This window comes from Aethalodelphis obliquidens, unplaced genomic scaffold (genome assembly GCF_003676395.1).
Source record: "Aethalodelphis obliquidens isolate GAN/ISIS:26980383/991018 unplaced genomic scaffold, ASM367639v1 scaffold23, whole genome shotgun sequence".
Classification (NCBI taxonomy): Eukaryota; Metazoa; Chordata; class Mammalia; order Artiodactyla; family Delphinidae; genus Aethalodelphis; species Aethalodelphis obliquidens.
Window position 1 is genome coordinate 1,748,262 of NW_020837967.1, and position 60,948 is coordinate 1,809,209.

A 60,948-nucleotide genomic window follows, 5' to 3' on the forward strand; every position below is an offset into this window, starting at 1 on the left:
TGCACTGTGTTTTCTACTGCTTTGTTGAATAGGGAGGTATTAAAATGAGAGAGAGATTATGTCCAGTTATAAGCTAAGAAGACAGCTAAGGGGTAAGGGACCTTTATTTAACAGGATAGAGATTGCTACCTTGGGAAAGCTGCTTATCAGTGTATTCTGAGTACAAGAGATAATAATTAGTGTTTCCTCATGGGAACATTCCAGATGACAGTGCATTTATAGTCTAATTGAAAGCTGGTGTTTAAAATAAGTTATTCTTTGCTTTAAAGATTATCTTTTAATCTTACTAAAAATAATTTAAATTAACTGAGCACTTTTTCCTCTACTGCTGCATTTCTGAATTAAGTGATGCTATTTAGCAAACAGTCTGCATTTTCAAGTCTTTAAATTGCCAGTGATCTAGCCACTTTTCTTCCCAAAAGTCCATTAAAAAAAAAAAAGGCTGTGCAACTAAGGAAGTTTTGGAGTTCTCGTGTGTGTGTATTTAGATAAAACAAATTCCTATTTGGGGGGTATTTTAAGCCTATCTAAGAAGAGAGGGATTTGCTTGATCTCTACCCTATGAAGATTCAAAAGAACAGAGCAAACTGAAATTGATCTTTGTTCTGTTCTTCACATATGTAAATGCTTGAAAAAAAGATTTATTTGGCTCTTGATTTTTTTAATTATTTCTTTTGCTTTTATCATTTCAGATAATTGGGGGGAAAGCCGAACAAGAGTCATCAGATAAACTAGAGACCTCTAATCTGGTGCTTTCTAGCATTGGAAGCACCCAAACTAATGGATCTTCTATTCCTGCTGAAGATAAAACTTTTGAGCCACTTGATGGCACACAGGTGACTTCTTATAATGATACCGTCACACAGTCCACATTCGCCAGGACTTACGATGGGATCAGCAATCCGTCAATGATTTTTCAAAAGTCTGTGTACAGCACCCTTGAAAGCAAAGTTGATGTTTTTCATGCAAAAATGCAAACAAAAACAGGTGCTTTGCAGGGCCTTATCCAGCACAGCAGCTCTATAAACAAAGAATGTCAGTCATCGTTGGAAGGGGAGGATGATACGGAGTATGTAGTGATTAATCTGGAACCAGTTACATTCACTTTTGAAAAAAATGCCTATGCACCAATACAGACAGAAGTTGTAAACAGAGCTGATAAACCTACAACCTTTAATGTGGAGTTGATTAAACAAGTATCACCTGCTACAAGCCTTAGACATCCTGTGTCCGCATTTGAAAAGGCACAGACACAGGGTCTTAGGGACGTTCCCTCTCTGGCAGTGTCAGGACAACAAGGCGCTAAGTACCTTTGTGCCTCCTCAGTGAGTAGAGAGATACTTGCTAAAGAAATGTGTTCATTACAGAAAGGACAGGCTGTTGCAGGCTCACCATCGCCGTCTGATAATTCCCTTGTAACAGAGGCATTATCACTAGTTAAAAGTTCTAGTTATTTGTTACCCAGAGAAGAAATGAAGCTCTCTCAAGAATGTTTTCTGTCAGCTCAGAGTCTCTTTAGCATCTCTTCGGAAGAGACTGTAGAGTCGTCCCAGCTTGAAGAAGTAGTCTCATCGTCAGCCTCTGACCCCTTGGAAGAAAAGGATTCACTTGACTGCATCCCATCAATGAGGAATGCTTCGGATGGCTCTTCAGAACTAAAGAATGACAAGAGTGGTCTAAACAGTGAAAATATGAGTTTTGAAACATTTAATTCTGCATTTACCAAACAAACCAGCCTATCTGTGACTAGAGAGGAAGTCAGCCTCGAGTTATCAGAGGAGGATTCTGACCTTGACCTCACTCTCACCATATCACCGCCCACAAGTCCCTGGGAAGAAGCATCCGCTGGTGAAATGGAGCAGCAGCAGGAGGCCACGTTACCCTGCTTAGAGCTTCAGGAGACAGTGGAAGAAATAATTGAGCCTGAAGAGGTGCCTGATGTGAACTCTGCTGATCACACGTCAATGAAACCACGAGAAAGTGAGAGAAAAGGTGATAACTTACAGACAGTGGCTTTCATACTTTCGAAAGAAACCTGTGCCCTTGAGGTTGCAGAGGAAGTTCATGCTGGTTCAGACTTCTCCTTCAGTTCTTTAATTGAAGAAGTGTCACCAGCTTCTAGCCCTGACTGCCAGGTACCAGGTGAAGAAGCACAACCAGCTTGGGCTGTATCTCCAAGTAGTTTTAAACTCTGTGATGCACACTGTAAGAAAACTGACAGATCCTCCCAGGTTGAAACAGTAGATTTGGCCATAACAGAAAAAGAAAATTCTTTTGTTGGTCCCACCCATCCAGTGGGACAAGATAACTTAACTCAGATACAGCAAATGCAGCTTTCTGCTGAAATGCCTCTAATACTAAAAAATCACCCAGGAAGAAAAGATAGATTTTTAACCCTTCCTGGTGAAGTCACTGAGGAAATTGTCCCAAGTGAGTGTGGTGAGGGTTACTCTTTCTCAGAAAAGGTGCCACACCATGATGCAGAGTTAAACCAGCCTGCCTCAGCTGCCACGTGCAGAGATTCTCTAGAAAACCTGGTAACGTCAAGAAATCCACTGCAACCAATGAGTGTAGAGAACAGAAATCCCCACCTAAGTCATCTTGTGGATACCAGTGAGCCTCCGTTTAGCCCTCAGAAGATCCTTGAAAATAAGTCTTTTGCTGACACGTTTGTTTCTACAACCACACCAAGTGGTGTGAATGTGTCATTAAAACAGCAGACCAGCTCTAAGAGCCTTAAGGAAAATGACTCGAGCAGTGATGTGAAAACAAACGAACTCTGTTACATCCTGGTTAAGTCCTTGTGCCTTGACCCAGTTGCTGGAGCTGAGGCTGTGCAGGCCCGCGGGTACCTGGAGCTCCCCAAGCCCACCCTCTTCTCGGGAGGGGCCACCCTAACCCACAGGGCAGGACCCAGCGATGCAGAGATGGAGTTTGAAACACAGGAGATGATCGTCAGAATGGCCAGTCTGCTGAAGAATAATGAAACTGGAGCTGAGTTATGTGAAACAGCTATAGATCTAGGAGGTGTCGGCTCTCAGCTGCACACCACCTCTTCAGAAGACAGACACAAACCGGCCCACATGCTGCAAGATGAGTCACCGTGTGCAGCAAGAGCTCTGCTGAATGGTGGGCTTTTCCCTGTCTGTTTACATGCTGATTCTTACCAGAATACAGCAGCAACCGGTGAAACTATCGATACAGAGCCTTCTTCCTTTGTTCCCAAATCTTGTGCCCCTCTTGTTTGTGGGGTCTTTGAAGAGCAGGTGGAAGATAAGAGTGCTGATGAGGGGCTGAGGGCTGAGTGGGGCTCTGTGACCCGAGGTGGAGGCCTGGATGTCAGTGTGAACTCTGACATCCATTATGAACCACTTTCTGGAGACTCGGATCAAGACTCTTTTGGTGCGTGTGGAAACCCCAGATTAGATACGGAAGAGTCCTGTACTTCGCGATATAGTCACACCGAGAAAACACAACGTACTTCCAAAGATGGTTTTGACTCTTTCCTGAACCTAAACAACAGTGATAATGACGACTGGGGCTACTCGAGCCAGGTTCCAGGGCTGGAGACGGGCATTTCTCCCAGAAGCTGGCCCATGGGATTAAAGAAGGAAGATAAGTGTGTGCCCTCTTACGTCCAAATCCGAGATCTCCGTGGGATCCCCAGGACCTACGCTAACTTCACTGTCACTAAAGACCTGAGAGACACTACGAGAACCCTGCATAGCCTGTGCAGGCACCCCGGCATCACGGCCAAGGGCGGCTTGCTCAGCTCCTGGACAGACACTTGGCAGGTGGCAGACGACCTCACCCAGAACACTTTAGATTTGGAGTATCTGCGTTTTGCACATAAACTAAAACAAATTGTGAAGACGGGAGTTGCTCCATGTTCCGCCCCTTCCACCGCCGTCTTTCCTAAGGAGCCCCCTCTCCAGGGCGCCATGGGGGCTTTCCCTGCGACAAAAGTGCCCGAGGCCCCAGGGCTGCCTCCTTCCTCCCGTAGCAGGAGTCCCCTCATGGTGACAGTCGTGCACTCAGACCCCAGACACCAGGGTCAGCAGGCGAGAAGGCAGACACCCAGCTGTGTGGGCCGTTCCTCCTCCTCCTGGAAGGAGAGGTGTGGCCACGATAGAAATCATCTCCCAAACTCTGAACGAAATTCGACTGTTTCATACCACCTCAACAAACTGAAATATAACAGTACATTGAAAGAGTCCCGGAATGACATTTCCCTCATTCTCAACGAATACGCCGAATTCAACAAGGTGATGAACAGCCACCCGGTCATCTTCCAGGAGAAAGAGCCACATGCTGCTTCTGGAGAAGCCAAACCCCAAGAGCTGTGTCCCTCCATCCCTCGGTCAGCCTCCTACGATGACATGGTTGCAGACCTGTGCACCAGTCTGCACGTCAAACTGGAGAGGGTTGTGAAGGAGGCTTGTACCAGGACCTTCCTCTTCCACCTCGTGGAGACAGAGGACAAGTCATTCTTTGTAAGAACAAAGGTAAAGTGCCAGATTTTTCTTAACAGTTTATATTATTTTGATTGCTGTCTACGTTTTTTGTAAGTAATACAGGATTCTCAGCTTCAGAAAGAAGCCATTGATATGAAGTGGTGTTTCAGCTTCTCAGCTCAGTCTTTCCCTGCAGACTAAAGGTTTGGCCACAGGGATCTGCCGTTGTACTATATTTGAAGATTTGTATGATTACCCAGGATTAGTGCAGTGAGTTCTTTTCATAAAACAGTACCAGTGGAGGCATATTCAATTGTACACACACACACAGGCCAAAGGTAAGATTCAGCTTTAAAAAAAAACTTACCTGTGTACCTCCATTAGTGTGGAGAGTGAGGGGGATCCAGGGTCCTTCTCAGGTGTGCGTGTTGGAGCCCCGCGTGCGCAGGTGAGGGGAACGTTGCCTCTCCTGATCCTCACGGTCTAACGGGACGTGAGAAACATGGTAAAGATAACTGTGCAGCTGTGGCAGGTGTGGCGGGGCAGGTGCGAAGATGTCATTCTGAGGGTGGCAGACCTGGTCAGGGGCCCAGGGACGTTATCCTTCAGGAGAGGACGCCGGCCTCTCACCAAGTGTGGACGGGTAGACCAGTAAGAGTTCGGGTCCCGATGCCCGATGAGATTTGTTTCAGGTCCACGCGTGTCTGCCCTCGTGCTAAGTCTTGGGTTAAGTCGGGGTGGCTGCCCCGGGATGACGTGTCCCAGGAGACCCCTGCCAGCGCCAAGCTGCTGAGGAGCACAGAGTGCCTGCAGATGTTTGCAACGTCTGGGCTGAGTGACGAGCGTGACGGTCGCCATGACGGGTGCGCGGCGTGTAGATGCCAGGGCCGCTGCGGAGGAGCGAAAGGCCCCAGACCGCGCCTTGCGCCTCCTGGCAGGTCCTGCCCCGCATCGGTCAGTGTGGACGTCGCAGTCATCAGGCACCTGCGGGCCGAGGCTCAGCGCTGCCCCGGGGGGAAGCACGGGGCCTGAGGAGGCTTCCAGAAGGGTGGGGGGCGGTCGGGGGTACGGCGATCACCGTCAGGGGTAAAAGGGCCACGTGGACGTCACGCGGGGGCACTTGGGCTCTCCCGAGGTACCTGCAGGGCACCGAGAAATGTTTCTGAAAGATGAGGAGCAGCACGTTTGCACTTGACAGAGTGGTCCCTCCACCACAGCACGGAGAGTGGATTAGAAAAGCGAGGCAACCGGCCTCAACGCGAGGCTTCCCCGTGTCGCCCGAGTCAGCAGTACGTTCTCCTGTGAGGCGGCTGATGGCTCCTGTTTTGTATCATTTAATATGATTTTTAGTTTTTTCCAAATTTGTGGAATCAAGGATCCTTTTGTTGTCCAACATTCTTCACAAATGGCTGCCATATCTGGTCTGCCCTCCGCCCGCCCCCCTCCCCATTGTCTTTGTTGCAATTTCTGACAATTTTGGTAAGATTTTAGTTGAAAAAATAAAGCATTAAGTGGCCTTCAGTCTTTGGAAGGTGATTAGCCTCCAAAAGTAACCTGGAAATTATTTATTTATTTTAACCTTGAATTAAAGTTGATTTTCTCTGGCTGAGTAGATACACCACACCCTGACCTGCGCTGAAATAAGTCAGGGATCGACTGAGTTAGCACCATGGCCATGTCCTTGTTTTACCACATTGAGCAAAATACTTGATTTCTTTTTGCTTCCATCTCAAAAGCAACAATGCACTATCTTAGTTCTCATGTCTTTTACAGAGCACAGGTGACGCTGGTTTTCATACGGGAGCAGTCACAGTGATGTTTATCGAAGTAACACTTCTAGATAACACGCTTGTTTCGGTAGTGACTGTATCATTTCATGGTACTTCTAGATAACATGCTTGTTTCGGTAGTGACTGTATCATTTCATGTTACTTCTAGATAACATGCTTGTTTCGGTAGTGACTATCATTTCATGGTAATATTTTATCACGTGGCCACTATTTACAACAGAAAATAACAAATTGTTTGCACCTTTAAAACAACTTCTAGTGAGAAAGTGGACATAGTATAAAGTACATTTGAGAATAAAGTGTGATCAAGAGCAAAGTGTTTTTAAAAAGCTCAGAAAGCTATGGTGGAGAATCTGTCTGTCCTGGAGCATTCACCAGTGATGGGGTATCAGGTCCTGTTTACTCATAAGGTGATTCAGGGTGTGACAGGATGGCCCAGAATTCCACAGGAGCTGATGAAAATGTTGAACCTATCAGAAAATGTATTAATTCAAATCGTTCATTAGTAAAATAGGTGAGGATTTATAAGGATTTATATTTAGATATTTTAAGGAGCTCTTTGTTAAAAGATATCTTGTCTGTAGGAATGTCTTTGAAAATACATCACCATACTTTTCTCATTTTATTTTTAAATTTTTATTGGAGTATAGTTGATTCACTATGTTGTGTTAGCATTGCCATACATTTTGAGTGAAAACTTGAAGTCAAAATTTGAGTTGTCTTGAGATCTGGCGGGGAGACTGACCAAAGTAACACCTTATTTTAGAAAGGAAATAACAAGTGATGGTCCGTGTTTTTGGTAAACCTCCAGAATCCTTCAGACAGAAACAATGTCAAAATCACAAAGGACAATGTCAAAATCACAAAGTTAAGGAACTTCTTTAACTACACGAACTTATCCTCCCAATGAGGCTTATTGCAGAACTGCTCTGTGGAACACAGCCGTGCCCCATAACCAGGCACAGTGTAACACCCGGCTCCCGCCACTCTTCAAAGCCTGGGTCCAAGCCACTGCCAGCTTCCAGAATCCGTCCTTGTTATCGATACTCAAAGTAATGCATAGGCATCATAAGTATTGTCAAAAGTCGTAGAAACATTTTGACTGGAGATGGCATTTTTAAAGTAAATATCTGCCTTCCCAAGGTAACTCCTTTGAATAGGGTGAGGTTCATGTATGTATATTAGTCTGAGGTTTCAGAAGAATCCACTTTTGATACTTTATGAACATGAAAGATTCATTATAAAGTGCTTTGCCTTTGAAATAAACTTCTAAATCCAGTTGTCAGTGATACCCAGGAGTCATTTTATATGTGAAAGCTGACATCTAGTAATAAGATAAACTGCCATTTATGTTGCCTTATTAGAACGTAATTTAGTAAACAGGATGTGGTCTTTGATATTTTTAGTAAACTGTAAAAGTAGTTCTGTGCAAGTATCCTTTTTTAAATCATGTCTATTTGTAAATCTTTCAGCATATTCTAAGGAAAGGAGGCTACACAGAAATTGAACCTCAGCACTTCTGTCAAGCATTTTACAGGGAGAAGGATATGCTCATAGTCATCATCAGAAATGAAGACATATCATCACATTTGCATCAGGTAGGTTTGGAAGTAACTTTCTTATGGAGAAATGTATTCTGGGCATTTTATGTTATTCTATAATTATCAGGCTCATCACTGCCTTTTTATTTAGGGAAGAAGTTAAAGCACAATACCATTTGTACTACTGATACTAACGTTGTAATTTACCAAGGTATTTATAAGGCAAATTATGTCTCAGAGTTAAGAACATTTTCATAGTAACTAAGGGAGAACTTCGATGAAGAGAGACTGGTAAAATTTTCTCACCTGAAATATAAATCTACATTTGTTGATGTCTAACAGTAATAAATCTTGCTTTAAAAGGACTTTTGAAAATTTTCTTAACTCTTTGTTACCATATTTACCTATCAGTTAAATAAAAGTAATTGCTTGTCCCAAAAAGCTCTGACATCGAGGCTCAGCCTGGGCTTACGGTCCTGCGTCAGGAGGCAGGAACTGAACCCACAGCATGGACGCCACGTGAAGTGGGAGACTAGGGTGGTGGTGAGCTTGCCACCTGCCTGATTACAGGTCCCAAACCTCAGGTGTTCTCCCCTCATTCCGTCTTCCACCTTTGGAGTTGAGAGACCACTTTGTAACCAATCTTAATGAGTTTGCAGCATTGCTGATGGAGTTAAAATTCCTTATTAACTGACAGAATTACCAGTCAGTCATCAAGGTGAAAGATATTTCCAGCTGTTCCTGAGTTTGGACACCCTTGGATAGAAATGACAAAAGTGACCCAATGAACCTGTCTTCACCGGGGTACCTTTTTATGTTTCAGATTCCTTCTCTGCTGAAGCTGAAGCACCTTCCCAGTGTCATCTTTGCCGGAATCGACAGCCCTGAAGACGTCCTCAGTTACACCTACCAAGAGCTGTTCCAGACAGGAGGCTTTGTGGTGTCAGATGACAGAATACTAGAAACTTTAACATTAGGTTTGTCTCTCATTTTCCTTTCATATCTAGTCAAATCAATTTCTCCTTGCCCAGTGATTCAAATATTATTTCATCAAAAAGAAATCAGCATTAACTCAATATGTCACCGTCTGTTGAGGGCTTAATTTCTGTCATATGCTGTGCTAAATAAGCACTTTGCTCTTCACCTCTTTTGTATTAAAACCTCTCAGTAATGTGGCTAAACTACTCATACACATTTGAGAGTTTGTTATATTCAATTCTTCCCTTTGCCAAATCAAATCAGCTACATATTGGTTTAGAATCAGCCCTCTTTCCTCCATTTCTGTTGCCATCACCCCTACCGTTTTGTCGGTATCATGGAAATCTAAAAAAGGCTACTGGAAGTCTTCTCAGTCATCTCCTTAAACACTCATATATAAATAGTTTCTCTCGGGGCAATGAATTTGACGTCAAAGAATGTTAGAGCACAGGGCAGACACTTTATGTACAATCAAAACCTGCCCAGCTCTGATAGCACATTAGAAGTAAACATGGATACCACTTCTCCATTGAAGAGGAGGAGGACGTACCTTAACAAGCATGAATGTTCCATAGAAAGTGGAGTTGAAAATATTTGTAGATTCTGTATTTAGAAGCCTAGACCTATCTTATCTCTGTTGCAACAGGACCCCACTTTCGTTCCATCCATAGATTTATATACACTCAGAGCTTTTAACTGCTAATGACTGCAGTGCTCTTCTCTCCTGCTGGTGTGAGAAGGTGGGGCTGGGTTGAGGGACCACGGGTTAAAGTGTGGCACAGCATCCTTCCTGCCCAGCTACAGGAGTGGCAGTGATGGTCAACACTCAAACATGGGGCCTTATTCTCACAAATCATCATCCCTGGGCTTTGACTAGACAAGCCAAAAATCCTAAAATACATCTTGTCTTGTCAAACTTGTTCATTCTGTAGTACAACTGAAGGAAATTATCAGAATCCTGGAGAAACTAAATGAAAACGGAAGATGGAAGTGGTTGCTTCACTACAGGGAAACTAAAAAGCTAAAAGAAGATGTGAGGTGAGACCTTTATGGAATTTGAGGCCTGGGTGTGGGGGAGGGTGGAGACACCTGGGTTCACCCAGAAAGGCTCCCTGAGCTCTGGACCAGTGTCATCCACGTGTTGCCACAAGGTCACTTTGTAAGAACATAAATCGTCTATGTCACTGAAGGCAGTGTTTAGGTCTGTGGACTGTTTTTCGGGTTTTGTTTTTATAGCAAGGCTTTCAGTGCAGGAAGCTGTGTTGTGACCATAATCCAGGGTCTGAGTTGCCTTCTCCAGACCAACAGTGACCAAGTCAGACACACACAGGAATCCTAAAATGTAAAAAAAATAAATTCACCTATGGGTTTTTGTACATTTATTGATAAATTAGGTTGCTCCAGTTATAAGGACAGAAAAATTGAGACCAGCATGTAGCCTTAATTTAACTCTTAAATAATAGACTAGAAACAGGCAGACTCCCTTAAATGAAGAGACTTGGGGCCTGCGGGAGGCCCTTCCGTATCAAAGATGGGCCTGCAGGTTGTAATGAGAGGGGAAAAGGAGTGTGGGAATGCAGAGGTGGACTGGGGGAATCTATAGATGGGACAGGTCATCTGTCACAGGACTGTCATTAGGACAGTCCTGTGACAGATGACCTGTCCCATCTCTAAATAAGTTCACACATAGGAAGTAGACAGTACAAACCCACTTTAATGATGTGGAAGTTGAGGCACAGAGGATGCCAGACCTGACCCAGGCAGACAAGGAGGAAGTCAGGAAGCTGGGCTTTGACCCGGAATGTTCGTCTCCAACCTGACAGTTACCTTCTGTTTGACCGCACTGCTTTCTCCGGAGGAAGACAACTGAAATCGTGGATGTGCACGGGATCTCAAAAGATGGCCGAGAATAGCAGTTGGGGAAAGGCTTGCACTTAGGAGAGGAACTTGTACAGGAGGAAAAGAGGGAGCGGAACCGAGAGCTGAGACTGTCAGGGAGGAAGGGCTCCAAGGGGCCCTCACAGGGCTTAGTTAACACAGCACTTCAGAGGGAAGGTTCAACTTCAGGAGTAAGTACAGAAGCAGATGAAAGCTGAGGTGGCAGAGCACACCTGTTAAGATCGGTCAGTGTAAATTAATTCAGCATGCATAGGACTTTGCGTAAACAGAGACACTTATGTCACTGGAATCTCTTCACATCAGGCCAGTCTCGAATAGTGAGAACTTTTCAGAAAACTTATCATATCCTTTTGCCCTTGGAGGCGGGGAGAATTTGTCCAAAACTAAAACAAAACAGAACAAAAACCATGCGTGGTTATGAGTAGCTACAAAACCATCCTCTAATTCATCTCTAGGCAGATACAGGACTAAATAGATACATAATTTTTTAAATATGCAAAATAATGCCACACATAGCATAACATAGTAACTAGAAGCATATAAAAAAATTCTATTCACAGTGATAAACTATGTACAGTATGATGCCAGGCATATAAATTTACACACATGAAGGATAAAACCTGGAAGGAAATTCATCGTGATGCAGTTCATGGTGTGACTAGAGCTATGGGAATACGCAGGCTTTGGGTTTTCTCCAGCAAGCAGGAGCGAGGGTGTGAGTACTGGAGGGGCTGCAGGATGGAACACTTTCCTCTAAAAGGAAGAATAAAAGGTAGAAACAAGATTTAAAGTGAGGTGAGAAAATTCTAGCTGTTAGATGATCTTAATGAAGTTGGTGACTATCTAACCAAAAAGAAGTAGAGTGGTTTTGGAGAGCCAAAGCACGGGAAGCACTGCTGTATGAGTCAGGATGCAGGAAGGGGCCCGCTGGGAATGAGTGGGAGGCTTGCCAGCCACATGGCTGGAAGCAGTGTTCGATGGCCATGTGCTGTCCTTCCTGACGGGACGAGGAGTAAGTACACTCGGAATGTTTTGAGGGAATTCGACAGGACGGTGACGTCTGGGAAGCCAAGTGTGTCGTACAGAAGAACAAAGAAGGGAAAAGGAGTTTGACTAAGTATAGTGAAGGCCAGAAAAAGTCTAGGAATAAAGCAACTGAAAATTAAGATACAGAAAATCTTTCACAAACTTAGACTTATCTAAATTTAACATTTTTGTGTATTTTTCAGAGTGGATTCAATTGCATATAAAAAGAACTTAATATTGAAATCGTATCAGAGTGCAAATATCTTTGAGCTGCTTCATTATCACCAGTGTGACTCCCGATTATCAACAAAAGCTGAGCACCTGAAATGTCTGCTAAACCTGCAAATTCAGCGTGTCCACGCGAGGTTTGCCGTCTTCCTTACAGGTAAATTCATAGCCTTAAGTTCTAATTTTCATCAACCAGTTAACGCCCAGTAGGTCCACTCTTTAGAAACGTCCTTCCATCCAAGTGGAGTCACTGGCGGCCAGGAATAAATGCACACGAGGCTGAGGCAGCAGGTATTGTGGGTTTTGTCCTGTTAATAGAAAAAAAAAAAAAACCTGTACTAGATCTGTTAAGTGTAACCATCTAAGCTTTTAAAAAAGTGCCCATCAGTGGTTTCAGCTCCCTCCCTCCCACCACTGCCCATGGAGGCGACTGCTCCCAGAGCTCCAACCTCATTCCTCACTTGAAACAGGCTCGCTTTTTCCTTCACGTGTATGAGTCTTTTTTTTTCAATAAAAGGGATTTTGCTACTTTTAAAAAGTATTAATGAATTTTTTTCACCAAAAAAGGTTATTTTTCTTTTTACAGAAAAGCCTGTTGTCTCCAGAGATGTCTTTGAAAACAGTGGCATCCTTGTTACAGATGTAAATGACTTTATTGAAAATATACAGAAAGTAGCAGCTCCGTTCAGGAGTAGCTACTGGTAAGAACACTTGTGACTCTCTCCCACGTGAGCTGGAACTGACAGCAGATGCTGACATCTGTGTCTGCGGGAAACCAGTTGCTCAAAAACATTTGTACGTTATACGTCATGCTGTAAATTTAAAGTTTTGTTTATTTAGGGGTGCTGCTAGTTTGGCATAAATGGGACTTTCTCAAGTATCACTAATGAAATAACTAACCTCCATTCTATGAGTGTTTTCACCTGCAGTCCATCTGCTGCCAGGACGGAAGACAATGTAGCCTACATGCATAGACATTTTCCCCAGTAGGTAGCATCCTATTTATGGAATAGTTCTTGGTTATTTTAAAGACGGAATTATCAATTTTGTATTCAGGTGATTTAACTGCACCTTACCTAGACATCGGTGATGCCAACAACAAATGAGTATTTTCCCTTTTCTTTGAAAACCTTTGATTTATATGAGAAGACTGTTCTGTGTATCTCAGTGTTCTACAACTTGGGGGAACATTTTTCTTCATGTTTTACACATTGCCAGAATGTCTGACTTTGTTGTCTGGCTTTGTTCACAGCAGCACTGTAGTTTTCCATTAGTTTTGGGTTACAGTGTTCAATATTATTGTTTTAAATTATTCTCATTTTAAGCAGAATAGCTTCAAAGCTATTCATTGAAATTAATGATAAAAATAAGAATTTCACAAGTGTACTCAATTGTAGCAAAAATAAGTCTATTTTAACCAGTAGCTTTGTTTTTGCACGTTAAGGTCAGAAATGCACATGTAATGCATGTTGTAGTCTGTTTTAAAGGTTTTACCACCTGTGTAAAAACTAACATCTTCAATGGCTCTATCTGCTGTTATTCATGCTACACTACATAAACATTTTTTTCCTAAATGGTACAAATTTATAAACTGTCATTTTCACTTACTCAGTTTTTGTAAACAGCATACTATAAAAATCAATCCTCTGAGGAAGAAATAATCATTTATTTATATTAGAAATAATTTCTACAACAATCTTTAAAACTCAAAACCAAGCAAAAACATTGGTAAGATACATAGTATCTATTTGGAACAAAGGTTTTTGTACCTAATTTGTTTCATTTTAATAAAGACAACTAAAAATCATTCAACTGCTTCTGCAATGATTTTATAGCAAATATTAAATTTGTAAGAGAATGTTTTACAGCACTTTAAATTTTTTAGGCCATTTAGCAGAATAAGTAGCTTCCAAAAGAATCCTACCACTTACCTCACTTTGGCCGCCATCTGTCAAGCCTCATCCCCGCAGGCCTGCCCGGTGCTTTCCCCTCCCTCGTGCGGTGCCGAGCAGCAGGCTCCAGCAAGAGGACACTTCACACGCTCCAACTGGCCCTTCCAGGGGGTCATGTCAGCCTGCACAGGAACTTCCCTCAAAAGCCATTTATCTGCTTTTATACTCCCCCTACAGAACCCAAAGTGTTCCTTTCCCCTCGGTATGTTCTTAGGAGGAGGAAGAATGACTGAGTTTTAATTCTTACCCTAGCTCTTGCTTAGAGACCCACTCAGCTGATTTTTACCCCAGGGATAAGAATCTAATAGGACCATAACTGTATTTGGTACACTGAATTAATCTGAAATTACTACGGAAAAGGAAAGTAACATTTACAGCGCACCTGCCAGCCGTGCTCCTCCCCTGAAGAACCTTCCAGCACCCACGAGGCCGCCCGTTCTGTAACTGAAGGCTTAGCCAGGCCACAGAGGAGCAGGCGCCTCCAGACTGAGCTTCTGCAGAGACTCTGCCCTCATCACCTTTGTGCCCCGTTGGCCTGGCACAGAAATGTTAGTTGTTCCAATAAATATGCCGAGTGCAGAATACGAAGACATCCTGATGCTTCCTTCATACTACTAACCCAGCTTGTGCCTCCACCTGCGTTAATGGTTCACAATGTGAAATATTGCAGGAAAAGAGGGGAAAGGCCTGCTGGAATTTTAGATAATCTTATGAAAAGGAAGCAGTTGTTTTCAACCGGGGTTATCTGGGGTTGTCACGCCAGGGAGGTGCATACAATGTGCAGGACAGCCCACCTACAACAAAAAATTCTTCAGCCAAAAATGGATAGTATGAGATTGAGAAAGCTAAAGTAATCACTTGGATAATCGAAGTTATTATTACCCTAAATCCTTTAACAGATCGCCTACCTTAGTCTATGTCCTTCAGACTCAACTTTAAAAGAGAATACAGTTACAATGTCCTCATTCCTCCGACATAGATGACCAACTCAACTATAAAAGAGAATACAATGTCCTCGATATAAATGACAGCACATACAGTGAGGCTTGTAACAATCAAGGGGAAAGGAGGTACCACTAAAAACTGTCTACAATCTGAATTAAATGAAAATACTGGGACTTCCCTCGTGGCACAGTGGTTAAGAATCCACCTGCCAATGCAGGGGACACAGGTTCGATCCCTGGTCCGGGAAGATCCCACATGCCACAGAGCAACTAAGCCCGTGTGCCACAATTACTGAGCCCATGTGCCACAACTACTGAAGACCACGTGTCTAGAGTCCATGCTCCGCAACAAGAAGCCCAGACACCACAACGAAGAGTAGCCCCCACTCACCACAACTAGAGAAAGCCCGTGAACAGCAAGGAAGACCCAACACAGCCAAAAATAAAATTAATTAACTTATTAAATAAATACATTAACGCACCCATTCCACCGGATGTCACTTACTCTCTGATGGGAACGAATCCTTGTTCTACACCACTACTAAGGATATCTAAGAAGGTCTAATAATTATATTGTACCAAGAAGTAATTCGGGGTCTACTCACAGTGAAGCCAGATGGCAGCACTCCACCAACCACTAGGGTCTTCAGCACTCTTCCCCAGCATCCATTTTCAGCTCTAGTGAAGGAAATGAGCAGCTGTGTCAAGGCCAGTACAATACTTACTAGCTCTGAATTGTCAGGACACAAAAGACCAACAAGAGGGAGCTGGTTTCCAGAGTTTGGCTTTATTTTGCAGTACAGAAATCATTTGGAGCCATTGTGAGACAGACATCATTGAAGCAGAGGCTCTGTCAAATCAATACTGCATTGCAGCAGCTTGGTCCATTGAAGAAGCCACACCTGGGATACAAAAGAAGCTTCTACGTTTACCTGCTTTATGATAGTTTCTTTCCCCTCTGCTCTCATCAAATTTATTAGATTAAAACACCGCACACAGGCTTCCTCCAAAATGACTCTCAAAGTCTGGAGTTTGGTTAGAATTGGAGGCCCACATAAACCCAGCTTGTGGCTATGCTGCCTGGGCACTGTTCTAACACTTGATGTAAATGTAAAGGGGTGGGGAGGAGTGAGGGATACTGTCCCCAACGATGGAACATTCGATTCCGTATCTCCTTAATGTCAAGAGGACAGATGGCACGCAAACTGTACTGACACAGCTCTTGAGCAGCAGAAGCTCATAACTGCAAAGGCTACACTGATTAAAAGATACAAATACTGTATCAAGTTCTCTGTATCAGTATCACAATGTTTTAAAACTGATCCTTCACTAGAAAAAACAAGCCAGTATTGGTTAAATTGAACAGAATGTGGGAACCTGCCAATTCTGAAGAGCCACTCCATGAAAACAAGTTAATACATGATATTAGAAAGGGGAAGAATATTTACTGGTACAGTGCTCTGCAATCTCTCAGCTTTGATTACAAAAGCAGGCCTTACAATATTGATTTCATACAATATGCATCATTTGCCAAATTTTAAGTTTGTCCTAATTAGATGATAACATGTACTGCTGTTAGTCTTCCCCATAGATGTCATTTTTCTTGCGCTTCATTTCCTCAAAGTCAAACTCGGATCCCATCATCCTCTTATAGATGTCCTTAATGTCATCACAGGTTGTCTCAAAGTGAGTTGTCGCATCATATGTACGGGATATAAAGATCTGGAAATGAAAGTCACAAAGACCTAAGACTATTTAGTGATGTCTCCCAATAAAGCCTGGTAATTACCCTTTTCAGATTGCCACTCACCTGGCTTTCTGTTCCCAAATCTTTTGGTACAAGGAGGTCACTGATGCTTACGAATCTGGAGGGGAAAAAGAATTAAGTAAGCAGGGAAGTTGACACGCCCACTCACCGCTTTGCCTGAAATTCAAAACCCAGGCTGGTAAGAGATGATGGCTGCTCTCATTGTTCTCATGGGGTTCTGTTCACCATGGAGCCAAAGGCAATCCTGGGTTTGAGCTGCTAAAAATGAACGCATCACTTACTTCTGCTCAATTGGTTCCAAGAGTTCCAGAGCTGGTCTGATTTCTTTCTCGGGCTCCTTGGTCTCCACGGTTGTGCTGGCGATGGCAATGTACTTGCCCTGTGCGGCCACGTTGTGTGCGGAGGAGATCATGCAGACATAGATATCTGCAAGCAAGCAAAGCCACCTCACTGCCAGGGTCTTTAAACCTTGGGCCTGTGTGTGCACTCAGTTTCACCCATACTTCATTGAGGTGTGAGTTAAAATTACTTGGAACAGACTGGATATTCTAAGATTAAGTTTTATATGGAGACAAACAAGGTCATACATAAAATATACAAATATTCAGCAACTCTTAGCCTACTGGAGATGAAGGATTTATGTGGCAGTGAACGGTGGATGGGGAGATGACATTCTCTACCCAGATGTTACAGCTCACTGTGGAAACCTGTCTTCCTCTCTGAACCCTGCATTTAGAAAGGTTTTGAATAGCTAAGATAGGATTTATTTAACTACTGATTTCTCATTTTTTAAGCAATATAAAATTGCAAACACAATAAGCTATTCTTGAGTTGGCATAAGCTCATAATAATTCCATAGATTCTACTTGTCTGTATACTACTAGTTAACTACGTAATTTCCAATATAAGAGATAATTACTAATTACTGGGTTCCCTTTACTCTTTTTACACTCTCCCTGACCCTGAGATCTGCTTGGGAACCCTTGAAAGATTACTTTCATCTGTGTCTCTTAGTGCTCATAATAATCTTCTGTGATTTCGTCTCTTACATGGAAAAAAAAATTAAAAGCTTTAGGGCTTCTAACTGAAAGGGGGGAAAGCTAGTGGATGAAAGAAAACTGGTTAAAGCAAACAGATTAGGAATTACGATTTCAGAGCTAAGTCCTGATCTTTTTTTTTTTAATTTATTATTTATTTTTGTCTGCGTTGGGTCTTCATTGCTGCACGCGGGCTTTCTCCATTTCCGGCGAGTAGGGGCTACTCTTCGTTGCAGTTCACAGGCTTCTCGTTGTGGTGGCTTCTCTTGTTGCAGAGCACAGGCTCTAGGTGCGTGGGCTTCAGTAGTTGCGGAGCGTACGCTCAGCAGTTGTGGCTCACGGGCTCTAGAGTGCAGACTCAGTAATTGTGGCGCACGGGCTTAGTTGCTCCGTGGCATGTGGGGTCTTCCCAGACCAGGGATCAAACCCGTGTCCCCCGCATTGGCAGGCGGATTCTTAACCACTGCGCCACCAGGGAAGTCCTGCTAAGTCCTGATCTCAATCAGAGAAATCAAAGTTGTTTTCTAGCGCACTGCTAAAATCAAATACAAGTATTAAGTTGACAAATCATGACACAAAAGCAGCGCTGTCATCAGCTCAAAGTAACAGTGAAATCAGGTCAACTAATAAGCATAAACCTCCACAAGGCACACAATGTTCAAACCAGGCAAGACTGCCTGCTCATCCAGTCCAGCCTCTCAGTTCTACAGAAGAAGAAATGGAGGCCCAAAGAGTGGGGGGTTCAAGTCCAAGGCGGGGCTCCTAGGCAAACGTTTCCATTTCAAAGTGATGACTTAGGATCTCTATGAGCTAAAAGGGATACATCACATTTTATTTTCCATATGTAAACTAGAGTCTCTTCACTATAATAGAGCAGATAAAATTTGGAATTCCTACACACATCTGCTTATCTTCAAAACTGACCTGACTTCCGATTGACTTGGTTCTGTGGAATAATGATCTGGCAGGAGTTGGCATCATTGGTGTTCTTGATGGGATGGCTGAGGATACAGATGACTCTGATCACCTGGCCCACTTTTTCGACTCGATCTTTCACGTAGCTGGGATCACAGATGAGCTGCTTACAGCGAGCAATCTGTAATAAAACATTAAAGACTTTCTAATGGGTATAATGATGCCATCGTTCTTGAACATCACCTGTTATCTTCAAGTTAACTGTAGATAATTAGTGAATTATAGATAACTATTAAAACTAGCTTTGCCGACAATCCCTATAAATTCTCCTGGAGCAAATCTATAAATTCTAAATCTTATTGAAATATTAGGAAAAGTGTGTTGCATGGTTTTCAGACACATAAGTTTTAAAACTGGGCAGAAGAGGGTTAAAATCCTTGCTCTACCCAACCTCAAAGAGGTTGTTGTTAGGATTAAATGAAACAGTGTATTTAAGGAATGTCATTATATGTAAATGGACCCAGTGAAAAGTAAATGGTCTATAAATAGTTCTTTCTAATATTAGAAACAGACCATAATCTCTCCTTTTAAGACTATACTTACTAAGTAAAACTTAAGTTGCAAGATAAATTATGTATTATATTATAGTCTTCCTCTTTATATCAAAGCCCTGAAATGTCCTAAGAGGAAGCAGTTGCCTGAAGCAAAGAAAAATGGAATGAATAAAAAGAACTTTGAGATATCAGATTAAGACATTTATCCCTATTCCTAAACATCTACTATGTGTATGCTGGAAGCACAAGGTAGTTACAAAAGACCTACAACAATAAAGGGTCAGATGGCCAGCTAGTGAGTGTAGATTATATGGTCTGAACCCATAGAATACCATCAGGAATCCCCAAATATATATATATATATATATATATATTTTTTTTTTTTTTGCGGTACGCAGGGCAGAGCACAGGCTCCGGATGCTCAGGCCCAGCGGCCACAGCTCACGGGCCCAACCACTCCACGGCATGTGGGATCTGCCCAGACCGGGACACGAACCCGTGTCCCCTGCATTGGCAGGCGGACCCTCAACCACTACACCACCAGGGAAGCCCCCAAAATATTTTTTTACACATAGTTTTTCAGTTTCTTTTTTGAACGGTTCCATTTGTAAAAGTTAATGGTTCATGAAATATGGTCTGGCTTGCAGACCAACAGCACTGGCACCATCTGAGAGCTTGCAAGAAAATGCAGACCCACCACAGACCTACTGAATGAGAAACATGTACTCTGACAAAATTAACAATTTACATTCAATTCAAATTTGAGAAACACTGCTCAAAACTCCACCCGGCCAGTTCCTTGGCTAAACCCAAAATAAAATAATGTTAACAGTAATGATTAACATTACTAATATTTAATAATAATAAATTAAATAATAAAATAGTATTGGCCAAGCCCCAATTCAACCAATAAGTTATGTGGTACATATAAAGCTAAATTTAAATGAAAATTTGGGAGACAGACACCAACCCACACTACATATATAATACTTACCGTTTAGAGCTCATTCATAATTTCTGTTTTAGTCTTAAGCAACAATCAACACAACAGAAAATATTAAACATTATAAGTTTTCAGTCATTATGAATACCAAGTTACCATAAAGAAAACATACATGGTGTGAAATCTAGGATCGATGTCCATACCAAATTTAGTACTTATTAAACAATAAAGTTTTCTTTACAAGAATATAATATTTCTTAAATTGTAAAAGCTACTTACCTCTCCTTCAGATTTTACACCAATCACTTTTCCATTTTGCATAATGATTTCTTCAATTGGTTTATTCAGCATGTAGGTACCTCCATAAATAGCACTTAGCCTAGCAAAGTATTTAAACTATAATTAGTAATTATAATTGTAATTATAATCAATCAGTAATTTATAATTATTTCAACTACTAAAGTCTCCTTTCTTAGATTTTAATGAGTTACAGGAAACATGTATTTATTTGTTCAGTTTCCTTCCAGACGGCATTAGTTTAAGTCATAAAAGCATCAATTCTAAAACAGTCAAAACCATGTAATGATGTCTCACATTCGTAGTTATGAATATCAAGTGCAAACAAACCACACTGACCAGTAATGGAAGAACAGCTTGTAAGTCTAATCCTCCTGCATATTAAAAATTAAGACTCTGAACAACCAAAAATCTATCAGAAAGCACACTGGACAGTGAGTAAAAGCAGGCAGAAACTAGACAAGAGACTTGAAGGAAGCAATTGGATGAGATCTTCATGTGGTTTGTATGGCTCTTCCCCTGACAGAATGACCTACCCAGTCCTTGTAACATGGGACAGCTAGAACAGAAGCAAAAAACCTGCAGTCTTACTGATTTAACGTGCCATAAGATAGAGTTTGGGGCTGTATGAGGAGATAAAAATTGTGGGAGAAAGTCTTCCAAAATGGGGAGCAACCAAATTATAAAATCTCTTCAAATCCTTAACTAACTCCAGAAATGCTTGTACACAGGAGAGAGACTCCAAGGAACCCAGGAAAAAGCAAAAGCTAAAAGGCAAAAAGACTTGAGGAGAAACTACAGCTACAGGCCTTAAGGACAAATAAGTTTGAAGTTTGAAACTGCCATATTAGAGGAACTTGGTACATACCTTGGGCTTTCCAATTAAACCCCAGAGGACCACACCTCATGAAGGATTCAGCCAAAGACAAAAGACCCCCCACCTACAAAGTATAAAATCAAGTCTCCAAAAGTTCAAGGTGAACAGCCAATAGTTTAACTGCCAACTCAAAACTAAAATCAACACTCATCACAGAAAGAATCCACCATCTCTACAATATACCAATCAGTTATGTCCAATATACAATCAAAAGTTACTGGACACATGAAAAAAAGAAAATGGAAAAAAGTAAAGAGGAAGAGTGATCAAAACAAACAGATGCCCAGATTACTGATGCTAAAATACGCAGGGAGTTAAATGCAGCTACTACGAATATGTACAAGGACAAACATCCTTGTTCAAAGATCTATGTTCAAGAACGTTATAGGAGAGAAGTCAAGAGGGCGATGTGGGAAGACACGGAGTTAGCGTCTCCCCAGAACTAGGGCGGCTGCCGGGCGCTGGTGGGGGACTCTGACCCCCAAGGAGACAGAAGGAACTCCATAATGAACGAGTAGGATGTAAGGGGACCGAGGGGGGTGAAGAAGTGGAGGCCAGACAAGATCAGCCCCTGAGTCTGGGGAGATCAGGAGAGGCAGGTGGGAGGGAGTCTCCAGGAAGAGCGGGAGAGCAGTGGAGGGCGACTGCCCCACCTACTCGGGCACGGGGAGCTCCCAAGCCGGTTCCCCCAGCTCCAAAGCACCATCCAGGCCACATGTGTCCTGGGGGGCACAGAAAGGAGGCCAAGGGGAGTACCTGAGAGGCAAGCGGGAGGGGCCCTCCAGAGGAGTGGGTGAGGAGCAGAGGGTTACTGTCACCCCGTGCACTCAGGCACGGGGAGCCTGCTGAGCTCCCAGATGAGGTCCCCTGCCCTCTGAGACCAGGGGTGGGGAGCACGCCTGGGCCCCTTCTGTTCCTTGAGCCTAAGCCCCACCCCTCACAGCCCCCAGGGCCTTTTCCAGTCCTGTGGGTCCTGAGCATTGGCCCCACCTACCACCCAAACCTCACCCTTGCTTAGGCCCCGCTCTCCACAGCCAAGGACCTTCCCCCCGCCCCCCGCTTTTTTTTTTTCCTTTTCCCTCCTCCTCTTTTTCACTATTGTGGTACTGAGGTACCTTCTGGTTGTTGATTCATCTTTATTTTTATTTTTACATTCTTTATAATACATCTGTTAGTTTCCTAGTCTAATTTTACTTTTTACTTTGTTATTCTTTTTTTTCTTTTTTGCCACCCCACGCGGCTTGCGGGATCTTGATTCGTGAGCCTGGGGTCGGGTGGAAGCTCCTATGGTGGGAGCTGTGCGTCCGAACCACTGGACTAACAGAGACCCTCAGGCCCCAGGGAATATTCACTGGAGTGAGGTCTCACAGAGTTCCTCATCTCAGCACCAAGACCCAGCTCTACCCAATAGCCTACAAACTCCAGTGTTGGAAGCCTCTGGCCAAACAACTAGTAAAACAGGAACACAAGCCCATTAATTAAAAAAAAAAAAAAAAAAAAGGGAGATGGCAAAAAAATGTCACAGATGAAGAAGCAAGGTAAAAACCTACAAGACCAAATAAATAAAGAGGAAATAGGCAATCTACCTGAAAAGAATTCAGAGTAACGATAGTAAAGATGATCCAGAATCTCAGAAATAAAATGGAAGCACGGATTGAGAAAATACAAGAAATGTTTAACAAAGATCTAGAAGAACTAGAGAATAAACTAACAGAGATGAACAACACAGTAACTGAAATGAAAAATACACTAGAAGGAATCAATAACAGAATAACTGAGGTAGGAGAACGAAAAAGTGAGCTGGAAGACAATGGTGGAAATAACTGCTGAGGAGCAGAATAAAGAAAAAAGAAAAGAATTGAGGACAATCTCAGAGGCCTCTGGGACAACACTAAACGCACCAACATTCGAATTATAGGGGTCCCAGAAGAAGAAGAGGAAAACAAAGGTCTGAGAATATATCTGAAGAGATTATAGTGGAAAACTTCCCTAACATGGGAAAGGACATAGTCATTCAAGTCCAGGAAGCACAGAGAGTCCCATACAGGATAAACCCTCAGAAAGACACACCAAGACACATATTAATCAAACAAACAAAAATTAAATTCAAAGAAAAAATATTAAAAGCAGCAAGGGAAAAACAAAAAATAACATACAAAGGGATCCATCCCCATAAGGTTATCAGCTGATTTTTCAGCAGAAACTCTGCAGGCCAGAAGGGAGTGGCAGGATATACTTAAAGAGATGAAAGAGAAAAACCTACAACCAAGATTACTCTAACCAGCAAGGATCTCATTTAGATTTGATGGAGAAGTCAAAAGCTTTTCAGACTAGCAAAAGCTAAGAGAATTCAGCACCACCATACCAGCTTTACAACAAATGCTAAAGGAACTTCTCTAAGCGGGAAACAAAAGAGAAGAAAAAGAACCACAAAAACAAACCCAAAACAATTAAGAAAATGGTAATAGGAACATACATATCAATAATAACCTTGAATGTAAATGGATTAAATGCCCCAACCAAAAGACAGACTGGCTGAATGGATACAAAAATAAGACCCATATATATGCTGTCTATAAGAGACCCACTTCAGACCTAGGGACACATACAGACTGAAAGCGAAGGGAAGGAAAAAGATATTCCACGCAAATGGAAATCAAAAGAAACCTGGAGGAGCAATACTCGGGATCAGATAAAATAGACTTTAAAATAAACACTGTTACAAGAGATAAGGAGGGACATTACACAATGATCAAAGGATCAATCCAAGAAGAAGGTGTAACAATTATAAATGTTTATGCACCCAACATAGGAGCACCTCAATACATAAGACAAATACTAACAACCATGAAAGGAGAAATCGACAGTAACACAACAACAGTAGGGGACTTTAACAACCCACTTACAAATGAACAGATCATCCAAAATGAAAATAAATAAGGAAACACAAGCTTTAAATAACACAACAGACCAGACAGACTTAATTGATATTTATAGAACATTCCATCCAAAAGTGGCAGAATACACTTTCTCCTCAAGTGCACATGGAACATTCTCCAGGATAGATCACACCTTGGGTCACAAATCAAGCCACAGAAAATTTAAGAAAACTGAAATCGTATCAAGCATCTTTTCTGACCACAATGCTACTGGAAATCAATTACAGGAAAAAAAATGTAAAAAACACAAATACATGGAGGCTAAACAGTGCACTACTAAATAACCAAGAGATCACTGAAGAAATCAAAGAAGAAATAAAAAGACACATAGAAACGAATGACAATGAAAATACAATGACCCAACACCTATGGGACGCAGCAAAGCAGTTCTAAGAGGCAAGTTTATAGCAATTCAATCTCATCTCAAGAAACAAGAAAAATCTCAACAATCTAACCGTACACTTAAAACAACTAGAAAAAGAAGAACAAAGAAAACCCAAAGTCAGTAGAAGGAAAGAAATCATAAAGATCGGAGCAGAAATAAATGAAACAGAAATGAAGAAAACAATAGCAAATATCAATAAAACTAAAAGCTGGTTCTTTGAGAGGATAAACAAAATTGATAAACCCTTAGCCAGACTCATCAAGAAAAAGAGGGAGAGGACTCAAATCAATAAAATTAGAAATGAAAAATCACACAACTGACACGGCAGAAATACAAAGGATTATAAGAGACTACTACAAACAACTATATGCCAATAAAATGGACAACCACGAAGAAATGGACAAATTCTTGGAAAGGTACAGTTTTCCAAGACTGAACCAGGCAGAATTAGAAAATATAAACAGACCTATCACAAGTAATTAAATTGAAACCGTAATTAAAAATCTTCGAACAAACAAAAGTCCAGGACCAGATGGACTCACAGGTGGATTCTATCAATCATTTAGAGAAGAGCTAACACCGATCCTTCTCAAACTCTTCCAAAAAACTGCAGATGGAGAAACACTCCCAAATTCATTCTACAAAGCCACCATCACCCTGATACCAAAACCAGAAAAAGATATCACAAAATTATAGACTAATATCACTGATGAACACAGATGCAAAAATCCTCAACAAAATACTAGCAAACAGAATCCAACAGCACATTAAAAGGATCATACACCATGGTAAAGTGGGATTTATCCCAGGGATGCAAGGATTCTTCAATATACACAAATCAATCAAGGTGATACACAACATTAACAAATTAAGGAATAAAAACCATATGATCATCTCAATAGATGCAGAAAAAGCTTTTGACAAAATTCAACACCAATTTATGATCAAAAACTCTCAAGAAAATGGGCATAGAGGGAACCTACTTCAACATAATAAAGGCCATATTATGACAAACCCTCAGCAAGCATCATACTCAATGGTGGAAAACAAAGCATTTCCACTAGGATCAGGAACATGACAAGGATGTCCACTCTTATTCAACATAGTTTTGGAAGTCCAAGCAACAGCAATCAGAGAAGAAAAAGAAACAAAAGGAATACAAATTGGAAAAGAAGAAGTAAAACTGTCACTATTTGCCAATGACATGATACTATACATAGAAAATCCTAAAGATGCCACCAGAAAACTATTAGAACTAATCAATGAATTTGGTAAGGTTGCAGGATACAAAATTAATGCACAGGAATCTCTGGCATTCCTATACACCAACAACAAAAAACCAGAAAGAGAAATTAAGGAAACACTCCCATTTACCACTGCAACAAAAAGAATAAAATACCTAGGAATAAACCTGCCTAAGGAGGTGAAAGACTTGTACTCAGAAAACTATAAAACACTGATGAAAGAAATCAAAGATAACACAAACAGATGGAGAAACATACCATGTTCTGGATTGGAACAATCAATATTGTGAAAATGACTATACTACCCAAAGCAATCTACAGTTTCAATGCAATTACTATCAAACTACCAATGGCATTCTTCACAGAATTAGAAGAAAAAATCTTACAATTCATATGGAAACACAAAAGACCCCGAATAGCCAGAGCAATCTTGAGAAAGAAAACGGAGTTGGAGGAATCAGGCTCCCCGACCTCAAACTATACCACAAAGCTACAATAATCTAGACAGTATGGTACTGGCACAAAAACAGAAATATAGATTAATGGTACAGGATAGAATGCCCAGAGATAAACCCACACACATATGGGCACCTAATTTACGACAAGGGAGGCAAGAACATACAATGGAGAAAAGACAGCCTCTTCAGTAAGTGGTGCTGGGAAAACTGGACAGCTACATGTAAAAGAAGGAAATTAGAACACTCCCTAACACCAAACACAAAAATAAACTCAAAATGGATTAGAGACTTAAATGTAAGACCAGACACTATAAAACTTTTATAGGAAAAACACTCTTTGACATAAACCACAGCAAGATTTTTGACCCACCTCCTAGAGTAACAGAAATAAAAACAAAAATAAACAAATGGGACTTAATTAAACTTAAAAGCTTTTGAACAGCAAAGGAAACCATAAACAAGACAAAAAGACAACTTTCAGAATAGGAGAAAATATTTGCAAATGAAACAACAGACACAGGATTACTCTCCAAAATATACAAATAGCTCATGGAGCTCAATATCAAAAAAACAATCCAGTTATAAAATGGGTAAAAGACCTAAATAGACATTTCACCAAGGAAGACATACAGATAGCCAAGAGGCACATGAAAAGATGCTCAACATCACTAATTATTAGATAAATGCAAATCAAAACTAAAATGAGGTATCACCTCTCACCAGTCATAATGGCCATTATCAAAAAAAGCTAGAAACAATAAATGCTGGAAAGGGTGTGGTGAAAAGGGAACCCTCCTACACTGTTGATGGGAATGTAAATTGATACAACCACTATGGGAAACAGTATGGAGGGTCCTTAGAAAACTAAAAATAGAACTACCATATGACCCAGCAATCCCACTAATGGGCATACACCGTAAGAAAACCATAATTCAAAAAGAGACATGCACCACAATGTTCACTGCAGCACTATTTACAATAGCCAGGACATGGAACCAACTTAAACATCCATCGACAGATGAATAGATAAAGAAAATGTGGCACATATATACAATGGAATATTACTCCATAAAAAGAAACGAAATTGAGTTATTTGTAGTGAGGTGGATGGACCCAGAGTCTGTCATACAGAGTGAAGTAAGTGAGAAAGAGAAAAACAAATACTGTATGCTAACACATATACATGGAATCAAAAAAAAAAAAAAAAAGGTACTGATGAACCTAGCTGCAGGGCAGGAATAAAGAGGTAGACATAGAGAATGGACTTGAGGACATGGGGTCGGAGAGTGAAGCTGGGGCTAAGTGAGAGTAGCATCAACATATATACACTACCGAATGTAAAATAGTTGGCTGGTGGGAAGCAACAGCATAGCACAGGGAGATTGGCTTGGTGCTTTGCGATGACCGAGAGGGACGGGATAGGGAGGATGGGAGGGAGACTCAAGAGGGAGGGGATATGGGGACATGTGTATGCATATGGCTGATTTGCTTTGTTGTGCAGAAGAAACTAACACACTATTGTGAAGCAATTATACTCCAATGAAGATTTAAAAAAAAGAACATTATATATTCGTGAAAGTCAAAATGAATAAACAGAAAATCTCACAAGAAAAATGAAAACTATATTTAAAAAATGAAAATTCTAGATCAGTTGAAAAATATTTTTTAAAAAATTAAAACTCACTGAATGTGATTAACAGCTTACTGGAAATAACAGAAAAAGGAACTAGTGAACTTAAATGAACATGCATTACCCGATATGAAACATAAAGAGATAAAACAAAGAAAAAAATGAGCAAAGCCTCAGTGACCTATGGCAGCGGTCCCCAACCTTTTTGGCACCAGAGACCAGTTTCATGGAAGACAATGTTTCCACAGACCAGGGGTAGGGGGAGCGGGGGTAGAGTTTGTTCAGGTGGTAATGTGAGTGATGGGGGGGGATCATTCAGGCGGTAATGCGAGCAATGGGGAGCGGCAGATGAAGCTTCGCTCGCTCACCCACCAATCACCTCCTGCTGTGTGGCCTGGTTCTTAACAGGCTGAGGACCTTTACCAGGGGTTGGAGACCCCTGAACTATGGAATAATACCAAGTATCTAACATCCAAGCAATCAGTGTCCCAGGAGACAAGAGAGAAAAATGAGACAGAATATCTGAAGAGGATAATGACTTTAAAATTCCCAGCTTGATCTAAAAAATTTACTTACACATCCAAGCAGTTCAGCAAATCCCAAGCAAAACCACACCTAGGCAAATCCTAGTTATACTCCCAAAAACACAAAGAAAATCTTGAAAGCAACCAGAAGAACAAAAAACAAACAAAAAACAAAAACACAGAAACAACTATTTATTACAGTTGACAGCTAACTTCTCATAAACAAAGCAGGCCACAAGTGAACAACAGCTATAAAGTTCTGAATAAAAAAAAATCTTAAGCCAACAAAAGTCCTTCAAAAATGAGGGTGACTTAACACTTTCAGATAAAAATAAAAGCTGAGAGAAATCATCAACAGTAACTACAATAATGCCAATGAAAAGCTGAAGAGAAATGACAACAGATGGAAACAAGGATTTATAAGAAAAAATGAATAGCATCAAAAATGGTAAAATTGTGGACAAATGATTACATTTTTCCTTCCCTTCATTTCTTTAAACTGACTGTTTAATGCAGAAATTATAATGTTGTATTGTGGGGTTTAATAAAGTATGTAGACATAAAATATAGGCAACAACAGCACAAAGGAATAGTAAATGGGATGAGATTGTTGCAAAGTTCTTACAGTTTATGTAAAGAAGGACAGTATTAACTCCAAATAACTGTGATAAATGAAGGATGATATTATAATTTATGGAGTAAGCACTAAAAAATTAGAAATGAAAAGGCACAGCTAAAAATTAAGATGAAAATATTTGATTAATTCCAAAAAAGGAAAGAGGAACCTGGGGGGGGAGTCAGGGGGAGGGGGGGAAAACAGCAAAACAACAGATCTAATCCCAACCATATCAATAATTATATTAAACATAAATGACTAAAAAATTCCATTAAAAGGCCAAGGTTGTCACATTGGATAAAAAAGCAATATTCAACTATATGCTGTAAGAGACTCACTTTAAATATAAAGACACAGAGGGTTTAAAATCAAAAGGATAAAAAAAATTGTTCAAACAGTAAACAAGTTGGTATGGTTATATTAGTATGAGACAAGGAAGATTTGGTGTAATCAGAAATTAGTATCACCTAGTAAAAGAGCTTTAAATGTCTGAAGTACAAACTGACAGAACTAAAGTAGGAAACAGATAAATCCACAATCGTGGTAGAAGACCCTCTCTCAGCAACAGAACTAGAAAAAGAATCAGTAAGAATATACATTTGAACAACTCTATGAGCTACCTTTCTAAAACATGCATGCAGAATTCTTTCAAGGGCATATTCACTAAAACATATATTTGGCCATAAATTATGCCTTAATTAATTTCAAAGACTGATAATTTACAAGTTTGTTCTCTGACCATAATGGAATTAAATTAGATGTCAGTACAGTATTTAGGGAAATCCTCAAATGTTTAGGAATTAGACACTATACTTTCAAATAACCCAAGGGTCAAAGAAAAAAAAATCATAGGAAAGATAGGGTACCATATTAGATGGTACATATTTAGAGGGAAATTTAGACCTTCAAATGTTTATGTCAGAGAAGAAAAGTATAAAATCAATTATGTTTCAACCTTAAAAACTAAAAGAAAAAAAAAACCCAAATAAGTAAAAGGAAAAAATTAAGGTCAGAAATCAGTAAAATTAAAAATAACTACAAAGGAAATTAACAAAGCTAAAAATTTGGCACTTTGAAAAGATTAATAAAATTGATGCAATCCCATCAAGAAAAATTATAAACTATCCAACACAAGAATGAAGATGGGAACCTCACTAAAGATCCTATAGACATCAAAAACATAATAAAGAAATATTATGAACAACTTTTTGTCAAAAAGTTCAAGAACTTATTTGAAATAGTCAAATTCCTTGAAAAACACAACTGAAAATAAGAAATAGTACATTTGAACAGCCTTATTTCTATTAAAAGAAAATGAATTAACACTCAAAAGCCTTCCCATAAAAAAAGTTCTACAGGTCCAGATGGCTTCATTGGTCAATTCTATCAAACCTTTAAGCACAATACCATTTTTCACAACCTCTTTCAGAAGACAGAGTAGGAGGAAACTCTTCCAACTCATGTTATGAGTCTATTAAGCCCTGATACAAAAAAACAGACAAGAATATTACAGGAATTATAAACCAGTATCTATCATGAACATAGGCACAAGAACTCGTGTGTGAATGTACACATACAAACAGGCACACACAAACGCATACATACACACACATATATGCAAATTAAATCCAACAATAAATTAAAAGGAAAATACATCATGAATAAGTAGTGTTTGCTCTAAGAATGCAAGGTTAATTTAATATCCAAATATCAATATATAAAATTTACAATAACATAAAGAAAATATGCATTATTAACTCAATGTCAACACCCATTCATAATAAAAATTCTCAGCAAGCTATGAAAATGGAATTTAATCTGACAAAACTGCCTATTAAAAAAAACATACAGAAAACATATTTAATAATAAAATACTGAAAACATTCCCCTGAAGGCTGGAAACAAAGCAAGAATGTCCATCTTCATCGCTTCTATTCCTCATTCTTCTGGAAGTACTAGCCAGTTCATAAAGTTAAGAGGGTAAAAACACAAAGGTTGTATAGGAAGAAGCTAATCTCTCTATTCACTGATGATGTAACTGTGTACAAGGAAAATTCTAAGAAATCTATAAAACTAATAGAATAAGTGCAAGGTCACAGGAAGTACAAAAATCAATTGTACTTCTGTATATAAGCAGCAAACAACTTTAAATAAAATTGAAACTTTCATTAACAGCAGCATCAAAATAACATATAATACTTATGAATAAGTTTGAACCAAAAAAGTGCTGGATCTCTACAATGAAAGCTACAAAATATTGCTGAACCAAAGAAAACCTAAATACATGGTGAGAGACAGCGTTCACGTACTGGAAAACTGTTTCACGTACTGTTATTAAGATAACGTGAACTGAAAACAGTTCACGTACTGTTATTAAGATAATTCTCTCCCTAATTGATCTACAGGTTTAACTCAATCCCAACTAAAATCACACCAAATATTTTTTTCAAGACACTGACACCTTCTTCTAAAATCTATGTAGAAATGCAAGGACCTAGAATAGACAAACCAATTTTGAAAAAGAACAAAGTTGAAGGATTTATATTACCTGATTTCAAGACTTATTATAAAAAACTGTAATAATCAGGATGGTGTAGTAATGGAATAGGAAAAGTAAATAGATCATTGGAACAAAATAGGCATGTGTATATGGCCAACTGATTTTTCACAAAGGCACCAAGACAACTTTACAACAAAAGGTGCTAGAACAACTAAATATCAGTACAGAAAAAAGTGAACCTCAAGCCTCACCTCACACACCAACATGATTTCAGGATGAATCACAGATTTAAACACAAAGCTAAAACTATAAAGCTTCTAGAAAAAGACATAGGAGTATCTTTGTGCTCCTGAGGTAGGCAAAGCTTCTTAGAAACCAAAAAATACTAAACATTAAAAAAAAAACCCTTTGGTATATTAGCAAAATTTAAAACTTCTGCTTATCAGAAGACAAGCCACAGACTAAGAGAAACATTTATAATACATATACTGACAGAAGACTTCAGTCAGGATACATCAAGATTGCCTACAAATCAAAAACAAAAAGCCCAATCTTTAAAAATGTGCAAAAGAAATGAACACTCACACCACAAAATTATATAAAACAAGTTCATGAAAAGATGATCAACATTAGTCCTCAGGAAATGTAAATTAAAACCATAATGAGATAGCATTTCACACCTACTTGGGTCGTTAAAATTAAGAAGACTGACAATACTAAAGGTTGGCAGGTATGTGGAGCAACCACAACTCTCACACGCTGCTAAGTGAATGTAAAATGGTACAACCACCACTCTGGAAAGTTGTTAGGCAGTATTATCAAGTTAAACATATACTTGCCATATCAGCCAGCAATTCCACTCCTGGATATGTACCCAAAAGAATGACAACTGATGTCCATACACACTTTTACACAAAAGTTCATAGTAGCTTCATTCATAATACCCCAAAACGTTTTGAAAACTACCCAGATGTCCATCAACAGGACAATCTGGTATATTCACATAATTCACATAATGAAACATTACTCAGTATTTTTTAAATGAATTAACAGCACGTGCATCAACATGGCTGAATCTCAAAAACATTGTTAAGCGAAAGCCAGATAAAAATGAGTACATAGGGACTTCCCTGGTGGTGCAGTAGTTAAGAATCCGCCTGCCAATGCAGGGGACGCAGGTTCCATCCCTGGTCCGGGAAGATCCCACATGCCGCGGAGCAACTAAGCCTGTGCGCCACAGCTACTGAGCCTGCGCTCTAGAGCCCATGAGCCACAACTACTGAGCCCGTGTGCCACAACGACTGAAGCCCGCGCACCTAGAGCCCATGCTCCGCAACAAGAGAAGCCACCGCAATGAGAAGCCCGTGCACCACAACGAAGAGCAGCCCCCGCTCACCGCAACTAGAGAAAGCCTGTGCACAGCAACAAAGACCCAACACAGCAAAAAATAAATAAATAATTTTTTAAGTAAGTACATATTATTCCTTTTATATAATAAAACTTCAAAAACAGGCAAAAGTGTTCTATGATGATAGGAATCACAAATGTAGCTGTTACAGTGCAAGGGTGGTGGTGATTATGAGGGGATACAAGGGAACTTCTGGAGTAAGGAAAATGTTCTATATCTAGATTGGAGTTTTGGTTACAAAGGTCTATATATATGTCCAACTCATTTTTTTTTAACCACAGATCTGTGGTTTCACTGTATATAAATTTTACTTCAATAAAAACAAAAAGCACCTCACCACTCACAGACAAATCTTGTCTCATTATTCACAACCACAACCATATCATAAACTACCATTCAAGACGAGGTTCAGGATCAGTGAGGTTTTAGCACAAAGATTAAACATGGGCTCTCACCGTGCAAATCCTTGTGGCAGTTCTCCAAGGCCGTAGAGTGGATAAAGGTATGGGCTTTTGCCATACCTTGCCAAAGACTCACTGTAAAGTTTAATCCTATTAATGGTTTCACAACATGGTTGATCTAAATAGCTAGACAAAAGGAAATGACCATTAGAAAAGGGCTTTGGTTTGCATTCTTATATTCAATTTAAAATCTTTTTCTGAATGGATTTTAACTCAACATCTCCATATTTTATTTAAAAGGCTCTAACTCTAATATGCAGTTAGAACTTCTTCTTTAGTAGTATAATAGAGCTATATATTTGTTTTGTTAGAATTTCCACTCTGCAGAATTGGGAAATTCAGTGAAGAATTCCAAGAAAAATGTAAATCTAAAAACCAAAAAACTTACTCATCAGTTCTGTAAAGTGCCAGGGCATGACCAGTAAAATCTATAACATCTTGGCCCAGGTCAAATTTCTTATACACCTCTCGCATTGCCGTCTTCTTAGGATCAATGCCCTCAAAAGTTCTAGGATCACTCTCATCAAAGTTGGCAACATACACCAGGAATTTTCTGAATCGACGTTTTTCAAACAGCCCCATTAGGCCTAAAAAATAATTTTTCAAAAAGCACACACTCACAATAGGACACTGAGGAAAAGAAAATGTGAAAATAAAGTTTAAATATTTTATGTTATCTGAGGCTCTTCTAAGGCAATGTGCAATTTAAAATATGGGAGTTTGGACATTGCTTTAAAATAAACTGACAGTTTCATAACACTTTAAAATAAACTGTCATAATTACAATAGATCAGCTATTAAGCCTTCAATTTTACACTACAATTACAAGTAATTATAACCAGTAATTAATTAAATGCAATATGTATAATTATACCTCTTATTAGGTACAAGATAAATAAGACTTTGAAAAACTATTATTCATGAAGGCATCTATCTGAAAGTTTTTTTGACAACTCTGATCTGTACTCCAGCAACTGCCTAAAATTCTCAATGCACTTCATTCTTTTTTCTTTTTCTGTATGCTAAGATACACTCTGGTATTTAATGGAAAAGCAGCTTAGATACCAAGAACAATCTCTGACCTCAAAGAAATTTAGATGCTGATTATGCTGCCAGTCACTTTAATGAAGTCCTAGATAAGCAGTTCACTGCTTTTTACACTAAAAAGTAGATCAGGAGAAAGCTATGAACTACCACCTAAGAAACCCTCAGTTCTTCCTACTAGTCAGGATCCCTACTACCGTAGATTGCTGGTAGAAAGACAAGGTCAAAGGAAAAGAAAAATTTCTGGTTCCATCTCCGTCTTCCCCTTTCTTAAACCATACGGCTACTTTAAAAACAACTATAGCTTTAAAAATAAACGCTTAACCATTTCTTTTATATCTGTTGACAGCTGAATATTGTGATAATTTAAACATTATTTCCCCCAAGACTATAGCTGAAATCAACAAAACTGAAAATTAAAATGATCATGAGGCTATTCATGACAGCTGACTACATTTAACTTTTTAAATTAATATTTACAACCTAGCTTTAAAAAAATGGACAGACTGCATACACAGTAAGAGCATAAGGCTAAAAAGAAATATTCTATTACCACGCAGCCCCCTACTTAAGACACAAGTGTAGTTTCAGGGGAAGGTGTAAAACAGCCAAAGGAAACATGAGTCACCACTGCAACGCACTTACAACTTGGGGGTCAATCTGGTGGACACTGCCTGTTGGAACCTAAAGCTCTTACCAACAGTTTATTGTTGAGTTATCGCATAACTTCTCTTAAAATAAAAATGAAAATCTACTGTGTATTCTTAAATTCCCCACTCTTTCCCTCTTTTCATCTCCCTCCCTCCTCCAAGCCTTGAGCCTGACAGGGACACTCTCCCAGCGCAGTGGACTCCTGTCTCCCAGCACAGAGGAGATGCTCTAAGCTGCTCCTCCATCCCTTTATGTCAGAACCAGATACCAGTGCAATTACCAACATGTGAGAGACCCGGTGCTCATTCTGAAAAAGTCCTAACTTAACAAATTCAAATATTATTTCCTACCACGTAATTTTTATAACAGCTACTTCTATATGACGATGCCTTCCCTGGTCACCCTATTTAAACTAGTAGCCCCACCCTCACTCCCTCCTTTCATCTCCATATCCATCTGATACGTTTTTATATCAGATTATATCACCATCTGAAATGCTTCTCCTTATTTATCTATAGCCAGTCTCCCACTAATGGAAGCTCCAAAAGGGAAAGCATTTTTGTTTACTTTTTTCCTTCTGTTGCACCCTCCCTACCCCCAAACCTAGAAGGGTACCTGGCATATAGCAAGTGCTCAATAAATATTCAATCCATATAATTAACATCTGATGGGACTGAATATAAAAGAAGTTGACTTATTCATATACTGGACATACAATATATAAATAAAATACTCAAATTATATGATAAAAGGACTAGAAAAAATCTTTTTCACAATTAGTCCATTGAGTTGTACCTTCACTCATTTCAAATGGTTTTACTTTTCCTTCATTCACTTGCACACTGAGGGTTATTTACCAAAAAAGACACTTATGTCAAGACTTTTAAAACAGAATAAAGCTACAAAATCCAGAGCAGTTTCAATAAGAGAACAGAAAAAAGCGTTCCAATTAACTAACAGGCATAAGATTTGACAAGTGAATTAAAAAATAGAAAAATCAGAGTAGAATTAACGTCACAAGAAAAGCACTAAAACATGGCACACAACATGTCATTCCAACAGTGGACCTAAGCAGCCTCACCCCAGTTCACAGCTGGGCTTTGCAGCAGGCACACCAACTCCTGACAGCCACAAGCCCTGAGATGTCAAAGGTGCTCCCGACAAACAGATGCCTCACAGCGGTAAGAGTGAGAACAAACAAGCAAGCTAAAGATTCAACCGAGGATACAAGATTTTGCTGGGCACGTTTCAAAGCTATTCATGAAAATGTCTCAAACTTCTCTGAACATAGTATCTGTGTTCAACATTACTCTAGAGGCCAAATATACTCCTCATTTATTTGACTAAAATAACATGTGACCAATAAACAAGTATTTATTGGAACCTTGAGGTTTTAGCTGGCATCATGACCTACCACAAGAACCAACAGTATATACAGCTCCTAAAAAAGCCAATGTAAACTTAGGCTACATTAATAGAAATATATTGTCCTAGGAAAGTAAAAGTCCCAAGGACACTGAGTGGGCAGACAACACTTGGAGTATCAGGTCTGGTCTGGCTCTAATTCTATTATATATAAGATAATCTTGGCAAATCAGAGAATTTCCAAAGAAAAGTGGCCAAGGGACCTAGACAGCATATTATATGAGAAACAACCACATGAACTGGAAATATGTAGCACGGAGAAAAAAGGAATTCCAGTGTACGTGACAGTTGTTAAAATATCTGAGAAGCTACGTTTATATACTAGATAGTTCAGAGGTTAAGAGTGTGGGGTTCTTGAGTCTGACAAATCTGGCTTCAAACTAGTTTTACTAGTCATGAACTATGCTGCTTTGGGCTCTTTCACACCTGTATACCTCGGTGTTCCCATCTGTCAATATAGATAATAGCACCACGTCTCAGAGGGTTGTATTGTAGTGAAGGACTATATAAAATAAACTTCGACTATACACATAAAATAATTAGTATATAAATGCCTGCACAAAATGTTAAAAAATGTTAGCTATTATTAAAAGCATAAAATAATTTGTTTTTATTTATCTTTCTTTTGAACTTCCCACCCTCTACACTTTTCCTACCCCATTCATTCATTCTGCCTAGAATTGTCTTGCCTGCCATTCCAAATTCAAAATCCTATCCATTAATATAAAAATAGTTGCTGATAAGGTAGTGATTGGTAAAAATTCATGAAACTGTATACTAAAATAGGTAAATCCTAGTATATGTAAATTAAACCTCAATAAATCTAACCTTAAGAAATACATACATTAATATATTTGCTTATTTTTGCAAAAAGGAACATAAGGAGGGTAAATCAGAAATAAGTAAAAATGATCACCTATCAGGGTGGAAAGAATGGAGTGGCAAAGATAAGATTCTAAATATATCTTTTAATATAATTTTGACTTTCAAGCCATGTAAATGTTTTACGTACTTGAAAATACTAAATCAAAAACAGAAACATGAAACTGTTAAGTCCTTCAATTTTTATTAAATGAAGGAAGTGGCTGAAGCTATTAATATAGATAAGAGCTCAAAGAGAGAATAAAAATTTTAAATTACAAAACCACAAACTTTGTTTAAAAGAGTTCTACTCAAACTGCTGAACTCTTATTTCTATGAAAACACTTTATTTAAATTAGATGCACTGTCACTGAAAAGACTTTAAATGATTTCTAACCCATGATCACACCATGGACTCCCCTCCATTCGTTCAGAAGCCATCCCTTCCCTTACCCAACTGTCACTCCCAACCTGGTTGCAATTATTAGTGCTATTTTTTACTTTCTGGCTTTAGTGTTTTTCAACGTTTTATGCCCAATATTTTCTCCCCTAATAGCAAGAAGTAAATAAATGGAGTTAGAAAAACTGCCAAAATAACTTAAACTAGGTTTTTGTTTTCGTTTTTTTGCGGTACGCGGGCCTCTCACTGTTGTGGCCTCTCCCATTGCGGAGCACAGGCTCCGGACGCGCAGGCTCAGCGGCCATGGCTCACGGGCCCAGCCGCTCCGCAGCATGTGGGATCTTCCCAGACTGGGGCACGAACCCGTGTCCCCTGCATCGGCAGGCGGACTTCTCAACCACTGCGCCACCAGGGAAGCCCTTAAACTAGGTTTTTAGGTGAGAAATTTTTTTTTTTTTGGGGGGGGGCTGCATTGGGTCTTCATTGTTGTGCACGGGCTTTCTCTAGTTATGGCGAGCGGGGGCTACTCTTTGTTGCGGTGAGTGGGCTTCTCATTGCGGTGGCTTCTCTTGCTGCGGAGCACAGGCTCTAGGCGTGTGGGCTTCAGTAGTTGTGGCTCATGGGCTTCAGTAGTTGTGGCTCATGGGCTCTAGAGCGCAGGCTCAGTAGCTGTGATGCATGGGCTTAGTTGCTCCGCGGCATGTGGGATCTTCCTGGACCAGGGCTCGAACCTGTGTCCCCTGCATTGGCAGGCAGATTCTTAACCGCTGTGCCACCAGGGACGACCCCTAGGTGAGAAATCTTTTCCAATCTTAATGCCAAAATAATTACTGGAGAATTTACTGACACTCTTCCTATTCTCCCAATGCAAACCTTTCCCTCCTCTGAACTCCTACAGCACCTACAAAACTTATTTACCCTTTAGATATACAAATTTATCCTTCCTTAAACTGCTCTGCATGGCAACAAAAACACCTTAAAGGATGGAAGGTTTTTTCTCAGGGTGTTTGCTATTTAAAAGACTCAGAATAAAAAATGTTAAGCAGAAATCTTTGATGAGCCAGTAGAGGAAATAATTTGGGGCAGAAAACAAAATCACTCCATATTTACTGGGAATACCTAGAAACAGAGATGGTGGATAATGACACCAGCACCACTTAGAGGATGAGTTCCACCAGAACAGCATGTTGGATAGAGTAGCAAAGGAGGTCAGCGTAGATGGGTGATGAAGTACACGGACTGTGCAGCAATCCCACCAGGGTTTCCATCCTGCCACTCATTACCTATGTGATTTTGGGCCCGAGTTTCCTCATCTATAAAATGGAAACCCTACCTCACAAAGGGCTTCACAAGTCAAGTAAGAAAGCAAATGTGAAGTGTCTCTCACAGAGCCTAGCACAGGAAACAGTCCAAGAGACAGTGACTCTCACGAATTATTAATCTGAAAAGAGTATACTAGACCTAGGAAGGCTCAGCTTCACCAGCAACAGGCTCCATGAGATAAAACCTCTCCAGGCTTCAGAAGGGCAGGAATTTCTGAACATCTTGTTTACTGAAGTACTCTCAACTGCCTACAACAGTGTCTGGCACATAACAGACACCCAATAAATCTTTGTTGACTGGATGAATGGATGGATGACTAATGCAGGGGACCTTAAATTTTATCTCTAAGATCCCTTTATGTTATAAAATCTTAATATTCTGAGAAAATAAAATAGAATTACTTACTAGATGCCAGGGCTTCTGCTTCAGTGGAAGGAACCTTGTAGATTTTTCCTCCCTTATAAACAAAGCTCCCTTCAGTCACTTTGAAATCCAGATAGCGAGTGACCTCTGTAAAAAGCAGCATCTTAACCAGCTGACCTGTAAGAGTCACATAATTCAAACTGTTACTTAAATCTTACTACTTTCAAAAATCAGCAGAAATAAAAGTACATTTACTAATACTAATGGCTTTCCAATTTTTTCTTAACACCATCCAGTAACTCCTAGAAAAGTCTCCAAAGCCATATTTTAAATAGGACAATCAGAATGCAGACCTATTGCTTAGCATATTTAGACTTTTTTTAAATGTTACAACTTCAAGGTTAATAACTTCAACATGCTTTTGCAAAAGTTATACAATAATTATTAGAAGTATGAGGTTTCGAATTATAGTACAACTGCAGGTGTGTTTGGGTTTCTTTAAAGTTCCTACTGTATTTTAAAGAGAGACAACTCATAGGCAAAATTTTCCAGGAATTTGTGCTTTTCAGTTTCTAAGTTAATTTATATTTATTAAAATGAATACTAGTTTTGGGTCAAGAAAAAGCTAGGATAAACCAAAGAAATTCTGGTATACTAAAAATTGTAAACTTCTTTGAGAAACCAAAAAAATTATTTTAAAGCTCATTTGAAAGGATAAACATACAAGGACATTCAAAAAAAATTCTTTTTGAGAACAAGAAATAGAGTAATGAGGAGACCTTTATGCAGCCAAATGTTTCAGTATACTGTACATTAACTAGTCCATAATCAGTGAAAAATAGAGACCCATGTAAAAGAATTTAATATATGATGGAAGTTTTCTAATCAAAGTGGAAAAGATAAATGATGTTGAGGAACAACTGATTAGCCATTTTGAAGAAATAAATTTCTATCTCTACTTCTCAAACAACAAGGTAATAAAATAAATTTATTCATGTTAAGACAGATGAACCTTGGGAGATTGGGATTGACAGAAACACACTACTATATATAAAATAGAACTAATAAGGACCTACTCTATAGCACAGGGAGCTCTACTCAATACTCTGTAATGGCCTATATGGGAAAAGAATCTAAAAAAGTGATATATGTGTATTTATAACTAATTCACTTCGCTGTACACCTGAAACTAACACAACATTGTAAATCTACTCCAATAAAATTTTTTTTAAAAATAAAATAAAATTGTGACATATTTTCATAGTTCTATGAAGGAATAAGATAGATGCTGACATAAAAACACAAAACGAAACAGATGAACTTATTTATACAGTGAAAAAATGAAACCATAATACCATTAAAAGCAGATATTAGTATTTTTATAAACTTGAGGTAGAGAGAAAAATTTTAAACATACTTCCAAATCAAAACCAATAAAAGAAAGCTCAACCAATGACTGTGTGAAAAATAAAAGCTTTTGTACAGAAAAAAAAAAAACCACAGGAGTTATATATAATGCCAATCACAAACTGGAAAAGATATTTTCAACATACTTCAAAAGGGCATTTAACAGCTGTTATAATAAGCTCTTTTATATCAATAAGGAAAAACACAAAACGTCAATAGAAAAATGTGCAAAGCGAAAGGCTGGCCAGTTCATTAAAGAACATGAAAGCCGGGCTTCCCTGGTGGTGCAGTGGTTGAGAGTCCGCCTGCCAATGCAGGCGACGCGGGTTCGTGCCCCGGTCCGGGAAGATCCCACATGCCGCAGAGCGGCTAGGCTTGTGAGCCATGGCTGCTGAGCCTGCGCGTCCGGAGCCTGTGCTCCGCAACAGGAGAGGCCACAACAGTGAGAGGCCCGCGTCCAGCAAAAAAAAAAAAAAAAAAAAAAAAAGAACATGAAAGCCAGTAACTCTAGAAATCATTTCACCCTCTAGTAAGTAGACATATTTTAAAAATCCACTATTTTGTCTTCTAGTATGACAAAATCACAAAAACTAAAATGAGTAATATCTGGGAGTGGTAAAGGTACTGGGAAAGGGGCAGCCTCAGTCTACTGGTGAAGTAAAATTTGGCAATATAAAGGAAAAAGCCTTAAAAAATTACTGCCTTTAGGGACTTCCCTGGAGGCACAGTGGATAAGACTCCGTGCTCCCAAAGCAGGGTGGTCAGGTTCGATCCCTGGTCAGGGAACTAGATCCCACACGCATTTCGCAACTAAGAGTTCACATGCCATAACTAAGGAGCTCATGAATGAAACTAAGGAGCCCACCTGCCACAACTAACACCCGACACAACCAAATAAATATTTTTAAAGAAAGAAAGAAAATTACTGCCTTTATCCCCATACTACACTTCCAGGAGTATACAATGAGATTTATCATCCCCTCCAGCCCCTGGTTCCATCCCTCCCTCTCTCTTTTAAATGTTCACAGTATACTGACTGAAAAACATGTTAACTGGGAAGAGGTGGGGGGGAAACTGGCAGGTGATACACCAGAATATTAACCGTGATTCTAAACAATAAGATTCTGGTTATGAAAATTTTATTTCCTTTCTGCTTATCTGTGTTTTCTAATTTTAATTAAATAATTTTACTATTTATATAATAAAAATTTTGTGTTTACAATTAACCTCAAGATAATTCAGTTATTTAACTTCAAATTTCAGGGAAAATTCCAATAGGATCTTTCCACTGAACATATTCCCAAATTACAGAACATAAATTCAAAAAAGGGGGAAAGGGTGGTACATACTTTATTTCATGGGACATAAACAATTTAGTTTTTCAACGTCATCTCAGAAAAAGATGCTAAAAATCACAAGATGCAATTTAAAGATACTCCTCTAACTAAAAATATGAGAAAAAGAGTATATTTTAAATTTCTAGTTTGTGTTAAGGATTAGTTTATTAGTTTGCCTAGGGAAAAAAAAGTTTCAAAAAATTCAACAGCTAAAATTATAATGTTCTAAAATAATATACCCATTAAACCAGGAACTAAGAAAATACCGTGATGCGTTTTAAAAACAAAAATCTAATGAACATCCATTACTTATTCTATGCCAAGGCCTTTGAAAGGGTTATTTAACAACTCCCTCAATCCTCAGAACCACCCTATCACATTACTATTATTATCATCTCCATTTTACAGATAAGGAAATGAAGCTCAGACAGGTTTTGTAGGTGGTCTGGGGTCGCCCAGGTAAAGACATTTTGTGAAGTTCTCTCACCGTATGTCACCTTTTTCTGACATTAAAGAGCCTGCAATGGACTGTTAAGGCAGTGCTTCTCTAACGTCATTCTGCTTAGGAATTGCCCGGGGCTCTTATTAAAATACAAATTTTGCTTGGGTAGTTGTAGGTAGCGTCCAAGATTCTGCATTTCCAACCAGCTCCAAGTGCCCCTTAGTCCATGGACTGAACTTTGCAAAGTCTTAAGGCATTACTTTCCTCCGTTTTCTCGCCTCTTCCACCTCCTTCTCTCTGCCTTGGCCTTATTTCCTTTTCTACTCCCTGCCTTCATATACCTTTAAAAAATTTCCTAACAGAAATGACCCACAAGTGTGAACCAGTAATATTAGTGATTCTCAAAAGGATGTACAGAAATAAATCCACTCAGCTGTCTTAAAGTTTCATGTATATTGAACAGTGTCAGATCATTCAGACTTCACTGAGCTCTTTGGTGTTACCTAGGGACTTCACATTATTTTTAAAGCACACAAAAGACCTCCCCCCACAAAAAAAAAGAAAAGAAAAAGCCCACTAGAGCATACTGAATCCAGTTTCTTCTTACTCTTCATGCTCCGTGAGGCAAAGTGAATCATCAGGTGATCTCTAAGTACCCCCAGTGCATGAGCCCTCTGTTCTGTGATATGAACCCTGCTGAAAGCCATGGTCGCCGACCAGGAGGGTGGATCCACTCTACCACTGCAGTGTTCCTTGGAGCCACCTAAGGCCGTATTTATGACTTCATAGCTGCCATTTCTGCTGCATTACAGTGAGATGTGTCCATGTTTCTATTGATGAGTGAACCTCAAGAAGATCTTCTGACTGGCATACATTTGAGAGCAGCCACAAAGACGTTATTAGTATTTATTTACCAAAAGTTAAGATTTGAGATTGGAATTCTGCGCACACCAAAATTATTGCCTTTGTAGGAATTTTTCTTTTAATATAACTTGATTATGATAATTATTTGAAAAAAGTCACACTTTTTATACTACTGCAATGCCATTAACACATTATGCAATCATTTGTTTTCAGTTTCCTTTTATTCTTTGTCAGGTGCCCCAGCTGTTCCATGGGAGTTGATGAACAGAAGACACTGTCCTGGGAAATGTCTGTTCCACCCAGTTCCATGTGTAGTGAGGAAAGTATACACAGTGTGTGGATCAGTTCCTTAACTGAGTTAAGGGACCTACCTGGAATATGAGCATTTATGTCTCTCACTGTTCACTCACTCACATTTACTTGCTTACCGCCCCCCATCCCCCGCCCACCCACCTGCCTGTCCTTTTCTCTCTTATCTAGCCTAGCATGTTACAGACCAGTTTGCAAACTCATTTCCTACTGAGGCCAGGCAGGTAATAGAAACGAGCAAGGTGGACTGGGCTTAAGGGAAGGTAGGAAGTGGTGGAAGCTGAGGGGAACCTGAGAGCTCAGGAGGCCTTATCTAAGGGAGGAAGCTGCCAGTGAGTCCTTATCTTCCAGCATTTAAAGGGGATCTAGGTGGTTAAGAGAGTGGATCCTAAGAGATCTCATCACAAGAAAAAAAACCCATTTTTTTCTTTTTCTTTTTTGTATCTATATGAGATGATGGATTTTCACTAAATTTACTACAGTAATCTTCACAATATATGTAAGTCAAATCATTATGCCGTATACCTTAAACTTATACAGTGCTGTATGTCAATTATATCTCAATAAAACGGAAGGAAAAAAGGAAAAAAATGAGAAAAAATTAATATGAAAAAATAATTGTGAAAGCTTACAAACTAGAAAAAAACATTAATATGGCTGTTTCTGAAGGCCCAGTTACCTAAGATTGTCACCAAAGTATCAAGAGGAAAGTCTGTTACAAATGCTTACAATTCTGATATTATGCCACAGCATAATTTTGTTTCTCCAAAACCAATTACTAAGAAGTCACCCCCTCTTCCCTCCATTCTTAACTTACCAACTCTAGATGCCTCTAATGGGCCCTATTACTCACCATACCGTTGCCATTCAACAGAATCCACTTCCACATAACTGGAGTAACACTCTCTGTCAACAGTTACTTTCTACTTTCAAATTGGATTCAATGTACTATCATAAGTTTAAGTTGGAATTCTTTACCATTCGCCATAAGGAACTTGGGAATTAAGTCAACATTCCAGTCTCTTCCTCTCCCCATTGATGCTGGTGGTGCTCCAGGTATTTTAAATCTTTTGTATAACTAAAACCAAAACAAAACACACACATAATGTAACAAAATTTAACTTTCATTGCACAACTATTTTTTGATGAAGTGATTTTGGTATAACTAAATACCACCAACATGAGGTAAAGTACAAGTGCATTTCATTTTTAATCAGAACATGTAACACTATTCCAATACATATATAAATTAAACATATTACTCAACTCATGAATGCCAAAATAAATATTGCAGAGGTGGTGTGTATTTGCTTTTAACTAGCAGGAATACAAAACAAACTGTTTGTTATGATGTACTAGTTTTGCAGAAACATCCCTTACTATTTGTAGAAATCATTTACGTTCATTCTCTATTAAATAAAAAGCTAACAAAGGCTTAATTTTGCTTCTGTGGTTACATAGGGAGTTAAAAATAAATTTTGGATTATTCAAATCAGAAAAGACAATTAAAATTAGTTCCAGTTAATTTATAATTTACATGAGTTTGAGGCTCTAAAAAGCAGCGTGCAGCTTAAAATTTAATATTCATTCAAACTCATGAATTCTATTGCTAAGATGGAACAGAACAAGCAAAGGTGGTATATATTCACTCAATAAAAACCCCCAAGTTCTTGAGTACATTAAAAAAGAGTACACAACCCAGTCAAAAAATGGGCAAAAGATCTAAACAGACATTTCTACACAGACATATATATGGCCAAAAAACACATGAAAAAATGCTCAACATCACTAATTATTAGAGAAATGCAAATCACCTCACACCAGTAAGAATGGCCTTCATCAAAAAGTCTACAAACAATAAACGCTAGAGAGGGTGTGGAGAAAAGGGAACTCTCCTACACTGTTGGTGGGAATGTAAATTGGTGTAGCCACTATGGAGAACAGCATGGAGCTTCCTTAAAAACCTAAAAAGAGACCTACCATATAATCCAGCAATCCCACTCCTGGGCATATATGTGAAGAAAACCACAATTTAAAAAGATACATGCACCCCAATGTTCACTGCAGCACTATTTACAATAGCCAAGACATGGAAGCAACCTAAATGTCCATCAGCAGAGGAATGGATAAAGAAGATATGGTACATATATACAATGGAATATTACTCAGCCGTAAAACAGAATGAAGTAATGCCATTTGCAGCAACATGGGTGGACCTAGAGATTATCATACTAAGTGAAGTAAGTCAGTAGAGGAAGACAAATACCATATGATATCACTTACACGTGGAATCTAAAGAAAAAATCATACAAATGAACTTAAAACACAGAAACAGACTCACAGATTTCGAAAACAAACTTATGGTTAACAAAGGAGAAACACGCAGGGGACGGATAATCTAGGAGTTTGTGATTAACATACACACACCACTATATATAAAACAGATAATCAACAAGGACCTACTATATAGCACAGGGAACTCTACTCAGTATTCTATAATAAGCTATATGGGAAAAGAATCTGAAAAAGAATGGATATATGTATATATATATAACTAAATCACTTAGCTATACACCTGAAACTAACAACATTATAAATCAACTATACTCCAATATAAAATAAAAATTAAATTTAAAAAAAGAGGGGGGCTTCTCTGGTGGCGCAGTGGTTGAGAGTCCGCCTGCCGATGCAGGGGACACAGGTTCGTGCCCCGGTCCGGGAAGATCCCACATGCCGTGTAGCAGCTAGGCCCATGAGCCATGGCCGCTGAGCCTGCGCGTCTAGAGCCTGTGCTCCGCAACGGGAGAGGCCACAACAGTGACAGGCCCGCGCACCGCAAAAAAAAAAAAAAAAAAGAAACAGGACAGCTTGCTCATCTTACTTAACACTAGCTAATAAATATACTAGGTGAAGAAGGAATGACGCCAGTGCATCACTCCACAGATGATTTACAATGGAGAGGTCAGTGGTCATCACCTCAACCAGATCAAATTGAGCATCATGAACAGTGATGCTGATGCAGGCACTGTGCCTCCTTATGGGATGCAGTATGAAGTGCCCAACAATACCTTCTTATAAACTGGCCTAGACTTGCCAAAAAAAAAGAGGTGGCGAGACTTTTGTAGATTAAGAGAATAAAGGGAAACAACACAAAAGGCAATGCTTAAACTAGTTTAAAAAAAAAACAAACCACTCCTACACAGCAATATACAACATTCTTGGGTTCAATGGGGGATTTCAATATAGTCTGGATATTATGGTTAATTTTCTTAAGTGTGATAATGATATTATGATTATGTTGGAGAATGTTGTTCTTCACAGATGAATGCTGAAATATTTAGGTCAAGTATCATGTCTATTACTTTCAATGGTTCAAAACCAATAACACAAACAGACATGAAGCAAAAAAATATTCCACTGGTATTATTCTTTCAACTTCCCTATATGCCTGAATATAGAGAAAAACCCTCTTTGATATAAACATTAAGTTTATTTCATCAAAGTCACTATTTTAAAAGTAACTGACAATATCTATATATCTCCTATAAAGCACAGTACAGCTCAGATTCATACACGTGGATGGTGAACAAACCCCACACAGAGAAATAAATATACTTAGTAAAACACACTTTGGAAATGCTTCATGTGCTCATTTTCTAAAGTAGGAAGCACAGAGTATAGCAAAAGGAACTAAGCTTTGACATGGAAACACCTAAATATCCATCAACAGAGGAATGGATAAAGAAGATGTGGTGCATATATACAATGGAATACTACTCAGCCATAAAAAAGAATGAAATAATGCCATTTGCAGCAACATGATGGACCTAGAGATTATCATACTAAGTGAAATAAATCAGAAAGAGGAAGAAATACCATATGATATCACTTATATGTGATATCTAAAATATGACACAAATGAATCTATCTACAAAACAGTAACAGACTCTCAGAGAACAGACTTGTGGTTGCCAAGGGGGAGGGAAGCTGGAGGAGAGATGGAGTGCGACTTTGGGATTAGAAGATGCAAACTAGAGCGGACAAACAATAAGGTACTGTATGGCACAGGGAACTGTATTCAATATCCTGTGAAAAACCATAATGGAAAAGAATATGAAAAAGAATATATATAGGGTTTCCCTGGTGGCATAGTGGTTAAGAATCCACTTGCCAATGCAGGGGACACGGGTTCAAGACCTGGTCTGGGAAGATCCCACATGCCGCGGAGCAACTAAGCCCGCGTGCCACAACTACGGAGCCTGTGCTCTAGAGCCCGCGTGCCACAACTACTGAAGCCTGTGCACCTAGAGCCTGTGCTCGGCAACAAGAGAAGCCACCACAATGAGAAACCCGCGCTCCACAACGAAGAGTAGCCCCTGCTCACCACAACTAGAGAAAGCCTGCATGCACCAACAAAGACCCAATGCAGCCAAAAATAAATGAAAATAAAATAAATTTTAAAAAAGAATCTATATATGTATGTGTAACTGAATCACTCTGCTGTACAGCAGAAATTAACATAACATTGTAAATCAACTGTACTTCAATAAAATAAATTAAAAGAAAAAGGAACTAAGCTTTGGAATCATATAACCTGGGTTATCAGCCCGTCTCCGTGATCTTAAGCCCACAGAAACTATTTTGCAATCTAAAAAATGGGGATAAAATCTCTTTGAGTGACTGGGAAGATAACTAAGACCATGTGGAAAGCACTGGCACTGTGCCTGGCATATGTTAGGTCTTCATCAAAAGGTACCCTCCATGCACCCTGTCAAGTCTACACTCTATTAACTTCGAGAGGGAATAGATAACTGCTCCAGATGGCAACAAAGGTCACAATTTAAATATCTACAAGCCCCAAACTAGGCGCTCCTGAAAATTATGATGTTACAGATAATCTATTTAATAAAACAAAATTAAAACCATCCATAAAAAAGTAGAGATTCACAAGTAAAAGACTCAAAGTACAAAAGGGACATTAATTTATTTTAATACTTACATCTTCCAGCGGTGTTATAGATGCACTCTCTCCTCCATAATATGGGTTTCTATCCATGTGAAGAACTTTCTTTCCGTTCACTGACATTATACCTGACAGGATACATTCCTACAGGGAAAGCGTAAGTATCTTCAAAGGAAGGAAAATGTTACTGCATGTTTCAAACAGATAATTTTTACAAGCCTGTCATTAAACATTCTTTTAGTAATTAATTAATACTTATGTATATGCGATATTTGATGTAATTTTTAAAGACAAAGCCCTAAAGCAACCAGGGTTCAAAGTGTGTTCTGAGTCCCAAGGTTTAAACTATTTTCATAGTAACACTAGGACATCATTTTTTCCCACTGTGTTATACTTGCACTGACAGCAGAAGATCAATGGTGGATAAAGCAAATTAAGGCGGTGGCTCTAGCTGCACTAGTCATTATATTCTTCACCACAAGGCACTCATGGTTTAAAAAAACAAGGCCAGTTTCACTTAAGACTATCCTTGATGAAGCATTAAAAATCACCTCTATTAACAACACCCTTGAACACCCATCTTTTAAATATCCCGTGTAGCAAAACAGGAAGTTCACATAAAGCAATTCTAGCTCAAGGAAAGCCTTTTGTGCGACTGATTTGTAAGCTGACCTAGCTACTTTTTTCATGGATCATCATTTTTTTTTAATATACTTATTTTTATTTATTTATTTTTGGCTGCACTGGGTCTTTGTCGCTGCACGCGGGCTTCTCATTGTGGTGGCTTCTCTTGTTGCGGAGCACAGGCTCTAGGCGTGCGGGCTTAAGTAGTTGTGGCACGGGGGCTCAGTAGTTGTAGCTCACGGGCTTATTTGCTCCGCGGTATGTGGGATCTTCCCAGACCAGGACTTGAATCTGTGTCCCCTGCATTGGCAGGCGGATTCTTAACCACTGCGCCACCAGGGAAGCCCCACGGATTATCATTTTTAAGTGGAAAAATAACTGACAGACTATGATTGCTCAGACTTAGGATTTTGGCAGACATTTTCTCAAAAATGAATGTCAAGGAAAATAACCAACAGTATTTGTTGCCAAAAATGAAAAGTCAAAATTCTGAATGAGGGACTTCCCTGGTGGCGCAATGGTTAAGAATCCGCCTGCCAATGCAGAGGACATGGGTTCGATCCCTGGTCCGGGAAGATCCCACATGCCACGGAGCAACTAAGCCCATGTGCCACAACTACTGAGCCTGTGCTCTACAGCCCACGAGCCGCAACTACTGAGCCCATGTGCCACTACCACTGAAGCCCACACACCTAGAGCCCGTGCTCTGCAACAAGAGAAGCCACTGCAATGAGAAGCCGATGCAAGCAAGAGTAGCCCCTGCTCGCCACAACTAGAGAAGGCCCATGCGCAGCAATGAAAACCCAACACATCCAAATATTAAAAATAAATAAATAAAATGTATTGAAAAAAATTTTTGAATGAAAATCTGAATTTTGGAAAACTTATATCCACCACCATGGGTACATCAGATCCCCAATACTTAAAGGACTTTTCACACAACATCAGTGATATTAACAAATATGAGCTTTTGATATGGCATAATGAAATGTGTCAACAATTCAGAAGACCTGCATTACTAAGTAAAACAGTACTTTCCCAAGTGACCAATGAATGATGTTACAAAATCATACAGGAGGTTAAAAGAGAAATTCAAAGTGCAAGCTAGATTAACAGATTTTAATGTAACGGAATAAGAAATGTTCACTGATGTGGTTTCAAATTTCATATTGCAATTAATCTTTAAAAATACCCTGCCACTTGTGTTTAGGTGTAAATTATAAAAGGATACCCACAACAATCTGAAAGGCTATTAAAATACTCCTCCTTTTTCCAACTACACATCTGTCTAAAGCCTGATTTTCTTCATATACTTCAGCTATGACAAAAATTATGAAAGACTGAACACCAAAGCAGATAAGAATGGGCTATCTTTTAAACTAGATATTAAAGAGATGTGCAGAAAATGTAAAACAACCATACTCTTCTCATAAATTTTTTTGTTTTGGAAAACAGTTATACTTCAAAAAACTGTTATTCACGTTAACATGTAATGAGTTTATCACCGTTATCTTTAAGTGAATAAAAAACATTTTTTTAATTTCTCAGCATTGATTTCTAATAGGATAAATACTGACAGATACTCTTACAAGCAAAAGCTCTTCAGGGACCTCAATTTTTAAGAGTGTAAATAGATCCTGAGACCAAGAGTTTGAGAACTAGAGCCCTAAATGAAGCATCCAGGATAACCATTAATCAACTGACAATCAACAGAGGATTATAAACCATCACTCTCAGTAAAAAGGTAAACAAAGCGTGAATATACTAAGACATACCAAATCAAGATGGGGTGGGGGAGCAGTCAAGAAAGTCAATCCAATTAATGGATTAATGAGAAGAAACACAGAGATGGGATATTCATTCACCCAAAACCCTTATACCAGAGTTTAGGTGATGCGAGCTTTATTTTTTTTAATGACAAAGGAAATTCTCTGTAACTTTATAAATCCTAGTGCTTCTCAAATTTATCCAAGACTCCAGACAACAGAGAACAAGCTCATCCCCCTAGAAGCCTGACTCTAAAATCTTTATTTTCAAAAATTCATACATATCTCAAATTCTCCTCCATAATGTACTATTCATTTTAATATTTTAAAAATATTTTAAATTAGTTACTATCAGGTTCAAATTTTACTCCAAGAGGGTGCATCATTTCTTATTTAGATCAAAAAACATTATGAGCACTCCAGGCCACCTCCAGCCATAACCACTCCTCAGCCCACAGCCACGCTCATGACTTTTAAGAGGAAAGATTTTGAACTCTGAATAAACAGAATCTTGTAGTATACACTTCTTGTATACACCTTTTGGTCAACATATGTTTACAAGATTCATCCATGTTTTGTTTGCAATAGAAATTTTCTTACTCTTACTGTTATACGGCAGGGGTCTCTAAAGTACAGGAGCCAAATCCAGCCTGCAGGCTATATTTGTAAATAAAGTTTTACCAGTAAACACCCATGCCCATTCATTTACATGTTGGCTGTTTTCACTGTACCACATTGGAACTGTAGCTGTGACAAAGACCAAGTGGCCTGAAAAAGCTGTGGACTTTTACAGGTTTGCCTAGCCCTACCAACAGTGGATCTCAAACAGAGCTCCTGATTTGGTATCACCTTGTGAACTTGTTAGAAATGTAAATTCTAAGCAGATTCTGAAACTTTACTTTGCATCCACATCACCGGGACAGCTTGCTAAAACAGAACGCAGGGCCCCACCCCCAGAGCTTCTGAGTCAGCAGGTCTGCGGTGGAGCCTGAGAATCTGCATTTCTCACCAGTTCCCAGGTGAGAATACTGCTGGTCCAGGACCAGTTTCAAGAACCACTAGTAAAGCAGTGCTGCTCAAACTTTATTAAACACCTGGGAAACTAGATTTTGATTCAGCGTATCTGGGGTGAGGGGTATAACCGTCTGCATCTCTAGTAAGTTCTCAGGTGTTGCAGAAGCAGTTGATTCATGGACCACGCTGTGGGTAACAAAGCCATAGGAGTCTTTTGAATGAATACTCCACACAGATATTCCACAACTTATTTGTCCATTCTATTACAGGTGGACATTGGGATCGTTTCCAGTTTGGGGCTGTTACAAATAATGCTCTATAAACATTCTCAATGTGTCTTTTATGTATGCACTTGTTGGATAGACATCAAGGAGAGTACAGATACTGCCAAACAGCTTTCCAAAATGGTTGTACCAATTTCATAAGCTGTGTCAGCAGTATATGAAAGTTCCTGTTGTTTCAAATCCTTGCCCAACATTTTGTTCTGGCCTTTTAATTTTAGTCATTCTAGTTAGGATGTGGTTTAATTTACATTGCCTGACAAATAATGAGACTGAGCACTTTTTCACAGTTTACTGATAATTGTAGTACCTTCTTTTGATAAGTGCCTATTCATATTATTTGCCCATTTTTAAAGTGGGCTTTCTTTTTTTTACTACTATATAAAAATTCCTTATATATTCTAGATATTTAAAAGTGCTTTATTGGTTATATATATATATTGAAAATATCTTCATCCATTCCACAGCTTGACTTTTAACTTTCTTAATGAGGTCTTGATAAACAGAACCGAAAGTATTTTAACTGTAAAAATTAACTCCAATATTATCAAAAGCAAATCACTTGCTTAAAAAAAAAAATCTAAAGAAGTACTAACATATGATTCAATATATTATATGAAAGTAGAATAATATTTACAATCTCAAAAACAGATTATGACATAAACAAAGGAAAACCAAATAGTCACATTTCCAGTTGACAAAAAGTAGACTTCACTGTTCAACTTTTGGAAGCAAAATCACAGCAAGCAACTTTGAGTGTTGCACAGCTTCTATATATAACTTTTCATACTTCACTGCAAATAAGCATGACCCACTCACTGGACCATGGCTCCAAAGGAAGCACTGAAGGCTGAGGCCTAATAAAGGACCCAGGAATATAAAGATTCAGCAGTCCAAAGAGCTGATACTAACTACCTTTAAAGGCATCACTTGGAGCAAATATATTAAAAGCTAATTAATAATTTGCAGGTTCACTGATTCTTCTAAACCCATCTATAAAAGACTGCTTTTACAATGCCAAGAGAATACATAGAAGCACAAATGTAATATTTTAAATTTTACTTTACAACATGGGATGAAGTCATTAATTCACTGATAAAACCAATCACATCTGAGTATAGGGTATATATTAATGATCCCAAAATTTTAGTATCTTCCCTAATTAACAACTCAAAATTAAAATCTACTACTATCTGGTGAATACAGAATAAAAAGCAAAGCACATCAAAGTCAGAGAAAATACTCTAAGTGAATTTCCTTTTTTCACACTAGACAACCTGGACCATCCATCATCTATGTCAAGAATACTGATAACTTTTACCAGGAAACATATATGAATGAATATTAACGAACACATTAGTTTTAAAACTAACAGATGAGAGTGCTCCACACTTAATTTCAAGCTCACCCACAACTGACCTAACAGGATAAGAATATACAGACTCACAACCAAAATAACTAAAACTGTAAAACCATCTTCAGAATCCAAGTTTTTTTGGTGTTTTGTTTGCTATTATGCCTTATTTATTTTTTATTTTTAGGGCTTAGAGCATATTAGGTGCTCAGCATGAATAAGTGAACAAATGCATGCATGCATGCATTAATGATGCACACAGGATGCCTGGCAATCTCAGGTGGGTCTTTCATCCAAACTGAGCTCAGGCCCAGAATCCAAGTTAAGATAATGGCATCTGCCACCCAACTGGTTCTTCATGTTGGCCTACATAAAGAGGTAACCAGATTAAACTAAATGTTTGAAGTTCAGCTGCAGCAAAATTCTAGTCTGTGCAGATGTGTGGGTGCGGTGATGGTCAGGAAGGACCAAATCAGTGATACTGAGGCTCACTTCCCTTCAGCACCTACACATAGCGCTAGGTTTGCAATAATCAGAGTAACTAACTCAAACGGACAGCACCTAAACACACTAGGCGAAGTACCTCTTACGTAGTGAAGCAGCCTGTATGGTGTTCCCAAATATGAACTGTGACGAACCTAAACACAATTGCGAAGGCCACTGGTACTAAAATAGTATCCCAGTATCCTGGAAAAGTTAATGCCCACCCCCCTTCCTACTTAGAGGGCAACTCAGGCTTGGAAGAGAATAGAACCAGAGTACGTTAATATTCTGATGTAAAAAAAAAAAATTCTGATGTAACTTCCAAGTGACCAAACTAAACACTATTAACACTCTAAATCCTCCTGCATTTTAAAGTTCTGGAGTGATTTAAAAAAAAAAAAAAACAGAAAGTAAATGCACACAAAAATGTGATCAGGAAAACAAGGTACCTAATAAGTCATCTTAAAGAAAAGTGTCTTTATACTTATCTAGAAAATATATTAGCTAGAAAACTTTTAAATCATTTAATCTCAGTGGTATACGTCTTACAGCAATAACAATAAAAGTGGAAGTTAGTTTTCAGCAGAATAAGTGTTTCTTTAAATGTCTCTGTCCCTCTAATGCATCTCATTAAAAGCTGTCAAGGATAACTTTTCTTGAAATTTGGCTCTAATTAGATCATTCCTGCTCAAAACCCTCTCTCGTTGGCCTAGAAGATAAAATTCAAACTTCTTAACCTACTATCTTCAGCATCCTTGGTGATATACCTTCTTTCCAACACTGTTTCCATTACACCTCTTCATACCTTCTGTTTCACACAAAATAAACTCCCTATCCCCTAAATATATATCCTTTTCTTAATACTGACTTACACTGCTCTCTCTGCCTAGAAAATCATTCCTCCTCATGTTCAAAACTTACCAATATTTTTTTAAACTTTTTCAGTTTTATTGAGATATAATTGACATACAGCACGGTAAAGACTTAAGGTGTACAGCATAATGATTTGATTTACATACAACATGAAATGATTACCATAGGTTTAGTTAACATCCATCATCTCACATAGATACAACATTAAAGAAATGGAAAAAATACATTTTTCCTTGTGATTTACGCTCTTAACTTTCATTCATAACATACAGCAGTGTTCATTATCTTTATCATGTTGTACATTACATCCCTAGTACTTATCTTATAGCTTAAGTTTGTTCCTTTTGATTACCTTCATCTAATACCCCCTTCCCCCTACCATGCTTATCAATTATTTTTAAAAGCCAACTTCAATAACTCCTTCTTTATGCAGGTTTTTCTGATTCCCCTATCTGAATTCCCACATGTGTGAATTCCCTTATGGCACTTAGTACTTTCTCATATTAACTCATATTATAGTTACCCCCATGAGAAGAAGCTACTCACAGACAGGTGTGTTTGCCTTTTTATTGCCCATAATCGAGCACAACAGTCACAGGTAACTGAAACTGAGTAGGCCATTACTCCAGTAAGTCTTTAATCAGGTACTGTGAGAGGGGACATAAGGGTAACTGCAGGGTATCACGTAGGCGAGCCAAACATTTACCTAGCGGTCTTCACAACCAAATGTCTCACTACTACCTCGAAATGCTGAAATATGTCTGATTTTACTTCTACTCTACTGGACCAGTATGCTTAAGGCTGATTTAAAATACAAACTGCCTACACAGTATTTATACCTTCCAAAAATAAGACATTTGAACACATTGGTCCTATGATCACTACTGCAGTGGACAGAAAGTTGTTTGTCCATAGAACTCAAATAGCAATGGCAAGGATTGTCAAGGAGTAAATATAAAAGGCAATTCAAGATTTTTAAATGCGGTACAAAAACTCCTCTTTGAAGTCGCAAAATTTTAATAAAGAGAAAGGAGGAAAAGTATGGCTGGGATATAAAACAATGTTTTAAACAAATACTGCTGAGAATAATCTGGTTAGATATCAGTAAAGTGTCCTTTTCGATTCAAAACTCCTTACGAAAATTACCATGCAGCACAAAACAAAACAAAATACTGCTGGGAAGCACAAGCAGCTGTGGAGCTAGTTACCCTTATTTTATTATTTATTACTATTTCTAAGAAGACTCATGAATTTATTGCCAAGCCCAAAGTCAATCAGAAACAGCAAATTAAGTGGTCAGAGGCTGTCGACAGTCACCAGCCTAACCAAAGTAAGCAAAGAGGAAAAAATGAAAAGTAGACGGTAGAACTAACTCCCAAAGCTGAGCAGTCTAAGAGGACTTAGTAAGGAGGCCAAAGTTCCTACAAAGCTCCCTAGGTCTCAATGGCTTCATTATGTTATAGCATAACAGTAATTAATCCTCCTGATGTGAAATCTTTGTTATCAGTACATTAACTATGTTCCTTAGTCTGTTAAAGAAGTTGTGATACCATTTGAAAGGTTTTAATCTAAAAGTTATGGTTTAAAGGGATAGCCCTCACTTCCTTAAAGAACTCAATTATATGAAATATTCCATTTCTCCTAGACAGAATGAAGATTTTGCTCTAGTTTACACTAAATTGTTTTATGCCTTCTTTATCAAAGTTACTATCAATATTTGTGCACTATTATGACCTTATTTTAGATGTAACAATCGATACAAAACAGTGACAACATTAGGCAACACAGAGAAACCCCAACACTTCCTTACACTTTATATTAAAAGTAACAAGTTAATCGCACTAAAAAATGCACTGACACACAGGCATCATGCAGTATTTGGTACCCACAACTGATAGCACACACCTGTTTTTAGGTTCTTAAATCTCAGGCACTAAATATTTATAAATCAAAAATTAATAAAAGTAAATGGTATGTTCACACCAATTACTCAAAGTTAATTATAATTTGAGGCTTTTTAACTTTGGTGATCTCTTCATTTAAGTAATCAAAGTCCCTGTATCACTAAAAATGAGGGTATAAGATTTTATCACTATCAAAATCATCCCGGGGGGCTTCCCTGGTGGCGCAGTGGTTGAGAGTCCGCCTGCCGATGCAGGGGACACGGGTTCGTGCCCCGGTCCGGGAAGATCCCACATGCCGCGGAGCGGCTGGGCCCGTGAGCCATGGCCGCCGAGCCTGCGCGTCCGGAGCCTGTGCTCCGCAACGGGAGAGGCCACAACAGTGAGAGGCCCGCGTCCAGCAAAAAAAAAAAAAAAAAAAAATCATCCCGGGACTTCCGTGGTAGCGCAGTGGTTAAGAATCCACCTGCCAACGCAGGGGACACGGGTTTGAGCCCTGGTCCGGAAAGACCCCACATGCCGCGGAGCAACTAAGCCCGTGCGCCACAACTACTGAGCCTGCGCTCTAGAGCCCGCGAGCCACACCTACTGAAGCCCACGTGCCACAACTACTGAAGCCCGTGCGCCGCAACGAGAAGCCACCGCAATGAGAAGCCCGCACACCGCAAGGAAGAGTAGCCCCGCCCCGCCACAATTAGAGAAAGCCGGCGTGCAGCAACGAAGACCCAATGCAGCCAAAAATAAATAAAATAATAAATGACAGCAGAAATGTATCTGATTACTAGTTAAGTATGCATCTATCATTCACCAAAACGGTCACAATTGATCCAAATGAAAATTTAAATAAGGTGCATTATCTTAACTTGGTTGTTATGCAATAAGACTGTGCCCTCTTTGAGACAAAGTGATACTTCCGAATTAGGCATATAGAAACCTGCATGAGAAAGGATTTGCACTATTTGTCCGTGTTTAACTGCCCTAATCAAGAGCAAATCTGAAAGACCAGCAATAACCGTAGAAAAACAGTGGAACTAACTAGCTCTTACAATATGCTGGCAACAACAGTGCCCATTCCAGTGGGCAAAATCCACCACAAACTAATAAGCTCAGCTCAGAATCCCAATTAAGCACTTAGAAAATGAAAAAAAAACACCCTGCAGTGGGTAGGCTATTCATTTAGGCATCCAACAGTCTTCCAACTCACCATCAAAAAAGAAATTCAACCCAATACCTCACATTCAAAATGACTAAATAGCTTTCTAGGTAAGCAATCTCATCTATTCGGTACTATTTCCTAGCCAGTCCCATTTCTTTTTCTGGACTGCTGAAACATAATGAAGCATTCAGAAATGAGTATTATCCAACAATCACCATAAATCACCATAAATAGAAAAATGACATGCCAGAAAAGTGCCATTCTAGTTCCCAACAATCTTTTCCTAAAAAACTGGCCAAATGCAAGTTTGACAGTTTTCTCTTGTCCAGAGAAATCTAAAATAGTTACTCTGGAGTGTTAGCTGAAAGAAATGTTAATTCCATCTTGAGAGATTACAATGCATTTCAACAAATTCGTAGTGGTTTACATTAAATGACTCCGGACTTTGAGATCAGTTTATATGGGATACGCAAGATCAAAATCAGTATTCATCTTTTAAAACAAAGCAGTCCAATGTCAGAATTTCAAATTTCCAAAAAACTTTTGATAACGGAAATGGTCCTCTCTTCAAATGGAATTCTTTTGCAAGATGAATAGTCTTCATTTTCCTTTAAAAGCACAAAAAGAAGTAAAACATCTGCCTGTATTATTTGCAGAATATTATCTAAAGTTCTCTAAGCAGACAGCCAGGAAAATAAATTTACCATGGTATTACGCACACCATGCAGTAATAGAGAACCTGGCCTCTAGCACCCCATCACCAACCTCTTTCTCAGGGGAAAGCCTCCAGAAGAGACAATGTAGGCAAGGACAGACCACACAAAAGTAAAAGATGGCAAAGGCCAGGTGAGAATGGACTAGACAAATTTTGAGAAAACTCATTTCCATTCTACAGTTGCTCAAGTGGGATGGGAGGGTGGTTAAAATGAAAGGATAATGCTTCTCACCTGGAGTGGGGCAGGAGGATGAAATCTAATTTTCTCCAAAAATGTAAGTTCATTGAACTTAATTACCTACCAAACAGTGATTATCCAGTGACTCGTCACCGACACCGACTAGTAGTAGAGGCTGAAGTCTAAGTAGGAAATGCCACTGTGATTGGCCTCCACCCTCCCCCACTCCGCCGGCTGCTTTTCTGTTTCCAATCGCGAGAGGCCATCAACCCGTAAGGAAGACGCATCAATACACCAATCCGGGCTTTTCCGGCCTCTGCTGCAGCAGAGCGGACTCTCGTTTCCCACCTACTCTTACTCGGCCGTCACAACCCGCCCAGGCACCTGCCGGACCGGGCTTTCCATCCCCCGGTGTCTCCTCCCCGTCCCGATGCGCCGCCCGGCCCGCAGGCCCCGCCGCAGGCCCGACCCGCCTCCGCTCCAGAGCGCGGCCCGAGACCGCGGCGGAAACCGGCCCCACCCGGAGACCCTCGGAGGCGAGGCGCGGCGCGGCCCGCGGGGATGGGGAAAAGGGGGCTGAGCAAGGCGTGCGGCCAGCCCCCTCCCGACCCTGGACCCCGGCCCCCGGCCCCGGGACCCCCGCCCCTCCCCGCCGGGCCTCACCGTCAGGCCGGTGCCCAGCACTATCACGTCGTACTCCTCATTCATGGCGGGGCCGGGCGCGGACGGAAGACCAGAGAAAAGAAAAGGCGCAGTACTCTAGCGGTCGGGAGCTAGGCGGCCACCCTGAGGAGGCGGAGGAAGCGCTCAGGCCGGGCCCGGGCACAAGGGAAAAGGGAAGCGGGAGCAGAGGGAAAACGGAGCTGGCGAGGAGGGAGCCGGCCGCCACCTCAGACGGAAAGAGAAGAGCGGGGCGGGGAGGGAAGGGAGTGCAAGAAGGGAGAGAAGGAGAGGCGGGCGCCGACTGGGGCCTCTGCAGCCGGGGCGGGGCTCAGAGGAGGCCGTCGATCACGCCCTTCCCGCTCGCTCATTGGCTAGATCCCCGTCGCCTGCCCAACCTTCCTCTTTTCCTACCTCTCGCGAGAAGAGGGCGGGCTGTGCCCCTTGCGGAATCCGGCTCTCCACGCGGCGGGCTGCCGCCGTGGTTGGGGGCGGAGGCGGTCGCGCGTTGGCCTCCGAGGGCTGGGGCGGGAGCGTGCTTGCGGCGGGGAGGCAGCTGTCCAGTTCGTTACTCCCGTCGCCCAGCGGGAGCCTTGCCGCCGCCCTTGGACTTTGGGCCAGGACAGCGAGCGGCCGCCCCGGGCCCCGCAGACCCGGAGCTGACGCCATGTGACCTGACCCTGGCTGCGGCTCAGCCCCCTGCGCACCTACGGCGCGCCTAGGCTGGTCTTTTGCAACTTCTCTTGCTTTTCTTTCTATCCTGCCTCCCTTTCCTGAAGGAAAAAGGACCCAACATATTTTAAGGAATTCAGAAATCACTGTTTTCTCTTCTCGCCCTGTGTCGTCTTTGCTTGATGCATTGCCCCTTGTGCAGCCTTAGGAAATTTAGAAGAATTTTAAAAAACGAAAAACGAACAAAAAATCTTCCTTTTAAAAAGTTACCCTTCGCATAAAGGGGAAGGCCAGATTTGATTGGAAGCAGGTCTGAGCCTACTGAGGGCTATAACTTAAACCAGCTGTAAAAATAGCTGACCAGTATGTGCATCGGTTTACGCCATGAGTGTAGCAGGAAAGAGTCCCTGTTTGCCTTCCACTCCCTCTACCACTGACCGCCCGGCCCTCCAAACACACACACACCTTTTTTTAGGATTCTATTTGGCATCTCCAGCTCTGGGTGAGGTGTAAG

The 60,948-nt window shown here is 39.8% G+C and overlaps 2 protein-coding genes and 1 long non-coding RNA gene across 10 annotated transcripts in view; 1 reads left to right on the forward strand and 2 right to left on the reverse strand.

Moving 5' to 3' along the window:
* TASOR2 (transcription activation suppressor family member 2) overlaps positions 1-13,725 on the forward strand; it is a 66,977-nt gene extending 53,252 nt beyond the window's left edge. For all 7 annotated transcript variants that reach the window (XM_027121541.1, XM_027121542.1, XM_027121544.1 and 4 more), the window contains 6 exons: positions 693-4,505; positions 7,717-7,842; positions 8,609-8,762; positions 9,696-9,801; positions 11,892-12,073; positions 12,503-13,725. In XM_027121541.1, the coding sequence (XP_026977342.1) occupies positions 693-4,505; positions 7,717-7,842; positions 8,609-8,762; positions 9,696-9,801; positions 11,892-12,073; positions 12,503-12,621 (4,500 nt within the window). In that variant the 3' untranslated portion in view covers positions 12,622-13,725. The remainder of the gene's footprint in view (positions 1-692; positions 4,506-7,716; positions 7,843-8,608; positions 8,763-9,695; positions 9,802-11,891; positions 12,074-12,502) is intronic.
* Positions 10,126-12,122, reverse strand: LOC113628246 (uncharacterized). Its single transcript, XR_003435951.1, has 2 exons — positions 12,010-12,122; positions 10,126-11,045 (listed from the first exon to the last, which is right to left on the reverse strand). It is a non-coding gene; the product is annotated as an uncharacterized LOC113628246 (long non-coding RNA).
* A 1,854-nt stretch (positions 13,726-15,579) lies between the features above and the next one.
* On the reverse strand, positions 15,580-60,043 carry GDI2 (GDP dissociation inhibitor 2). Of its 2 annotated transcripts, none has more exons than XM_027121549.1 (11): positions 59,766-60,043; positions 48,794-48,901; positions 44,773-44,872; positions 39,478-39,612; positions 33,757-33,955; positions 33,363-33,494; positions 20,309-20,408; positions 18,542-18,713; positions 16,862-17,006; positions 16,623-16,677; positions 15,580-16,534 (listed from the first exon to the last, which is right to left on the reverse strand). In XM_027121549.1, exons 1-11 carry the CDS (start codon positions 59,808-59,810, stop codon positions 16,388-16,390), a joined length of 1,338 nt encoding a protein of 445 aa, XP_026977350.1. In that variant the 5' UTR covers positions 59,811-60,043; the 3' UTR covers positions 15,580-16,387. The 2 variants fall into 2 exon arrangements, with proteins under 2 accessions (XP_026977350.1, XP_026977351.1); XM_027121550.1 differs by having other exon boundaries at positions 48,794-48,922; positions 59,766-60,018.
* Between the last annotated feature and the right edge of the window lie 905 nt (positions 60,044-60,948).

Coding starts and splice junctions, on each gene's coding strand:
- GDI2 (XM_027121549.1), bottom strand. CDS start 59,810: ATGAATGAGGAGTACGACGTGATAGTGCTGGGCACCGGCCTGACG. Junction 33,495..33,756: donor GCACTTTACAGAACTGATGA/GTAAGTTTTTTG, acceptor CCTTTTGTCTAG/CTATTTAGATCAACCATGTT. Junction 18,714..20,308: donor GTGTAAAATCTGAAGGAGAG/GTAAGTAGCTTT, acceptor GTTTTATTACAG/ATTGCTCGCTGTAAGCAGCT.